We start from the raw sequence: 72,089 nt of genomic DNA on the forward strand, positions 1-72,089 counted from the left end.
TTGTAAGATATTTTCTCTTCACTTTCTAAGTTTTGAAGTTCACGTGTTTACGAGTGATGATATATTGATAAATGCCCTTCTTTGACGGCATAGTAGCTTTCTCCTGGCGATTGATCAACCGCAATTGATGTACTGGAAAGTTGCTTAGCTTAAAACAATATAGAAAAAACACTTTATTTTGGAAAACATTTTTGGTGATTTCATATGCCCTTGCAAAACACGGTGCCTCCAAGTTTATTGTGACGTAACAATTTATTGAAATCATCGCCCCTTGGGATTGCCTACAGAAACAACATTCCATGATTTCATCGAAAATATTGTGTTCGATTTGTTGCTTCTTTATTATAATTTGGGAATTTCAAAACATGTAAAAATTTATCTTAAATAAGCGCACTTGTGCCTGAAATATTATCAGACAGTTTGTAGCCAACGTTGGGCAAAAGTTCTGTTCATCTGTGAACTTGGGTTGTTTTGTCAGCCAGTTCGAACTTATTTAGTAAGTCGAGATTTGTAGAATTCGGACAAGCAGGTTTAAAGAGATTGCTTCATGTGAGTACCGTACAAATTGATTGCTGATTTGTAAATTTAGCCTTTGCTATGTGTTAATAGTCTGACGTATCTAAGCTGAATATATCTATCACTATCAGTTTTGTACGCGCTGTGTTCACTTGTAAAAGAGCTTACTTAATGACACAGTTTTATTGCGCATTATCTACGTATCGTAACGCGTTATTTTCATTTGTTATAGCTGAATTGTAACCGCATTGGAATTCTGTGTAAAGAATTTCAGACTGTAGCTGTTGCCGAAATTCACCGGCTTACTTGGCAAAAATTGGTATGGACATTTTAATTATGTGAAATTTATTGCCGATTTAATGTATTGTTATTCATACTATCTGTCCGTAGAGCGCTAAAGGTCGACGCATATTCACGATGGATGTAGCAATGTAAAAACTCACATTAATCATTATTGCCTTGTAGTTTTAGGCAAATGCGTGATTTGTGCTTTTATGTTATTTCAGAAAACGACTTCTCTTGTCACTGTTCCTGTTCTGTTCACTCGGAATTGTGATTTGAGAGACTGTTGACAAAAACGTCAAGTATCATTGTAATTTCGCTCCAATTTAATAAACTATTTCCATATATATTCGACAACAGTCGGATTGCCTTTTGCGGTCGAGCCTAGTGATAGAGGATAATATCACATTTATCAAGCTGTCATAAACAGAAAAAAAGTTATGAAAACTTCTACAAATTACAAAAATGAAGGTTTGCGTTTATGTGATTTACAAATCCCTCAAACATTCCCTCAATTTCATACCACAGTAATTCTATTCTCCTCTTTTATTTGTTAATATATTCAAGATTTTACAATGTAGCATTTGTTTTGCTTTTACTTTTCAGTATGTTGATCATTTTCTGCCGCGTCTCTTTGGTGCTTAACAATAGGCTGCTTAACAATGGATCTGTTTAATTGCAAAATTTCACTGACACAATTATGTTTATAACACATTAAATCTAAAATAAAAATACCGTTATTTTCAAACAAGAACTACAAGTTATTTTGCTTGTTTTTTGTGAAGCGCTTTGTCCACTGCAGATATATATTGCTCTCTGCGCTTGACAAGTCAAAGAATTTCAATGCAGTCTTACTGATGCGTCGGCGAGTACCCATACCTACATTATCGAACTACTCTCAATGCATTCCATCAATATTAATTGGGCTAATGAACAGAAACACGATTCTTATCAAGGCTTTTACTATGATCCTACACGGAGTATCGAACAATGTTGGATTACACAGGGAAACAATTTTGATAATTTTTTTGTTGATTTGATTTTTCACTTAATTTAGCCAGATTTTGGTGTGCTGACTTCAAAACTGCTGTCAATTTTCTTCTATTACGTCACGTTTTGGTTCTGTATCATACACTCAAAATATACAAAGTTGAATTACTTTTCCGTACGTAGCCTCGGTGGTCAGGTGATTATTATTGGAACATCCAATGGACTCTAAAAGATTTACTTAGCTTCCGCATATTTTTTTTTTATCTATACTTGGTTCCAGGGCTAGCTATTCCGTAACGTTTATGTGATTTTTACCTCTGATTACTTGAGGAAAGTAGCAATTGTGTAAGTAAACTGTAAATAGTTTTTATCCATGCAAACTCAGATGCCTAAAGTAAAAAACACAAAAAACAAATGCAGTAGCCTAAGCTTGATAAAATTCATGCTCTTTACAACGATGTTAAATTAGAAATAGTCCATCATGCTAAATATCTAAGAGTAAGTATTGACCATCAACTTTCGTTTACCCCACATCGATGCTCTGAAATCGAAACTTGTTCGGTCCGTGGGCAATTCGTCTTAATTGAAATCTTTTATTCTTGTGAAAACCAGACTTCAGTTATATCACTCGTTTGTGCATCCCCATATACGCAATAACAATATGGGGATCTATTTTTAAAGAAGAAGATTTGAAAAAGAAAATGTTTGGCAAGCACTGATTTTTTGAAAACCAATTTATTGACTAACGGTGGTAAAGGTCCCTTTCAGCATAATTTGAAGGTGTCTTTTCTTGGAAATATTACAGCGTTTGAATATTGTTTGTTCATTGTTGCAATCATCCACCGAGAAGACCATTGTGACACATGGTAACATGTATCGTTACTTGTTTTTCCATTCATTGAACCTCATCTTGAATTCTTTCACTTTTTCTTTTGACTTGCAATATACTTCCAATTCAACATCCTGAAAATTAAAATAAACAACAATATTTTGATATTGGAATACGCCAAGAAATTTTATGAGTATGTTCTATAGGTTTTACAATTTTATTCAAAGTGGGGTGCAAAATAACGGGTGCACGAAGTAAAGAAGAGACCACAATATTATGAAATACACGATCGATAGGGAAAAAAATTACTGGTGCTATTGCATGGACTTGCTTTTAAAAAGTTCTTTTTTTAATTGTATTTTTTCAAACTGACTGCGCTATGCAGTTGATACCAATCACAACATACATGTAGCTTAAGAAGCTCAGGTTGCTTTTACCCTCTGTTACAGCGTCATTTAACAGAGTGTTAATATTGATTTAAGGTAAAAGTATGTTCAGAATGCGCAATTTTAAGATGTTGCTTTTACAATTTTGTAAGAGAGACCGCCCATTGGGTGCTACCCCTTCAACGGTTCATTGCCGGGCTCACTGGTATGTGCAATAACAATTATATACCCCACCCTCCAAAATGATTTGCTGGCTACGCCCCTGATGGAGCTTGCCGTTTAAGTTTCTTGGCCAGGTTAACATAAGACGCTTATTTTACCGAGGCAGATTGTGCCGTAAGCCGATATGTCATAGACCTTATACGTCTACTGTAGTAAACTTGTTATTCAAACTTGCAATAAAATGCTTTGGAAGCATATGGGAGACTTCTTCTCTTTTGATCCGTTTAGGTTTCACCTCTTCGTCTCCACTTTTGGAATAAAATACGTAATTTTCAACTGGATTTATACTTTGCATTCCATAATGAAAATATGCTTCCTGAAAATATATTTAAAACAATAATGAAAATAACTGAAAGTTTAAATCAAGCATGTAATCACTTTTTAATTGCTTACAATTCAAAACAATAACAGATGTACAGTGTTGGCATACAAACTAAGGCTTCTAACTTTATATTGTTTTTGTTTCCTGACTGGCAGAATATTTTGTCAGTTTGTATTGTCGCCATCCAATGTTTTGAAAATTTTGCAGCTGATTTCAGTTTACAGAAAGCCGAAATTGGGTCTCGAAAAATTAAAGTGTATAGGCCAGGGGTGGGCAAAGTTGTTCAAAGAAAGAGCCGCTCGCGGATAAACCATAAGCACCAGCGAACCGCAAAATCATTTGACATAACATAACAGCAATAAAAACACAATGATTGTTTATCCATATGAGTTTTGTACTTGACTCATTAATCTCTGAAAGTTTGGACGATAAGTTGTTAATGCTGTGCGAATTAATTCTTCATTTGTCAAGTGTTCATTTGTCAAGGTTACACGATGTTTTGATTTTACAAAGTTGTAAATTCTTGTAAAAATGAATAAGTAAGTTCTGGTAGGCTACTACTTCTAAGCTTCAACTAATCGCTGCTTACAGCGACTTTACTAAACTTCCAATTGTTGCTGACTGAACGCAAAATGAACCAGTAGAGGCACAATGTTGCTTTGCAAAGTCACAATTCCATTGTTTAACAATGGCTACAGTAAAAGAGAGACTCTTGTTTGATCTTTGTGTTGTACTCGCCGAAAATTAGATTTTGAAGACAGTGTAGGCTAAGTCACAAATTTTAATTTATACCAACCGATTTTTGCGCCCCTATCAATGTGGCGCCCATGGCTCGAGCCATACCTGCTATACCCTAGGTACGCCACTGCTTGGTTGACAGTCCGAGATAATATATTTATAAAGCATCATCTTAATTTTTTTGTGATATTACGATTCAATACAAGAGCCACAAGAAATATGTTGAAGAGCCGCATGCGGCTCGCGAGCCGCAGTTTGCCCACCGTTGGTATAGGCTCATTGTATGCTGCGTTATGTAATGTTTGTACAACATGAGCTACTTAATGCTGATTCTAGATTAAATTTATTTTATTTGCGGAAAAACTGACTAGAGTAAACAAATATTGTATTGAAGTCGCCATTTGTTTCTCACGCCAACACGATACTTCGATCAACAGTAATAATGATAATGAAATAGTAATATTATTGTCAAAGTTATTACAATCACCTCTAGCTACATGCTACTGGTTGTGATTAATTCTTTGCTGTACTTACTAGTCCTATACGGAATATCAAATTTTTCGGTATTCCCAAAACGAAAACTGTTTGTTAACTTGTAATCATACCAACGCGAGTACGGAATGCAAGCGTCTAATGCAATGGTTCCCAACCTTTTTGTTGCCACGAACCCCTTTAGACAAATTATTAATTCTGCGGACCCCTACCTAAATTTTGTCTGAAACTCAATTAACTTTGGTTGCACCGCATGCTTTCTATTACGTGATAAACAAGCCAACCTGATCTGACTGCAATCGACATGCGTTGTGGCAGATATAGTTTAAGGTCAATGTACACACTGTAGGCAGCAGCATAGATTTATTTTAATGCATACCGTACAGTTTATTCTCGCGGGCTTGAGCTTGACACATTTGCATTTAAAGAGAGAAATGAAAGTAAAAAGATCGCTTTTCGTTTTTTCTTCTTCTAAAATTCATCAAGGTAATCACGCACCCCCAATGCTGTCTCACGGACCCCCAAGGGGTCCGCGAACCCAAGGTTGAGAACCACTGACTCTAATGTGTCGAACAATATCGTCTTGTAAATGAACGCTAAACAACCAATGGATCGCGTTGTGCTTGCCTCTAACGGGAAAGCCCAATAGTCCTCCAAACCTTTGAAGATTTCTTTAAAGGAGTTGTTTTCTTCCTCCTGAATAAACAATATGCAAGTTTCAGAAATAAATTTTGATAATGTTAATACAAGTGAACGAAGGTATACCAAGGCTAGAGTACAGGCTACCCAAACAAGAAAATTCGTCATTTTTACATTGATTCAACGTCTGCGGACGTTGAATAAAGTGCAATGCTATCTGGCCAAAGAATTAAGATAGCTTAATTTCAACCGCATACATCAAAGGCGGTGGTGGGAGGAGCAAGCGGTGAGATGGCGCAACGGATAAGGCGTTGGCTTTCCAATTATGCACACCTGGTTCGACTCCCGGCTTTAGCTGCTTGTTGAAAACACCGCTCACCTCTACCCAGGGTGTAATAAATTGGGTGGGCGTAGTTGCTGAAGTAAAGGCGGCCGAGAGAAAAGAACTGGCCACCCTACTCTCCTTAGTGCCGAAGGCTTAGTACAATGAGAACCTTATCTTCTCATACCCGACACTTGAATCAAGTATGGGACCCCCCTTTACCTTTTACATCAAAGGGGCTGATCCAGCATGTTGCCTTATGGAGGAGGGAAGCTATTTCAACGCAATACAATGATGTGTAGCCTAGGTCTAAATTAATCCGTCCTGCAAATACACCATGAACATAGTTACTTTCTGTGTTTTAGGGAGCTATCCCCCACTTTCCCCCTTTTACTAGGTCTGCATATATTCATTATTACATTAATATGATACACAAAGGAACAAAGCTTTCATGATCTCCCTTAAAATAAAAAAAATAAACATATAATATTTTATTTGACATTTTAATATGCAAATGAAAAGTCTGAAATGAAAAGTCATAAATCAGGTATTTCACTTACTATCCACATATCAACCTTTGATTCTACAGCGCTAACGTCTTCAGTGTTCTCTTCTTCGGACACTTTGTCTTCAGGAACCTTTTTAGATCCGATGTAGACATAATAGTCGTGATCAAAAACTCTTCTTATCATTTCTCGAGCTTTTCTCCTTGCCTCTTTTTCGTCATCTGAAGCATCATTTGGGGCGCTTGAATAATACATTTGATGGATAATCTACAGTACAAAATCATGTTTTTCATTCAATTTAATTTTTGCTTGTCTTGTTTCATTGTATTGTATAATTCAATGCATTTACGTAAACAATAGATGTATTTTAACACCTGTAGATTTTGCTCCGAAAAATCCGACATTTATGGTGAGCTCTCAGACCGTCCGCGGCTCGGGTGACAAGGTTTGGACCACCCTCCTGGCCTCCTTTATTTCATTCTTGTAAGTGAAGAGTCCAGGTGCATAACGATCAAAATCCATTATTCGTGATTTTTAGATTTTACAATCTCCCGTTGTGTTAATATCGAAAGTTTTAATGTAGCGGCCTTTTATTGCGGCAAAACGATCAATATCTCTCAAAATAAGGCTTTAAAATGACAGGGCTCAGCCACGAAACGATCAATCTCAAACTTAATTTTCAGTTTACTCGAAAAGTTGGTTTTGGTAGTTTGATCGTTTTGCACCTGGACTCTTCAAGTGTTAAAGGGATACCCTATTCTATTTTCTTGTAGGCTATTGGTTATTATCAGAGTTAAGTTAAATTTGAAATTAAAACTTTCTCTACAACCATTTGAGGACCGTTGGTACATATGTGTACCATGAACTTTTTCCACGATGTCTAATCATTTTCTTGTAGTTATCAAAAAGTATTTTTCTTTAAACGTTTCTTAAATAGATAATCTATTTATAAATAATAAAAAATTGGAAATTGTATTTTGTTTTAGCTTTGCTTTAACTGGTTTTGTTTGGTGAATAGGTCAGGGTTTGAAGCAGTAAACTTTGAAAGATCAACAAGATAAGTAAAAAATAAAAAAAAATATATAATTTTGTTTTGGAAATTATGTGGAAATGAATGCCGCTTGCTTTTCAACGACATGCGTTCAGAATACTCAGAATTAAGTTTTTAAAGTCACTTTGTCAGTCTGAAGATAAGTATTTGTACTGCAAAGCAAACAAAGGTATCATAATATTACATTATCCGTGAGCTTTTCAAAAGCTTCCATGTCGTTCACAGACTCATCTATTGTCAATTCTTTTTCATCTTTACCCTTCAGCTTCATGTGGTTATTCACCAACACCATAGCATCAGATATCCTGTTATACAAATATGCTGAAAGTAATTCAATAAACAAGTTATGCTAGTCCTTCAGAGATAAATTAGAACTGTAGTGTAACTTTTTTATCCCCAATATATGTGTCTTTGAAAGTTGCATGATTATAAACAGCGAGCTTTTGATAAATTGCTTTTGAATGAAAAGTAGCTTTTTTAGGTAATATAGTTTGTTAACTACTATTCATTGGCTATACAGTAGAGTAATTTTCTTGCTTAAAGAGATAGCAAGAAGATTTTTGGGAAATATCATAGTTGTTAAATTCGTAAACAGTTTGCAGATGAGGCCGCTCCAAGCTATTGAGTCATAACAATATGTTTATTTGGACTTTTGGAATTGATTTATTGCGTAAAAATTTTGGAATGAATTTATCAAATTTGTTAGTCAAAAATTTCTTCTTTTTGTTGAAAATTTAGAATTTTAAACAACGGACAAATCTGTTCATTACGCGCCTTTGCATGAAATATTAGGCTACCAGAAAGTGCATACCCAAGAGTTGGTGCTTGTTTTATACAATTGTAAACATCTTTGGAGACGAACTGGTATGACAACATTTTGTCAGCCAGTTCTAAACTTAATTTGTACGTCGAGAAATCATAATTCCAATAACCAGCTTTAAAAACTGCTTCATGTTATTGAGTTGTAACGCATGAGAATTCTGTCTGTTTGGCTAACGTATGAGAATTTCAGAATGTTCGTCGTGTGAGCCCTCGGGCCGAGGGTCTATCCTTTTACCACCCCAGATTCACGTTGATACGATACGTTACTATGCTGATGTTACACTGTTGTCAAAATTTAACCGTCTTACTTGGCAAAGAAACGGTATATGAACGCATGAATTGTTTTATGGTTTACTATTGATTCAAATACTGCTATTTCCTGTCGTTTGTGCTTGGCAACTACTGGATTTGTGCTTTTGTATGTTATTTTAGAAAACCCTTTCACTTTCTTCTGCTGCCGCAAATGTTGACAACAGATGGCAAGTCACAGTGTAATTTGTTTCCAATTCAATAAATGATTTACAGTATATCCATATTGACAAAAGTCAGATTATTTTGTAGTCAAGCCTTCTGATAGGATAATGTCATATGTACAGTAGTCTGCAAAAGTTACAAAAAAGCCGCCAAAATTTGATTTAAAAATAAAAACATTTTAAATGAACTTGTGTCGTATGTAGTCTCATCTATCATTTCATTTGTTTACTTTATCATCGCTTAATTGAACTCCTACAAAATTTTGGCTTTAGCAACGAACGTACCATCACAAGCGTTCCCTCTCTCCATATCCAAATTAATGAAAACCGTTCGATTAAAGACAGTTTGACACACAAAGTCTGCATCTCAAAACGCTACTGCAGTTAGTTAGCCATTCGGTTTAGAAAAACAAAATTTGATACATCAAACTAGTTGGCCCAAGGCATTCAACTACTGGCCTTTAGTGGCGCAAAGTTATCACTTACATGCACTCCACAACGTTGCTTATTTTGTGCTTGGAGCCTCGACGATACAAGATATCTCTTGTGTGGAACATCTCGTAGAGGTTACTGCATTCCTGTTGTGCGTTTAAACATAAACAGACAAATTTGTTGTGGCCACTCTAATAAGAAAGACTTCCCAAGTCAAGTTACACAATTTAACTATACAAGTTTAAAAAGACGTTTAGTTTACGTCAACAAACACTTTGTCGTAAGGATTCTTCAAAATATAACAAATTCGGAATGTGATTAAACACTTTAGACCAGGGGTTCTAAACCATGAATACACGCACCACTAAGGGGTGCGAGACCTGTGCCTAGGCGGTGTGGGGGTGCTGAGTTATCAAGATTTGTTATAATATGACGTAAGAAGCAAAGTTGTTTTAATCAGGTTTCAACAACATTTTCGAACTGTAAGCGACTATTACTTTTCAGCCAATCCTAGGAGGGGGTGAGAGAATCGATTGGTGATTTCAAGGTGGTGCCGACAAGGCAGAAGGTTAAGAACCGCTGCTTTAGGCTATATTGGTCAGTTCGCAAAATAGCAAAAGCTTGTCAGCTTGTCAGTTAGGGGTGTATGGGGGTTTGTGTGAAAGGTAGCACCTCTAGTTCTTCCATTTTCTCATATGAGAGTAATGGTAACATTGGTCCTTCATATAAACCCCAAGTCTCATTTATGGCTCCACGAAGTTGGTAATGCACACCAACGGCCACACCCTGGTAACGGCATAATGCTGGCTAAACTAAATGAGGCGCATGTTAGAACAGCTTTAACATGGCAGGGAAGTCAATCCCTTTAAGTGCATAAAGTCTAGAATGGCTGAAAAGGCAGAAGAACCATAAATAGTCAATGGCTTGGAAGGCATGATAGCAAAACGAAGTGACCCGTTAGGCACACTTTTGACGTTTAGAGTACAGTGGCTGGTAACCTTGGAAAAGATTGGAGCCTTACCAAGTATATATTCCATAGTAAACAATGCTAGCTATTAAAACGAAAATAAGTCATGGAGACTGATCAGGGCCCCCTGCTGTGAAGTCCCCTAAAAGCTACAGGGAAGGAGGAACCTCTTCTGTGTGCACAGCTGCTCGTGATGATGGCTTATGCCCAAATCCCTCTGGAAGGCATAAGTCTGATGGTAGACTGCTGAATACTAGAAAAAGGGCACTCAAAATAGGAACATGGAATGTAAGAACCCTTTATAAAGCAGGTCGATACGAAAATTTAAAACAAGAGATGTCGGTCATGAACTTTGATTTAATTGGGATAAGTGAAACTAGATGGATAGGTGATGGTAAAGTGACAGAAGATAGATTTGTTTTTGTATATTCAGGAGGAGAACAGCATATGTACGGCGTCGGTATGATAATGAAAAAAGAAATAGCTAACTCAGTCATTGGATTTTGGCCAATTTCTAACAGAGTTATGATGATTAAATTGTCTGCAGCACCATTTAATGTAAATATATTACAAATCTATGCACCAACACAAGAACATACCGATGAAGAGATTGAGTTGTTTTATGAGTCAATAAAGGATGTACTTAAATATACTAAAAGTGGAGAAGTTAATATAGTAATGGGCAATTTTAATGCAATAGTGGGTGATCATCATGAATATCCCACAACTGGTCATTATGGATTTGGCAATTTAAATGAACGTGGAAGAAGGTTGCTGGAGTTTTGTAAACTTAATGATTTAGTAATAGCGAACACTCTTTTTCAACATCCTGCTAGGCGGTTGTATACATGGCAAAGTCCAGGTTATCAATTTCGGAATCAAATTGACTATGTTATGATAAACCATAGGTTCAGAAATGCAGTAAGACAAGTTAAAACGTATCCAGGATGTGACATAATGTCTGACCACAATCCAGTTGTTATGAAAATCCAAATAAAGCTAAAAAGAGTGAAAAGAACAAATATGTCAGAACATATGGACATGAATATGCTTAAAAATGAACAATATCGAGAGAAATTCAGTATTACAGTAAACAATAAATTTGAATTATTACAGCAAACAGAAATTCCTCAAGTAATTACACAAGAAACTATAGATAGAAGTTGGAATGAAATTAAAGAAACCTTAAATGATGCAGCTGCCAATATTTTACCATCAAAGAGGAAAAACATTAAACAGCCTTGGATTACTGAGAAGATACTTGACTTAATGCAACAGAGAAAGAAAAACAAATTCAATAATCACAAGAAATATAAAGCTTTAAATAAGGAAATATCCCAATTATGCAAAGATGCTAAACAAAGGTGGTGGGAAAATCAATGCAGTGAAATAGAACATCTAGAAGCATCTCATAAGTCACTTGAATTACACAATAAAGTTAAACAGCTAACATGTTTGAAGAAAGTTGAACAAGCAAACAGCTGCATCATGGATAGTGGGGGGAAAATGTTATTTCAGGAAGAGGATATAAAGAGTAGATGGGAAGAGTATGTAACAGAATTATATGATGATGATAGAACATGTATGCCTGAAATTACCAATAACGAAGGAGAAGAAATATTGATATCTGAAGTTGAGAAAGCCATTCAAGATCTGAAATGTAATAAAGCTGCAGGAAAGGATAACATTTATCCAGAAATGCTAAAAGCACTCAATGGCATAAGTTTAAAACGCATACACAAATTATGTAATGAAATATATATGACTGGATTTATACCTAAAGAAATGAATGAAACTGTTTTTGTCAGACTACCAAAGAAATCCAAAGCAAAGAACTGCAGTGACTTTAGAACATTAAGTTTGATCAGTCATGTACTGAAAATTTTGTTGAGAATAATTTTATTAAGAAATCGAAAATCTATTGAGAATGAGGTTAGCATGACTCAAAGTGGATTTATAACTGGTAAAGGAACACGAGAGGGTATACTTAACTTCAGAACAATTTGTGAGAGTTACAATGCAGTAAATAAAGATGTATATGCATGTTTTATTAATTATGAGAAAGCATTTGATAGAGTTAACCATGAGAAACTGATTCATTGTTTGTCCAATATTGGTATGAATGGCAAAGACTTACGTTTTATTATTAATTTGTACTGGAATCAAAAAGCATTTATTCGCATGGAAAAAGATTTATCTAAAGGAATTGATATCAAGCGTGGAGTACGCCAAGGATGTGTACTTTCTCCATGTCTTTTTAATTTATATACAGAAATGATTTTTCGATCAATTGATGATATGAAAGGAGTAAAAGTTGGTGGCTTGAATATAACAAATTTACGCTATGCTGATGATACTGTTCTGTTGGCTGAATCACAAGAAGATCTTCAAGAAATATTGGACAATGTTAACTCAATTGGTAAAGAATTTAATATGAAAATTAACACTAAAAAGACCAAATCAATGATAATCTCAAAATCACCAGACACCACAGTACTCCAAATTATAATTGACAATAAAATTACACAAAAAGTAAAATCTTTTTCATATCTTGGTCATTTAATAACTGAAGATGGGAGGTGTGACCATGAAATTCTTAGACGGATAGAAATTGCAAGAACTACATTTGGAAAAATGAAAAATATTTTAACCAATCAACGTTTAAATTTATCAACTCGTCTCAGGATCTTAAAATGCTATATCTGGTCGACCCTATTACACAGTTCTGAAACTTGGACAATATCACAAAAAATGGAGAAACGGATCGATGCCTTCGAGCTCTGGACATACAGGCAAATGTTAAAAATTTCATGGAAACAAAAAATCACTAACGATGAAGTACTCTCCAAATTCAATTCAAGCAAAATGCTCTTACAAACAGTCAAAAGAAGAAAATTGAAGTATTTCGGACACACAATAAGGCAAAATTCATTACAAAGATCATTAATAGAAGGGAAGATAAACGGTAAAAGAAGTAAAGGCAGACCAAGAATGATTTGGACAACAAACATCACAAAATGGACAAAATTAAGTTATGAATGTGCAGTACGCACAGCTCATGGTCGAGAACAATGGCGCATTGTATCCAACCCTCCAGACGAGGAAGGAACAAAATGATGATGATGTCAGTGGTCAGTATTTTACACTTTTTAGTTTTTACACTTTTTACTTCAGCAGCAAGCAATCTAATAAGTACTCAGCAGTTACCTTGTCTCTTACGCATATCTGATAGTCTACACTCCTCTTTTCTTCCTCGTTCTTGCCATTGATTTCAGCGCAGTTGAGCACCTTCATGTTCTTCATAAATCGAACATGATCGAAGCTGTTTGCTATGCCCAGCTGGTGGCAGTCGCGGGCAAAGTAATCCCACTTGTCGACATCCACTCCATTCCGTTTGTTTGCAACGATCTGAAAGATGGGAAAGCTGGTTACAGGCATAAGTGATTTGCATGTGACGAAAGAAGAATATCAGTCTCTAAAGGCTAACTGCTTTATTGCAGACTTTGATTAACTGTAAACAGTTTTAAAATATTTGCCGCTTCATATCAGTAAACAGTAAACCTAATTTAATCGAACTGTGTGAAGTGCTCCGACGGACATACTGTACCAAGGTTTGATATTATTCTCTTTTACGAAATTTGAAACATTCGTAAAACTCGTTTTTAAGGCATACTAAATGAAATTTTCAAACGGGAATTAAGCATCAAAATACGTAAACTGAACATTCAAGAATACATTTCAAAAAAAATTACCGAATAAAATTTGTTTTCAATGGCGCTGGCAAGGCCCAAAGTCCAATGTTTCATTTATTTTCTTTTTTTTTTCAAAATGACCAAAAAGTGTAAACACAGCTCGAGAATACGTCATAAAAGACAGCAATAACAAAAGCCACGTTACAACATCTGATGTTTTAACATTAGATCTGAGGTTTTGAGCAAACTGATGTTTTGACGTTGAAATCTGATGTTTTGATGTACATACATACATAGCCTACAGTTAAATCGCCGGCAGTAACAACTGTTGCGTGATCAGCTGATTGCTCGTCTTTTATTACGTAGACTGTACAGTCGCACGCTTCGCTGCTCAGGCCCATTCTGGTTTTGAAAGCTTTGACAAAAATACGCGCAGAATGCTGATCAGACCGCAATGGGGCAAAATTTTATTGAAAATCGTTTTATGGTAGCAAGTTAAACACAAAAACGTGGAAAATCGCCAAGTCAAGGTTTTCCTTTAGTACGGTATCCCTTTAAACTAAATCAAAAAACTGGACTTGAACTTGTCTGTAAAAAACATAAATCCTGTAGCTTACAATTGTAGCCAACACAAGACCTTGCAATAAATAATATTGAAAAGGCGTTTTAAAATCAAAATGGTTGAAACGCCTGCTCAACGTAATAAAAAACAAGAACCCAAAATGTAGATACTAAACTCATGTTTAGCAAACATTCAAAACCTATACTGCTTTTATTTTCAGTGTTATTTTTTAGAATATCTCAGAGTAGTATATTTTTTTAACATTTAATCAGCAACACGTACAATTTAGTTGCAGTACTTTTACAGCAATGTCAGCTATCTTTCATTTTCAAGGAATTAGAGCTCGAGATTAAGACAGCATGACTTAGCCTATACTATGCATTGTTTCACTAACTTAGAGAAAACAATTGCCAATAAATGCCATCATAAACCAATCCCTTTGTCAAGCATTTACCTCGTAGAGAAATCCCTTTTCTATATCCCGTCCCTTGTATCTCCAAATCTGCATACAAGACCAGATTTAAACTTACAGAGATTCTAAGCTGCAAATTTTGGAGTTGATTTTGTATTGGTTGATCTATTTTTGCTAATTTGCTAAAGAGTAAATTGTTTAAAATTTCAAATTATTTGGTTTTGACTTTTATTGTCTTGAAGTGATAACAATGATGAGCGAAAGTAAGCTTCGCTTGAGCATTAAACTTTTTAACAACCAAGTTGACCTATACCCTCTTTCCAACAAGCGTTTGTTCATCTTCTTGGAAATCAACTTCCGATATTCGTCCATTATTTATTTTCTGTAGATAATATAAACATGAAATATTTTATGATATTTTCATTAAAAAAACTCACACATATAATTACATGCTGCGCAATGTAATCACAGTTATTTCAGTGCAATTACAATATAGAGATACCAAGTCAACTATAGAATACTCTCATGTTTCTCAGCAGTCGATTGTAGCGCTCAGCCTTGTAGGCTACTGATAGCCGGGAAGAACGCTCCTTTCTTCACAGCCTACTCTCATGATGGTATTTCACTATGTGCCAAGCACCAAGGTACAGCAGCTTTACTCTCGAGCGGTGTCGAACCGCATAAGCAAACGTAAGCTCCGCCTTCGTCGAGATTTAGTAGTTCAATAAACTTTATTCAAGAATTTTGTCAAATTTTATCAGCCTGTAATTCCTAATTTGGACAACATTGATTTCTTCGCTTGAGCGTTCGGGGATCTATAAGATGTATCTTTTTACCAGCCTAATTGGAGATGTTTTTCTGACTATATTCATAGGCTGCTATAGAGAGCAGCCAGCATGTAGTCCTATCATAGCAGACACCTTCTACTAATAGACTAGGGAAGTTGAAGTTGTTGTGGCATAATGTGTGGTGTGTTTTTCAAAGCCAAACCCTTGTGAAAAAAATATCCCTCTAAATTGATTCTGTTTGAATAAGCTTAATTGAAGATGATCTAGCTGCTGATCGAAATCGATTTTTAACTGTTTATGATCGAACTTAGTGTGTGAAAATAAATTTCTTTGCATTACAAGACATGTAACCGAGTCTTTCATATCAAGCATTGTTGTGGGTTTGTCACCAGTCAGAAGATATTTCACTCCCTCTAATTTGGTGTTTGTTTCAACAAAAACTCTAAAGCAGTCTAACCATTAATGCGTTCTTGGCCCTGATGTGACGTGAAAAGTTCGAAACAGTCTAATTGTCTATTGTTGGTGGGTATCTGTCCATCTAGTCTAAAATGAGCTCTATCAATCAAACCTCATGCTAAGGAGTATTAGGATATATTGTGAGTTTTATTGCGCTTTGTAAGTTATTAACTGATTATGTTAGACAGGTCTACAAATTAATGGAATTAAACTTTTTTAATTCATTTTTAGTTACCTCCGTGTCTTCTTCTATCGGTCCATTGATCATTTCCTTTATAAAAATGACATTTCGGTACTGAGTAATGTCAGTTCCATCTTCATCTGTATCAGTTCTCAAAAGTAACTTGAACTCCCTTTCTACCATTGGGTTGTCTTGAAGAAGTCGATCGAACATGGAACAAGACCGCTCCTCGTGCTATAAACGTGGTGGTGTTTAATTGGTTTATTAGTTTAGCGTTATCAACAGAATGGAGAACTTTGCCTTAACTCCTCTTTTAATGAATTTGAAAAACATTTAGGCCTACATTTAGCCAAAACCCAATATTTTTCTGAAAAACTACTTCACACGCAGAAAATGAATTAGTTTCATCAGCTAACGTACCTCTAAATTTTTGGTTGTTGAACTTTGGTTGTTCTTTTTAAGTTTGTTTATTTTTCTTAAAAAGACTTTATCAAACATGTGAGAATAGGTTCCATGACCTGTTGTGAAGGAAACATGTAATAAAAAAACAAGTCTTCTTGCAGAATAAAAAGTTATAGTCTTATGCAGAGACACCAAAAACTCGGGCCAGCATGATCTTGTCTTTACGATTCATTGTAGCCTATATGTTATTTATTAAATTCATGTTTTAAATGTTAGTTTTTCTTAACTTAGGTTTAGTCTGTTCCAAGTTGAAGCTCACATCCCAATGAAAACTTGCAACTCTTTTTAAACTACTCAATGTTTCAACTATCAGTGTATTCGGTGGGATCAGCTTTTTCACGTTACACTTGTAACGCTGCAGAGAATTTCTATTGATTTGTTTTCGTTTAAACTTTACTTTGCATAGGTCAAAAATTACAATTAGGTCAAAAATTATTTTATGCTAATACACTAAAACACAATATATGCTATATTTTTATACACGTTTATTAATTACATCATAGGTCAACTTTTAATGTCACTTATAAATTATTAAAAAAAATACCAAATGCAATGATTGTAAGACTGTAAGATGACTGTAACTATGACTGTAACTGGCTGTAAGATGACAATGTTTGCAAACCAAAGAAATGGATATTTAGGTTAAACTTGGTCAAAGGCTTACTAAATGTAATTAGGCGATAGCAGTCGAAATGTACAGTAATTTCACATTTCAGAATCAATAATCATTAATGTAGTTATTTAGCCTATTGTTGCTGTTGTTTAAGCACTGTCATTTTATTGTTTATGCAAGCCTTCTTTCTATTTTACCACCCAGTTGATGTTCAACAACCACATCAAAACGGCGTAGACCTACATCCAAAGGAAACGCACATAGGCACACAAAACGACCGACGGCGAAGTGAAGAAATGTGTCACAGAATAAATAAATTAGATACTTGAAAAGACAGCTGGTGTAGTATACCATAGACTAAAAGAACAAGAAAGCAAGATGACGCAAAGTGAGTAATGACAAAGGTGAAAGCGTAAAGCAAGTCCTCAAACCTAAATCATGACAAAGACCAGCCAACTCTACACATAAGATGTCTTCTTTAGAGATTTGAAGATCTGGTTGGTTAAATTGCAAACGACGAGCAAGCTGTCCAGCTAAATGACAAGTCCTTCAATGCAAAGTAATAGTCAGAGTTATTATTTGTATCGAGCCCTTCAAAACAAACGAAAAGAGATTCATGTCGTCTACCTCCACGTCGTATCCAAGCTTACGCCCGATGGCTAAAGATTTAGATTAAGTGGACAGGAAAGCAAAAAAAATCTTCAGGCATGCCACCTTCAAGCGTGCTTTTAAGTATCTTGCCAAAGACACAATCTCATGCTCTTGAGCGGTATCGAACCGGCGCCCTTTTGAGTGCCCAGCTTCGCATTCCTCGATTATGACGTGGTGAATCCGGGTAACTGGAAACTTTTCCGGTAATTGATGACCACAAAATAAGCCCACTACGCTGCAATGATACGGTTGGCCATCATTTGTTAAAAATCTTTTATGCAATCCAAACTACACAAGTCATGTAGAAAAGACTGCGTAGAAATCAGGTTACGAAAAAATGGTAAACGGGTCAGTTTTAACGTTCCATTCACCAGCATGTGCTACTTCTAAGAACGTACTTTCACTTTAACCTTTAATTTGACATCTCCCGATGATTTTGGACTAAGTAATGACTTATATCGATTGCTGCCAGACAAAAGTACGCAGAGCATCGTCGAGCAAGCAGCTTGAAACAATATGACAGCTGAGTGTAGTTTCGCTGTTAGACCTTCTCGTCTCACAGCTTTAACAATCAACTTCTTGCAATGTTCACACACATATCATGTTTGTCTCCTTGTAAAATTTTAGATTAAAGCAATTTTTAGATCTAGGGAGGCGATTGGGATGAACCCCCCTCACTAAATCACAGAAAAGTAACTGTATTCACGGTGTATTTGCAAGGGTGTATTCTTGTAAATATCTACACATCATGGTATTTTGTTGAAATTTTCACCGTGCCCTTGAGGCTAATTGTTGGATCCATCCCTGGCTGTGAAGACATTGACTGTTGCACTGTATGTCTTTCACAGAAATTAATCAAGTTTATTTTTTCATTCCACATCGTCAACGAAATTGCTGGCCGCTGAAGAATACGTAAAGGATGATTTTGAAAAATGAAAAGAAGACAATGAAAGAAACGAGAAGTCATCAAGATAAAAGATACAATCAAAAACCGAAAAAGAAGCACTCACGCACTTGGGAGAAATGTGGTGCAAACATAAAGTATGCTTCTAAATCAGCAACTTTGCTTTGCATATAAAAAATAAAAAATAACTAATCATTGTTTTATTCTGGTCTAGTAGAAAAATTTTAGATTGAGATGCCCAACCTATGGATTAAGCGTGAATCGCGTCTTTCAAATCTATCATAAACTACGTGTGAGCTGTAGTAAGCTTACACGCCTAACCATTATGCAATCACAATTCATTAATTGCGCCTAGACATTCAATCTGAGACTAGCTTAAGTTGCCCTTGTTTATTTATAGAGCTTCGAGAAGCAATTTTTGCTCAGTAAATAAATCTGTTATGGCCTAAATATTCACCCGATTGAATGCTCAAATCTATTGTGAGAGGCTCCTGGATAAAGGAAGTAATTCCCTCCTAGTTGCTTGATGTTCCGCAGTCTTTGAAATTGAGGAGTGTTTATGAATTTCACCAACAAAGGGTGGAGTTCGATGTGCTTGTGGACTGTGTCGTTGAAGCACTGCAAGGTAAAATATACTCGTCAATGGCACTTTCTACTCCACATTTGACTTTCGTAAAGAGAGCGGTCCGCACCAATCCATTCATAGTGGATATTCGTTTTATCTACGACTGAAATAGTTCTTTGTGAGCTTAAATCTGGCTGCTTTGCATCCTTCTAGTAATATTCCAGACAACAAAATCCGTCATTTTTTTACACTGAATCAACGTCTGCAGACGTTGAATGCAAAAATGACGGATTTTGCTGTGTTGGTTTGACATAGTTGTGAATCAATATGACTATTAAATATTAAATGACCCTCATTAACTTAAGCCTCTCCAAAGACTTTACTTTTCTGCATGACTTTTATTTTATATTTCTGCAATTTTTAACATAAATTTCAATCTGTTTCTTATCTCGCATCAAGAAAGTCTACGACCAGACTTTAAATTAAATTTTCAGGGTTTTTTAATGTGGGGCCCTAAGCTTAAACGTAAATCCTGCTCTGCATAGTGCGCATGTCCGTATTTGTCTTCAAATCTACCCTTACTTTGTAGCCTTCTCGTGGATAGCAATCCAGTCTACGACCTTCTCCACTGCAGCTTAGAATAGACTCCGTTTGTAGAGCTGAATTAGACAGTTCACAGCTCATCACAGACATCAATATTAAGATTCAAATATAAGTTTTTGGATCGAATGCCAAACAATTTGTTGACTGCATATAAATATTTGGTTAATTTTTTGTTCTGTATTCTAGTACCGGTATTTAGCCTAAAAATCGTTAGAAAGAAGTTGTTTAAATCTTGCTGGTCTCTTGTCGATTCTGCTGTTATACTTCCTTTTCAGCATAAAGAAATACACAAAACACAACAACAAAAATAAGATGGAGAAAATAACGGAAATAAAGTAAATCTAAAAAGTTAAAACTACATTTTCTTTTCTTTGAAGAAAATGTTCAATTAGAGAATTTCTGTTTAATTATTTTATATAACCTTCTGCGTAACGATTCAAAGACACAATAGCCGTAAGACACCAATCTGTTGGGCCAACTGCACAACATGAAACGGTTCATGATGCCATATCGCTAGTTGATTAAAGTCATAGATGTTGATCAGTATTTCAAAAAGGGAACCGAAAGTAAGCGCTCATATTCTTTTCAAGAAGTATCACATTTACCACGTCACAGAATGGTATTCCCTAGTGAGTAAGCTCGACAATATACAAACCGTATTAGCCTGCTAATGCATACGGCATCACTCAATTAACTTCCAGCAGAAACCAATGCAAACTCTAAAAGATGACAATTGTTTTATTTGTAACATCATTGCGATGACGCAACCTAATACTGATTTTGAAACATTGAAACTGGAAGGAAAATCCCAAGTTCATGATAGTGAACTGCATTCAAGCAAAGAACATTTTCTTCACAAAGCAATCATTGTTGTGAAATTTGTAAATGTTTTGTATACCACAACAGCACATTGATATTTAGTGAATCTGCGATTGAAAATGTGAAATATTAGTACGAAAAACAACACGGTATAGGCTATAATGAATTTGGTAGCTCCATCACGACCATCAGTGTACATTCTGTACAAGTTATTAATTTCTACGACAAATGCAAATTTTAAAGCACTTTACATTTTTAATTTTAGCCGGTGCCAAATATGTGCTTATTTAAATTATTTCATATTGCAACAAAGTAATTTACCGAATCTTGACCAGGGGCATTGAAAAAATAATTCAGGTTCGGTACAAATGAGAACCTAGGGTGAAAAACTTGGTCGTTAAAGTGATAGAAAGTTGTTTTAAACTGTCTGGGCAAAATAGCATCGCATTGGTTTTGTTGTCTACCAAAATTTATGGGTCGGTATACGACTTTAATTGAATAATTGCACTGGTGGAAGAGGCAATATAAAACTATTTTCTTTTTCCAAACCTGCATTGACAGTAAAGTCTTATTCAAGAATCAAGGGTCAGACAGTTTTTAATTCACGACAATTAACTATTATCAACTACTATCGGAAAGGTTTCGGGCCCCTTAAATTATCTTTGACCCGGTACAAAAGTACCCCCTGGACTCCTCTGTCAACGCTACTGGTTCTGAGCACACCTTTCAACAAACAATTAAAATTTAAAAACAATTTAATCAAATCAAAGAATGGTTTTATACGAAATGCTATTGTAAAATGTATATGGACTGAAGAAAACAAACTTGCTTTATCTCATAAGTCGTACTATAGACTTAAATAGCTATAGTTCTTCAACTCTTTGGAATGTCTGACTGATCTAATAAAGCTGTCTGTTAGTTCAGAAGAGCAACCGTAAATCTTTAGTAAGTGCAACTCAGTTTTTTTTTAACAATTATGTGCGGTCTTGTGCGCTTGAGCTAAGAAGAGAGACGTTTAATAAACCACCATCATCATCATCATCATTATTATTATTATTGTTATTCATTCACTGAAAATCAATACAAATCTTTGGTATTGCATGGGTTGGAGCGATTTGTTAATTAAACGCAAAAATATTCAGTTGAATAGAAAAGCAACACAATAGAATGATAGTACTAAATAGATAAATTTATACAAGTGCATTGTGCTTAAATCAAATAGATATTACAACCAATATAACAAAGTGCGCCCATAAACTAATTAAGTGCAGGTACATAATATAATGTCAAGTTTGAAACAATTCGTTTTCTAATTAAATCTTTTATACATAATAATAGACTACTTGAAAAAGCTTAACTATAACCAGTACTCAATTGTCTATTTACAGTACTTGATTAGGTTAAATTTAGGTTCATTTAGGAATTTTTTATTAGTAATGTAATTTCTTAACTTTTATATTTGATTCTCAGCATTTTTGTATTTTTTATCATTTTCAGTAAATTGATTCATGGTTGTATTTTTGTACATTTAAATCAGAAACAATAATAATAATCAAGCTGAATAATTCTCTTTTAATAAATCACAGTCAAAAAATTGCAAAGTTTGTCTGATAAATGTTGTATATGATGCATATTTCAATGTTGTAACTTTATATGTTTTCCTTTAACTCAGCCACTTGTCGAATCGCTGTTTGACATCTTCAGCTTTTTCTTTCGACTTGCAATAAACTTGCAGCTCAACATCCTGCGATTTGAAATAAACATGTTTTTGTTTTAGTTGATTATTGATTGTTCAAAAAAAAAAAAAAAATTTAAAAGTTCTTACTTTTTCAAAACTCAAACAGTAGAGGATCTAAAAAATAAGTTTGGGAGAGCACCAGATTTAATTGGTTTGCACAATATGATTGGCTTAGTGCAGTGGTTCCCAATCTTTTTTATCCGGTGGACCTTTTTTGTCGATATTCAAATGTAAATTCCCCCCCTAAAATTTTAGTTTGTAAAAAACTCGTTTACATTAATATTGTAATTTAAGTCTTGGAATATAAACTAAACTTTCACTAGTAATAAGCTTTTTAGACTATAATATTCCTTTTCATACTAAAATAATTTAATTAATGAAGAACGTTGCTGAAAAGTATTTTATTCAAAAAATACATTTAAAATTTAAGAATCATTGCATTTAACAGTCTGTGTGAAAATTGTGATTTTTTGTTTTGACAACTCATGAATGCTGAAAGAGTATTGCAAAGAGCATAACGAATATCATTCTCCACGTCTAATCTGTTTCTCTGTTTTGCTTTCATTTGCAAGAGTTGAAAAACCTGATTCGTATAGATTAGATAAGTGGAAGCAAATGGAAAGAAACTTCTCAGCTACTTTGGAATAAGAATTACACGTTAATGACCAAAATCCAGTGATTGATTTTCTCTGAATAAGTCTCTTGCAAGAATCCGTTTTGAGTTCTAAAAATTCATCCTGCAATTTATCGGGAAGTTTTTCCATCAACAATGTGCATGAATTTCGTATTAAATCAAGCTCATCGTCATAAATTTCAGGAAAGCATTGAATGAATTCTAGTTCTAATGCTGTGAGATGTTGCAAAATCAATTATTTTTCCAACTCTGGAAGAACTTCTTCTTTGCCGTCAACAACTAGCACCGATGATAATTCTTTAAACATAGTAACATGTTCAATTGTTCATTCTAACTTTTTCTCTTTCAATTATATCAAGCTTGCTGGTGAAAGCTTCCAAAGCATCTTTAAATAATGCTCAGCGGTACTGGCATCTGCTCTTGCAAAGGCCACTCAAGCCATGGTGGTCGAAAGGTAGAGGCCGGACAAAACGTAGTCCCCCAGCGACCAGGACAGCAGAGCCTTCTATTACCTAAAGACAATCTCCTAATGACAGTGACATAAATCAATCACTCTCTTCCAACCTGCCTTGAGCCAGAACGAAGCAGTACAGATTGTAATTCATATGGTATCAATATGTCAATGGCTCATGGATACAGATAACCCATATGGGTGCGCAATCTGCTTTGAACGGAGATGGCGATTGAATAGCCTATATACCATATATTGGTGTTTTTCCCTTGCATTTTCAGATTCAGTTTATTCAATGCACCAAACATATCAACCAAATAAGCAAGGAATCTAATCCATTTGTCATCATTCAGCAATGAAACAAATTCCAATTTTATTTAAAAGTCAAAAAATAATTTAAACTCGTCTCTGAGCCCAAACACTCGTTTGGTTACGTTTCCTCATGAAAGCCATCCAGTATTTAAATGAAAAAGGAGTAGAGTAGGCCTATATGTGATGGTCTGCATCCATGTCAGTGCACAGTTTCCTAAATAATAGAGAGTTAATCTAATAATAATTTCTTCTTTAACACCCTAGTCCAGGCCAACTTACTAGGCTTAAAAAGGTTTACAATCCTAAAGCCAAATTCCCCCCTAAAAATTGCAAAATTCCCCCCTAGTGGGGAATTCCCCCACGGCTGGGAACCACTGGCTTAGTGGTTAGTGCGTCCGCCTCTGAATCCGTAGGCAGGGGTTCGATACCTTCTCTGGTCATATCAAGGATTTTTTTTAAAGTAGCACTGAATCTTGCTCGTGATTGGCACTCAGCAATGAAACAAGCTACATTCAGGTAATAATGTAGGCTACTCAGTTGCGCCTCTACAGTATATGGCTGCATTGTCTACTTTGTGAAGCTCAGAGGAGCAACGCATATCGGCGATGGATACAGCGCTATATAAAAACACGCCTGCAGACAATTGAATCAAAAAACGATAGATTTGCTGTCAGGTTTAGTTCGTCTGTAACAATCAAGCACACGAATAGCGCACTTTGTTGCAAACCGCTACTACTACAGCGAACCCGTAGCATCAGACTGAAACAGGTCATTATTACCTACACTTATGAAGGAATGATAACGATCATGCTACTAAAAGTAAAATATTAAAGAATGTTAATAGATACATGGTGCTTAAATTTAACTATGCTTGCATTGATAAATTTACTAAGTTATACGCAATTGATTATAGGTTGCAAACTATAACTAGCAGAAATGTGGTTCGACGCATCCTCACTAAGCCATGATTCGAATGCGAAACTTTACAATCTCCAACTCAAAATTTCAATGTTCATCAAAATTTCAATGTAATAGATTGATTATATAATTACAGCGGCTAAATATCAAATATAATTTAATAAAGTTAAACTTGCCATGAAATGCTTTGGCAACATGTGAGAGATATCTTCTCTTTTCATTCTTTTTGGTTCTGGTAGAGTACCCGGTTTTGCTTTGGAAAAAAATAAGTAGTCATCGACAGGATTTCTAGTCTTCTTTCCATAGTGAAACTTTGCCCTCTAATAAAGTAAATAAAATACCTTATGACTAGCATAATTTCTCTACATTTCCATTCGACAGCATTAACAGTTAAAGCTTGGTGATTTAAAATAATTACCAATCAATCAACATTATTTTTTGCACAGAAATTATGACAAGCTAAAGAATATGGTTTGTTTTAAAGACTTTTCTAGCTAGAGCAAGTATTTGGATATTTGCAGGTTTGAATCACTCTGTGCTTACCTTTAATGGGACAACCAAGTGGTCTTCTAAATCTTTAAACTTTTGTCGAAACTTTTCTTCTTCGTCTTTCTGAGCAATCGAACAAAGTGAATTATTTTATAATAATTTTAGTAGTGTATTTATAGCATTACAAATTATGACAGTTATGACATTTAGAAAAATCACGAACCGAAATGTACTCGCTAGAATGCAAACAAAAATGATAATTCTATAAACAATTAAAAGAGAAAAACTAATGTATTCTAGCCCCATAATTTGAAATAATACTGTACTAGTCAAAGACAACTATTAATAAAGAACATAAACAGAAAAAAAATAGAAGCAGAACACCAAGAATCTAGATTAATAATATTTTAAACTGGAGAGGATTTAACTACATATTGCAATTGAAAAACCTCACAACAGAAAAACTTGGCGTTTTATTGCCTCCAACCCTCGACGAGAGGAAAAAACTTGATGATGATTTATAACAACTTAAAAACTTGATGTTTGTAAGTCTTTGAATTATTTCTATGCAAGTCGTATTGAATGTGGAAATCTTTTCGTATTCGGTAGCGAGTTTTTTTTCATAAATAAAAAGGTTTCTAAAAATTCATTAATTAAATCATGATTATTCCGCTCCAACATGTACAACTGGAAGATGATTCCATCCGAGATGTGTGAGTGTGGCAAAGACGAACAAACTACAGACCACACCATCTACAACTGCGCCCTCTCGATACCTGCCTAAACATCTACACCGAATCACCGCCACTGCTCAAGAGCGGTAGAAGGCAGAGCCCATCGATCCTTGGAGTGACAAAGAAGGTTCACACACAGAAGAAAAATATGCATTTTATCTGGCTTGTAACTTCTTTTTTCAAAGATTCAAAAACCGCATCAGGGACGGGAAAAGAAACTTTTGAAAGCATAGCAAACATATTGGGAGTACGGGTGCAATTTTCAAAAATTTATTAAACAATATTTCTTTTAATCAAAGTGGACTTTATGCCAAGTGTCTCTGTGTAGCTTTTTTAGGCTGCAGCTCAATTTGTTGGACGGCCTCTGACAAAAATTTGAGTTAAAATGTGTGTGAAAGTGTAACTTTAACTTCTAGCTTCTGCTTTCGTGTTGCACAAAAAGAACAAACAAATATCAAATCAATTCTATTAACAGTTAATATTAAGACCAAAAATTAAAAGCTACAAATAAAATAAAGTAGGCTAAAAACACCAAAAAAACTTTTAAATATTTGACCTACCATCCAGTTGTCCACCACTTCTTTTTTGGTCTTGGCTTCTTCAAGTGTTTTATCCTTAATCTTTATGCTGCCGATGTAGACATAGAAATCGTGAATGAGGACTCTTTCCATAATACTACGGGCTTTGCTCCTCGCTTCTCTTTCTTCAACTTCGGCATCTTTTGAGTCGCTTGAGTAATACATATTGTAAATCACCTGAAAGTGATGGATTAGAATTTAATAATTTATTTCATTTCGAAAAGGAACAATGTAGTAATTTATTGTCATCATGTCTTAAATAGACCATTTTCTTCCTCCAAGGTTATTTTTTGCCAATGAAAAGTTAAACAAAAATAATTATATTTCAATCTATTGTTGGTTTGTGCTTGAATTTTATTGGCTTATGTTCGAAGAGCTTATACCAGCGGTTCTTAACCTATTGCCTTGTCGGCACCACCTTGAAATTACCAATCAATTCTCGCACCACCTCCTAGGATTGGCGGAAAAGTAATAGACGCCTACAGTTCGAATTTGTTGTTGAAAACTGGTAAATAGCTTTGCTTCTTACGTCATATTATAACAAGCTTTGATAACTCAGCATTTCCGCACCACTTAAGCACAGGTCTCGCATCCCTTAGTGGTGCGTGCACTCCTGGTTTAAGAACCTCTGGCTTATACGATGGCTAGGCTGCTGGTAGATCTACTAAAGTAACGCACTTCCTTCAACAACTAGTAACGTCTCTTTCCGTACATAATTTGTAAAAATTCATTTTGGTATCTACATGATTCAAATGCCAATGTTTATCAGTTTTTTTATTGAAACTTGCATTGTTGCAAGAACTAATGCTATAGTTTCAATAAAATTCTAAGGTAAACAATGTAAAAAAAAAAAACGTAAAAACCGCTGCTTTATTGAGGCAATAGGAAACAGGCCACACTACAGTAAAGGTTAAGTGTTGGTTACCAGTCTGCTTGTATTGAACAATCATTGTATTTTCCATCAAAATAAGTATGGCCTATGTGGTAGATCATTAAGCTATGACATTACATGATCTGAGATCTTTTCGAAGGCTTCCATATCATCTGCAGACTCAGCTAATGTAAATTTTTTTCCCGCTTTACCTTCAAACTTGACGTAGTCATTCACCAACACCATTGCATCAGTTATCCTGCACCAAACAAAAATAAAAACCTGGAGTTGAAATAAAAACCACATAAAAAAGTCAAGTATTTGGAGTTTTTAGTAGTTCTTGGAAAGCTTATATTTCAAGCATGGAAATATATATTTTGATTCTGTCCATGGACTGCATTACCCAGTGGTTTCAACACAGTTTACCAATGCGGAAATATACTTAAACATTGGTTAAAAAATTACGAGCTTCAAGTGTAAACATGCCATTGTATCAATATATATGTTACGTTTTTGTTCGACGAGAAGTGAGGTAGCACTAGAGATATTAAAATATGACGTGGCGGAATGGTTCTTCACGAAGTAGAAACGCTGAAATGTTGACTCTTTTAAATACCGCCATAGCGCTCAAAAAATTACACGGCTAAATATCTCAGTTGAACACTGACAAGAAATTTGTGATGAGTGTATTGCCTACATAAATGTAACTTCTGATCTTGAGCGTGAAACTTTGGTTGTAAGTCCGTGGTGTAAAAATTATCTGCCGATAAAACAATTATCAGGGGCGTATCCAGAAATAAACCTTAGGGGGGGAGCGGGAGATTCCAACAAAGCACAATGATGTGTGGGTCCACATTAATTCCACTTTGCAAACACACCATGAATAAAGCTACTTTTTCGTGTTAGCGATTGCCCAGAATTCACCACTGCCACTTGTAACAATCCCATCACGGATATTTTGTTTCATTTTTGTCAAAATATTATGTCGCTCCAATCAAAATTATTCAAACTGATTTTGGAAGTTACACAAAAACACTATTCTAATAACTGAAGGTACTAAACTCATGAGAAAATCAATACTTCAGCATGTCCAATCTGTATTAACAATATCATTGCTATTATGTCACTTACATATCCTCTACTGCAGTACTGATTCTATGTTGGTATGCTCGTCGGTGCAAGGCATCTCTGGTGTGAAACATCTCGTACAGGTTTTTGCATTCCTGCAAGTTAAAAAAATGATTGATTGATTAAATGTAGGTATTTTTATTTTAGGACTAAAAAAGGTTCTTTGCAAATTTAATCCTAGCAGCTTCGCATAGTTGTAAATGCTTTGAACCACTGGCGCAGGGCCGGTCACGGGGACTGGCATGGTGAAGTTTGCGTTTGTGAGCTGTTACTTATTTCATCCGTTATACTCCAATGAATTGAGAGTTATGTTTTCAATGCGTTGCTCAAGCGCACATCCCGAGAGTCGAACCAGCGACGCTTGATCTTACCTTTCTTGTTTACAAATTCAGGCACTTAACCAACAACCAATCAGAGCGGATAACTTGGTCGCATTTGTTAGTCGTGCACGTATTTTAAACTTAACTCTTTATGAGTTTAAAAAACTAAAGAAAAATAATATCTAAAATCAGCAACGGGAACTATTGCATATTTACCTTATCTCTCACACATATCTGATAGTCTTTCTTTTCTTCTTTCTCTTTGCCATTAATTTTTGTGCAGTCGAGAACTTTCATGTTCTTCATGAACCGAATGTGATCAAAGCTATTTGCTATGCCCAGCTGGTGGCAGTCGCGAGCAAAGTAATCCCACTTGTCAACATCCACTCCGTTGGTCTTGTTCGCAACAATCTAATCATGAAACAAATTAGAACAGTATGAAGAATTAGAATAATTCAGAAACTAAAGTCTTGTCGTCTTCTAGTTGTTTACTCATCTCTAACCAACAAACCATTTTGCCTCAATTTGGTGAAAAACATATTTTAGAAGTCTACTAAATTGTGCTTCTATTTTAAACTGTGCTCTTGATAGATACACCATATCTATTATTTTATTTTTCTTCGTTAATGCATCCTGGACAAAAAAGATACTACTAGTACTAGCTACAATAGTCGATATACCAGTACATCCATACACGAGAAGAAGTGGCAAAACGTTAAAAAGTCGATTTAGGCGAGTCATGCTGAGCGTAAGAACCTTATTGCCAGTAGACTACCTGCGTAAAAAATAAACTGCGCAGTATTTCAAGGAGTTTTTTACAATATAATTAACTATACTGCTGCTAGTTATTGAAATGAGGGCGATGTGTAACGTTAGTGGAATCAGTTGCTACAAAAACTGCAGCGACACATTTTAATGCTTTGAATGAACACCTGATAGAGAAAACCTTTGTCTTGCTTTCTGCCTTTATACTTCCAGGTATCTTTACTTTGATTCTGCAACGAATTATTTCAAACCATTAAAAATCTAAAGTCTCGCCTTTGAATTGTATATTGATATGAACTTTTTTATTGTTATGCAAACGTTTCTGTAGGTCCTTGCCTTGCCATGATTTATAAAGTGCTGCTACTCAAATATTAACAGATTTTTTACCAAGATTTCTCCCAAGAAAATGCGTTAAAGGTTGAATGAAAAACGTGTCGATTCCAGAATTAATCTAGAAATTTAAAACAGACACTCATCAATCTCAAAATAATAAATAAATAGATTTCTGGTCTCACAACGTTTGTATGTACGTGAATATTGAATTACTTGATGTTGAACTATATCCGTACGGTATCAAAAAAGAATTACAAGAATCAGTAAAAAGCATGAACTATAACGTTCTAATCCAGACAGAAAATCAGTCGTTTTTCACATTGATTCAACGCCTCCAGACTCAGACGTTGAATCAATGTAAAAAACGACTGATTTGCTATCTGAGAATTTATGCATATTCACCTTCTGAGGATCAACCTCAGGTATTGGTCCATTGATCAATTCCTTGATGAAAATTGCATTACGACACTGAGTGACTTCAGACCCGTCTCCATCAGGTCTCAGAAGTTTCTCAAACTCTTTTCTTACTTTTTGATTTTCTTGAAGAAGTCGGTCAAACATCAAGCAAGATCGTTTCTCGTGCTGTAAGTTGATAACAATTATTCAAAATAAAGTCATCGATCTTATTATTATTATTGTTATTATTATCATGTATTATTATTATTATTATTATTATTACTATTTATTATTATTATTATTATTGTTATTATATTATTTATGACTAGTTGTCCATGAAGAAAGCAAAGCATCTGAATTTTTACATGGTTTGTTTTGTCATAATAACTTATCTTCGCATTTAACAATTTTATTTTTCCGCAGAACTGACAGTGTCTGTCATTGTCTACAGCTCTCTAAGCTTGCTTGAAACTTCAGTCATTAGATTCAACATAATATTCTAGCGTCTCTAAGCTTTTGGTAGAATAAAAAATATTTTAGTAGCCTAGTCTGGTTTTCGTATCATGATTGGCAATGTAAAAAAGTGTAAAATGAAAAAATAGAAAAAGTCTATCTACACAAATTGTCTATTCAATCTACATACCGGTATACTTACTTCTTTATTTTTTATACTTTTACCCTTTTCTTTCATTTTTGACAAAAATATGTTGTCATACATGTGCGAGAATGGGCCGTGCCCTGAAAAGAACAACTTTCGTAACTTAATAATCAAATGTAGCGTCTTGGCCGTGTCATGTAAAAAGGTTAAAAGAATGTCTGCAAGTTTTACAATTGTTTGAAAAAAGAAGTTCAAAAGATTTTGTTTAGTTTTAATTTACCAATTCTTTGATCTAAATAAATCCAAAATTTAATATTTTGCACTTTGCTAATAAGTTAATTTTTAAATCAAAATTTTATACTTCAAGTAAAACAAATTAAACATTTTAGGCCTAATCACCAAATCGAAAACCACAAGATACGTGTGGCATGTTCAAGTTAATCTTTGGTGCAAACTATTGTATTTTGGGTCAAATATGGTGGTAAACATAACCTTCCAATATTTTTAGATTTCTGCACAGTAAGCTACCAGGCTATTGTTGTGTAGGGGGCTTGTCCGCTGTGGTAGGAAGTGGTCAGTGCTGGCTTCTTTGATTGGTAACAATAACGTTCAAAGTGAGCAATGGTTACCACACAAATATTGACTTCTGGGCCACAATTTTTACAGTCTAAAGCTCGTTTTTATTTGCAGAAATTAAACCGTTGTAGCCAACGTCGTGGTTGCCATTTATGCGTGGTTTGTTAGCGAGTTTTTTTTTAATCACCATTTTCAATCAAGTTGTTTGCTATAGCAATCCAATAGATTACATTTACGTCTTTCCTTGCAAATAACATAAAATATAGAGTAAACCTGGAAAGTTCACAAGATCACATACGTTTGTCATTTTTTGTCAAAGATCCTTGGAATGTACAAAAAGTCTCTATTTGATGATAAGAGGTTTTACGTTTTCTCATTTTTTGTTTGCATTTGGAAAATCTTTACTTGCAATAATAACCTAGACAGTTAATCAGTCGTTTTTTTACTTCTGCAAACGTTGAATCAATGCAAAAAGCGACTGATTTGCTGTCTGGAAATACATACCCAAATCATGGCAAAGACCGGCCAATTCCACGCACAGGACATCTTCCTTATTTATTTTACGTTCTGGTGCGCTGTCACGTAAATGACGAACAAGCTCTCCTGCAAGATGGCAAGTCCTTCAAAGAAATATCATAAATTAAGGTGATACAACAAGTTTGGCAGAGAAAGAGTTTTGTTGCTGATGTTTTTAAGTCTTTTTACCACTACAAACATTTTCAAACGGGCGTTTATTTACTGTATAGCTATGTAGCCTATTCTATTGAATTGAACAACTACGACTATCCAAAATACACAAGAATTTCAAACCTAAGTTAATTTAATAAAAGTTGATCAGTCTATGACAATCTAAAAGTTTGGTTTATCTGAACGTTACGTTTTCCATAGCTACCTATTACACGGTTACTCAAATTTAAATGTAAAACCATTTGATAATTACACTAGCTTACATACTAAATGTTCCTACAACTTTGTTGGAAATGTGAGAAGTTTACCTCTTGTAATTATACGACAATTTTACGTATGAATTTAATTAGAAAAAATTGACAGTAAAAATGATTATTTTCTGGTTTGCTAAACTACCTTTAAGTAGTCTACCTCAACTGTATAGCATCAAATATGGTTATAACTACCAGTTAATACAAGGTCTTTTTCGAACATCATTAAATTCGGGTTTGATGGAAATCGGACTATTTCATTCTGATTTACCAAAGGCAATTGCAATTACTCGAATGAGTGTGATTCATGCCGCATTGCAAGACAGGCAACAGAATCGCTTTTTATCACGTTTTTATTCTGAATGTGATGCTTTTTGACATCAGATGATTAGCCTATGTTCCAATTTCTTACCCAATTGAATGCTCAAATCTGTTGTGGGAGGCTCCTGGAAAAAGAAAGTAATTTCCTCCGAGTTGCTTGATGTTTCGGAGTCTTTGGAATTGAGGAGTGTTTATGACTTGAGCCAGAAGAGGATGGAGCTCTATGTGTTTGTGAATAGGATCATGAAAACTCTAAACAGAAAACAATCATATGTTGAAATGATTTTTTTGCATCAGTAGCGCTTACAAGGGGTTCCAGGGGTTACTTTCAGACCTGGAACCGGGATGATTGTAGGGGCCGATAATCTTTCCAAAGGGCCAGGTAACTTGAAGAAACCATTTCCTATTCTTTGCATACAGTGCGTTTTTCTTCGAAGTGTCTTCATTTGGGCCGCGAAGGTATCATTGGTACTGAACCCAATTCTCCCCCCAAACTTGCATCTAACTGTTTCTTAGATTAAATTATGCCAAGAAATCAATTTCAGATTGAGTAAAGTTACAATCATGCAGCGTTATCAGCACTGATGTGAACTAAAATATTGAGCCATTAACAATTCAAAGTAAATTGTCAATTAACAATCTTTCTTTTAGTTTAGTAACTTTGTGGTAGTGTAACTATCAATCATCATCATCATCCATTCTGGCGTGCCCGGACACCATCAACATAGTTTCTCCAAACTTTCCTGTCCCTCTTCAAATTTAACAGCTTAAATTTCTGTACTCCAGTCTCTTGCTCTAATTGATGAAAAAGAGTTTTTGCCTGTCGACCCCTTTCCTAATGCCATAGTTTCGTTTCCAAAACAAAAAATAATAAAAAAGTAAAAACGGTGAGGACCGGACATTTTATCAGTTTGCAAGCTATAAAAATGAGTTAAATTGCAGCATCAGCAATCATTGCCTCAATGCTCGTAACCAAACTATCTTGCTACATTTTTTGACAAGTTGCTCATGGAAGATTACCACTGGTATCTCTTGGGCAACACTGCAAGAAATTCGTCATCTGTCATTTGGCGGCGAAAAAGACCCGTTGTTTTTTTCTTCCGATTAGTCCGTTGTGCACCGTCTTGGTATTTCACTACTCACTTTTACGCTACAACCTTAACACAGAGTGGCCACTTTAAACAGATTAATTCCCAATAAGATCCCAATGAGAGCATGTTTAAATGCCTACCTTGACACAGCAACCAACGACTCGTGCTTATTTTCCACACCACTGGACAATCTCTTAAACTTTGTGGAGATAAAACATGCGAACTTCGTCGCCAATAAGCTGTTCTGCTTTGTATTCGATAGGCACCGGATTCAAACCAAACCCTCCTCACTGAAGTGTTTGTTTTTTTTCATATGAGCAGCATATCAAATCATCTCAAAGCACATTTGTTCATTGTGCGATTCCTTATTATCGGACTGAGAAAGCTTTTTTAGAGCAGTTTTGCGAACTTGTAGAGGCTTTGATTGATTGCGCTTCAATAGACTTCAGTTGTCGGCTGCATAGCCGAGTGGTGAGAGCGCTGGAACGGCATTCGAAAGCGCGCCGGTTCGACACCGCTCAAGAGCATGCGGCTCTGTCTTTGGCAGGACACTTACAGTAAAGGCATGCCTGAAGGTGGACACGAAGATTGGCTTCCTTGCCTTACCGTCCACTTAATCTAAATCTTCAACCACCAAGTAAGCCTGGATACGACAAGTAGACTTTCAGTGGGTGTAGCCAACATCGATACCTAAGTGTGGCTAGCTACGCTGTTTAGGGTGGTTAAGGAATAGACACTTGCCCGCTTACTTAATACCTTATAAGTTTCTTTTGGATAGTCATCGCAAACTGGGCATATTTCGGCTGTATGATTCTTGTGAGGCTGGGAAGTAGAACTCGTCTTTGACACTGTAGCAGACATCTGAGAATATTTTATAAAACGAAACCAACATGAGTCAAACAATCCAAGTAAATTAAATATATTTTTTCCGTATTCGGTTTTAATTTTTAAAAAAATTTTCAATCTAACTGGAACAAGTAAATGAGAAGAAGCGTAGTCTAAATTCTTTCCTAATTGAGCATAATTTGAAATAAAAAACTGTATAACTTCTCATAGACTCGCGGACAAATGGTTTGCTTTATATTGCAAGTTTGCAACCTTAAGACACATCAAACAAACGGATCAAAGGACATAAATCTTTCATCTTACTTTTTTCTTTTCTGCAGGCTCTCCTGTTGTTGAAGAGCTCTTCAATTTTGTCTTTGGCATGGGGAAGAAAGAAGTGATTATTTTGCTACTACAATCACAGTGCTGTAATTATAAAGCAATGTAAAATAAAATATTGTAAAGGAAATTCTTCCTGGTGCAACGGTGGATTCGCAAATTGAGTTTAGAGTTCATCGAAGACTGCATCGGGTATGATAAGCCAGGCTACTCACGACTGAGGTGGTCTGACTCAATGATACTAATTCATCGTTGCCTTACTTCAGGGGTGCCCAACACGTCAATCGTCTTAACTGCTCGATCGCCTAGGATTTTGCGTGGACAGTATTCCTAAAAACAGCGTTTTTCAATCAATATTCCTGAGAGAAAATTTGTCCATCAACTCATAATTTAGCCTACGATTACATTAGCAATACAACCAGGGCTTCAGTATTTTTGAAGCACATTATGATGTAACAAGTACGAACATCCAAATGTAAAACCAATCAATCAATCAATCAATGTTTTATTTGTCAGTAACAGGAACATACGTAGATGTTTGAAATATGCAATTAATGTACACAATGCAAAGTTACACAAGTTCCCATACCGACTGGGAGACAACGAAACGACCATACGGTCTACAAGTCAATTGCCACCCTACGGAAATGACGATTTTGCCATTTAAACTAAGCTTACAAGAGAGAGAGAGAAACCTTTTCTTTTGTCTGTTGCGTCAATTGCGACAATACGAATAAAATAGCTATCTAAATACCACAACAGACAGGAAGCAGCGAAAGACTATATCAGTCATCGAGTCAGCTGCTTCCCAGTTCTTAATGTGACAAATGTCAAGCATCGGCAAATTACGTTGAAACAACAAACAAGATAGGCTGATGTTGAGTAATATTAATGAAAGAAAAAAAAATCATGTGCTGCTGCGATCCTCAAGTGAAGTCCTGTGGTTTTTTATTCAAATATAAACTTTATTCCGGGTGATTAAAAATAGGAAAAACTTTTAAAATCAATAAACTCTTGTAGCAAGGGCGTTTAAACTTCAGTGTAACAGAGAAAAGTTCGAGCCATGGCTTACGTAATACAGGCCTTGCCATCGTGCGAGCTGGAGTCCAAGCTGGAGGCGAAGCTTGCTTTTGAACTGTTTGCAGTGAAGAGTTCTCAAAAAAGTAGAAAACAAAGAAGTAGGTAGTAACTTTCTAGCTTCCACTTCTAGTTTGTTTGTCGCTTGCGTTAAAAGAGCAACCTAGTTATTTTTACAAGAGTTGTCACGTGCATTTATTGCAGCCTGGCCTAATTTGAAACATGATTCTGTTGCTCAATGCTGACGAAAAATATGTGATGAATGTCAATCCATTTACAGTAAAGATGGCACAGGAAAAAGTAGCTTAGTGACTTCAGCGCACCGACCATCGGTCGCTAGTGATTACGAAATTTTTTAGTCTATTACAATCGATGAGAAGTTGGCCATCCCTGCTTTAATTGATTAGGCTTGTTTGTGTGGTCCATCCTGAGACTTTTTGTGTAGTCTTTTATATATTTATTTTGCATTTTTAGACACAGGCTAGTGTCACTTTTTTACCACTTGCACATAGGCGTATTATCACCTCCTTTAATAATTAAATTCTCGTTCACAAAAAAACAAGCTCTGTGAGGCTTATTTCTAAAGTTATCATCATCCGTTCAGTCGATTTCAATTCTCGATCATTCTCTAAATCTTTCTCTCCACAACTCACGATTCCTCGCAACTTCCTTCAACTCTTGCATGCAAATCCCGCCTTCAAACATTAAAGTTTGTTTTGTGATGATACAAATTTTGAAAAATTGATGAATTTTGCTGCTGGGAAATAAAATACAAATAGGGGGCCATCCTTTTGTCATTGAAAGATTAAAAGTAGTCTAAATGTTTTTGTTTAATTATAAAAATAAATTATTTCTAATGTCAGGTGACAACGTCTTAATGTCTAACGTCTTCTTCAGTATGGTTTATTACAGAAAAAATTGTTAAATAAAGGAGTAACATCCTTAAATAAGAATTAACTGTTTGTCGTAATCAGACGAGTGAAATTGCGTCTTAAGAATATTGCCCACGAGTCTTAGAAAGTCACAATGGGGAATGCAGGCATGTAGGCTACTTCTGCTAAGGTGATATTTTAAAAGTTTGAAAACACTACAGCTTACATAATTATACAGTAACGTACTTTCTGTACGCACGTAGGCTATACTTACTGTATAGGCTACGCACACATAGGCCTACTCAATGTGTGGCCAATTCATATATTAATTCAGATAATACGAAACCAAGGAAGTTTCCAAAAATATTTGATAAAACTACTATTTTTTTGTAGATAGGCAAGTATGCATGTTATCGCAACCTGAGTTACAGAAAAAATGATGAATTATTATTGTCACCAAATAAGCAACAAACATTCTTGAAAATGCTTCTAGTCATCAATCAAGCTATTGAATTTTGTTTAGTTTAAGTTCAAATATGACCAATCAAATATGATCGAGTGGCATCTTTCGTTTTCTCAAATGCTAGCCTGTAACTATAATAAAATGTAAGCGTTTTGGGTAGACTAGGCTACGCTAACAAAGTTTCTAGCTTTTCTCAAACAGTCCATTATAATATAGATCTATATTCAAATATTTGTATTTTTAACTGTTCTTTTCTCAAATAACGCTTTTCGGAATAAAATGCGATGTGATGTTAAAATATTTAAAATATATCGAAAATATGAAAAAATGATTAAAAACTTATTGCAATTTTGAACTCATAGTTGAGAAAACTTAATGCAATAAAAAGTTAGGCCTACTGATGAAAACAAAAACACGCATTTTGTTAGAAGTTCCAACGGATTTGGTACAGTGGTCAACACTCAACATACCCTATACACAAAGCTATGATATCAGCCTTTAAAATAAAGTAGTTTGTTGTCTACCTCATATTTTAACTTGTCGTTTTCTGCAAGGCTGCTTGGATTATTACGCAAAAGCCTGCACAGTGCACACTGCACACGAATGAGTGTGAACTTTAACATTGCAAAGCAAAAGTAGTTGCTGCTGTTAGGGAAATTCTGGGCTTAGCCAAACAAGACTGAAGTCCAGTTTAAAAATGCTCGTGTAATTTGCAAGCATGTTTGCATTTGAATTAAATATATTGTATATGACATGATTGTCAAAAAACAAACAAAACGTCGTTGTAGTCCTTCATGAAATAAAAACTAAAGTTACTTTTAATTTGACGCAATGGTTTTTCTACCTATCGGTACTGTATTTGAAAGTATTTATGCTACAATGTTGGTTCTAATATTCCAAAAAAAATATTTACGTAAGTTAAAAAATGTTTTATTGACATTCTCAACAGTTGGATAAAAACATCAGTTTGATTTTCTAGTAACTGAATACCTGAAAATGAAAAGGGCCCAAGTCCACATTTTTACCCACCATCGTAATACTAACGCCTAGCGCTACCTTATGAGCAAAAGAAAGGTCCAAACACACGATTTGAAACGTGTTATCGAAGGCAAATAAATTTGTATGATTAGATGAATGGCCCAAGTCCAGGACTTCGGCCATTCTTTCATACATATTTGTACAATTTACCATGTACATTGCCCTGTTAGACATAGGATATACTTTAATTACTTTAAAGATAATTTTAACTACGGATTTGTTTGTTTGTTTTTTTTATCTTTATCCTGCATTGCGGGAAAGCGGACTTGAGCGCTATGCATCGGTGTACGCCTTCCGACGTACACCTGACCCACGCTGCAGCTGACTACAATGTCTGTTTCCAGTTGTCTACTCTACTTATGACTTAAATTTGGTACTACCCATTATTCGAAATCGATCACTGGGTAGAGGCAATTATCGTAAAGTTTCTTGCCCAGAGAAGCAACAGCAAGTGCGGGTGGCTGGAGTCGAACATGCAGGCTCTCGACTGCGAGCCCAACGCGCTAACCACGATCTGATGTATGTGGTAGGCCTACATGCTACGAAATGGAGGTCAAGATCATCATCATCATCACGTGCCGTCTCCGATCCGGAGGTTGGCTGTCACTTTCTTCCACAAGTCACGTTCTTCCGCTACTCTTTTTGTTTCTCCAATGCTTGACAAATCAGCCCACTGTATAACGTCATCTCCCCATGTTCGTCTCCTTCTTCCCCTGCACCTCTTTCCTTCCACCATACCTTCAATAACCAATTGATGTAGCTGTCCTGCCGATCCTCTCAAAATATGTCCCGCGAATTTCATCTTTTGTTTTGCCAAGTCGTTTGCCCATGTATCTTGCACTCCAATTCTTTTCCTAATTGCTTCGTTTGTAATGTGTTTTTTATATGATATTTTTAATATTCTTCTGTAGCACCAGAGTTGAAAAGCATTAATTTTTTTGCAAATTTCTTTGCTGTAGGTCCAACTTTCACTTCCATATGACATGACTGGTTTGATGTAACACGATAGAAGTCTCAGTTTTAATTGTAAATTTATTTCTCCTCTTAAAAACTTTATCGCCTTTTAACAAAATATTTGAGACAATCATTCACAAACGCTTGGCTAATTTCTGGGAAAAATATAAACTCTTCTCCCCTTTGCAATTTGGATTTCGTAAAAACTACTCAACCAATTTAGCAATTACTCAATTCCATGAAGATATCATAAATGAACTAAACAACAATCACATTGTGTGCTCAGTGTTTATAGATCTCAAAAAAGCATTCGATACAGTTAATCACGAAATCTTAATTGACAAGTTGAATCACTATGGCGTAAGGGGAAACTTTAAAAACCTTATTCATTCATATCTAACCAATAAGCAGCAATATGTACAGGGCGGGGAAATCAACTCTTCTCGCTCAAATATTACTATTGGAGTTCCTCAGGGCAGTGTACTTGGCCCCTTTTTGTTTTCAGTTTACATAAACGATCTTCCCGATGCAACTAATTTGAAAACTCTACTCTATGCTGATGACACAGTTCTCTATTTGGCTCAAAAAACTACCAGCAACCTCCAGCCGATAATGAATAAAGAATTATGCAAACTCTACACTTGGCTTGAAAGCAATCAGTTGACACTCAACTTGAGTAAAACTAACTACATACTTTTTAACAATAAAAAGACTACACCCTCCGATATGCAAATTAAATTAAATGATACAATAATTAAGGAAGTTGACCACACACGCTACTTAGGAATCACAATTGATAACAAACTCAACTGGAATATACACATTGATAGCCTCTCGAAAAAACTATCCTCTTCTTCAGGCGTACTGAGTAAACTTAGAAAATTTACTTCTAGAAAAGTTCTCATCAATATTTATTATAGCATTGTACACTCGCACCTATACAATATGGAATTATCAACTGGGGATGCGCACCCACAAAATACTTGAATAGAATTCAAGTTAGACAAAATAAGATAATTAAAATCGTTACAGGAGCATTTGAAATGAAAACTAAATTACTGCCACTCTATCAAGAAAATAAAATACTAACTGTTAATTCTACTTATAAACTAGAAATAAGCAAAATTATGTACAAATTTTATAATAATAAACTACCGGAAAACTTCAAAACTTTCTTTACACATGTATCAGCTATTCATTCGTATAACACCCGACGTTCAAGCTCCAATTCACTTTATACTAAACAGGCAAATACCCAACTATTGCAAAAAAGTTTAAAATGCATGGGAATAAAGGTATGGGACAGTTTGCCTCAAAATATGAAAAAAAAACATGAAAAAGGCTTCAAATTTTTCAATAAAATGTGCAAAAAACACTTCTTCAATAATCAAGAGCTATAAAAACGACATCCACTACCTGAATAGCCTATGTTAATTGTTATTATTTTTTGTAGTATCTGTATTTTATTTATTTTTTCTGTTCTTCCTTCCTTCTTCTTTTTTGTGTCAATTTGCTACAATATTTAAAAACGCAATGCTTTCTTTCGTATAACTATTTGAATGAGAGAGTGCAGACTCGACGACCTCCTACGCCTTCAGAGCTACGGTCTTTCGCACTCTCTCATTGGATGCACACTGTCAGTTTTTGTTTTATGTATGTTTCGGCGTTTCGCATCCAAACAAAAATAAAATGACCATCCATCCATCCTTGCATTTCCAAAATGACGCTTTTGCTTGACCGATTCTTCTTTTTATATCATTGGTGCATCTTCCATCTTGTGTAATGAGGGACCCTAGGTATGTGTATGTGGTGACCTGATCCAATTGTTCTTCTTCCAGCTTAATGTTTATTTTATTATTTCCATTGCTTTTTTCGATGAGCATTGTCTTTGTTTTCTTCAAATTGAGTTTCATTCCGTATTTTTTACTGATTTCATTGATTTTGTCCATGCTTTCTTGTAGTTTTTCTTCTGAGATACAAAGTGAAAAACATCAAGCAACGCGAAGAAAATTCCAATCAGATTTGGAACTCCACAAACGCAAAGCTAAGTCTTTTTATGACAAGCTAAAAGCTGACTCTGCTACGGCGGAAGACGATCCAGAAACGGAGACACTAGCTATCGACTTTCAACAAAACATACCTTTTCCTCACCTTCTTGTTGGAGAAATTTTTTACATGCCGCAAACTTGGCTGCATAACTTTTGTGTGTACAGCGCAAGCACGAAAACATCTACGATGTACATGTGGCCAGAAACTGTTGCAAAGCGAGGAGCAAATGAAGTAGTTTCGTGCCTTCATCATTATCTCCAAAACAAAGTTTTACCCGGAGTCAAAAAGGTAAACTTTTATTCTGACGGCTGCAGGGGCCAAAACCATAACCACACTGCAGTGCAGTTTTTTCATACACTAGTAAAAAACCGAGATTTTGATGCTATTGATCATAATCTGCCAATAAGGGGTCACAGTTTTCTGCTATGTGACCGGCATTTTGCTACGATTGAGAAAATGAAGCAGCGGAGAGAGAAGATGGAATGGTATGATGGATGGATCAACATGGTTGAAGAACAGTTTGATGTGGTTCGAGTTACCCAAGACTTGATAAAAGACTATCGTGGACACTTGGCTCAATATTTCAAAAAAGCGACGAAACGGGGAACTGAGAAGTATCTCGTGTCAAAATGTAAAAGCTTCCGTTTCAGGAAGGAGCATTCGTTTAAAATTGGCGTTTCAAAGAATATGATGGGACTCGTTCGAACTAAATTTCGGATCCTTCAGCTTAACGCTCTTCCTACCTTAGAAGCTAGTCAGTGCTATACTAGCCAAGTACCGATTAAGGCTGCAAAGAAGCAAGATGTTATCAAACTGATAAAATACTTGCGCCAAGAAACAAGCGACATGATAGATCAACTCGTTACAACGGAAGATGCATTCTTTGATGCACAAAACTCAGACTATGAAAACTAAAGAGTTGCTTTTTACACAAACTGCTTTTATCTTACGCAATGAACTGAAAAACTGCTTTTACTGTACAATGTACATAACAAAAGTCTCAGATTTCTTTCATGATGAATGTATTTTGATATGATAATGGGACAAGGTCAGTGGCGTACCTAGCTAGAGCGCATCTCCCCCCCTGCGTGGCTTTTGCCACTGCATCTTCAGCTAAGAAATGCTCCGTTTTTTGTCCCAAAAAAGTTGTTTTTAAAAACAAAAAAAGTCTTCAACCTCGAGAGGGGGCCCTTAAACGTAGGGCTTTTTAGGTGCGGGCCCCCCTGCGACTGCAGGTATTGCAGGGGGGTTCCTACGCCAGTGGGCAAGGTGCTATCTATCAATATATCCAAGCAAAGCGCAGTGCATTACAAATTTGTGAGGTCCTGATTATAAGAAGGGTCCAAATCCAGTGAGTTTGACGATCCGCACCGCATAAACTATAACGCACAGCAACACACAATACAGCTTTTTTGTTGTCTATTCCCATGTGTAACTACCCACATTAACCAGGCTTTGATATCTTTAACAAACAAAAAAATTGTGAAGTTTTTTTTGATTTTCTCGAAATAGTATCACCTAGACTTGGGCCATTCTCATTTTCAGGTATTCAATTGTACAGTCTATAGGCCTACTCATTGGGGTTCACGACAAGTGGATCTCGTGTAAACTGTAAACCCGCTGAGGAGTGTGAACACCAACAAGTTGGCAGCAAATCAGCGTACTTGGCTACAGATAAAAGTACCCACAAACTATGTGACTTTCCAAGCAGAACAAATATACACAGTTAATTCTTGTACTGAAAGGCGTATTTTTGTAAAGGCTCTGCCTACAAATTCTGACACCCCGCTATTCTTTCGGCTCAACATACAAAATAATCCATGCAGTGTGACCCACGGAGGCCAAAAAGGTATTTGACTTTATAAACTTTAGATGACGCCAGTAACAACTCAGGTTATTGCTTTGTTAGAAAACATGGATTGCTTTAATGAACTTGCTGTCGATTGTTGGAAAAAATAAGCTTAAAGTTGGATCATACTGTAATTAGAGATATAAAAAATACAGTTTAGTCCAAAAAATGTCTGAGATGGAGCACGTGCGTTGTTTGTTGTTGCTTATTTGTTGTTTTGCAAATCACCAAATCTGCCGGTGGTATGTGAGCTAGCCAGAGGCGTAGCCAGCACAAAATTTCAAGGGGGGAGGCAAATAAGTATTATGCACATGTCTATAATCCGGCAACGAGTCGGCAATAGCAAAGCACCCAGAGGGGAGGTCTAAGGAACCTCTCCCATATAATTTTGAAGAAAATACCTTAAAATTGCGCTTTCTGGAATTACTTTCAGCCTAAATCCATAGAAAACTTTGTCAAATGATATTGCGACGGGGTAGCCACTTTAACTTAACAACGTTTGTAAGCCCCTGTAGGCTAAAGCATGCACCAATCAGAAGCTGCGTTGTCTGTGACGTCAATAGAAGTTAGAGCAGATAAAAAATACAAACAGTTCTGACAGAAAAGAAGTTAAAGTGGCTCTGACAGGAAAATAAATTTGCTAAATTTATCTAAGATACCAAAGAGATGACACTAACAAACTTCCCTGACCAGCAAATCGTAAAAAATATCAACAGGCTACTAAGTTACATGCTTGAAAACTTTCGTTCACTTTCGGCGAATCTGACACTCATTTAATTGTGAAAATAAAAACGGCAACACCGCTATGACGTCACCATGGGTGGGAAGGATACATTCTTTCTCTGTGGTGAGTTGGTGAGGTATGGTACGACTGCTTCAAAACGTCAATGTGTGGGGCTCTATGTGTCTAATCTAAAGCATGTGCAAAATGAGAATTACCGAAATGAAAAAGTCAACTTATTATTACTATCAGGTTTAGATCAAATAGATTGAGTTTATTTTTATCAAACAGCATCTCAATTCAATTGAAATTGGAGTTTTTCTAAACTCTTGTAGGGCTACAATTTGGATAATTTTTTATTTGTCCTAATCTGGCTATAGCCATTTGCAGTGTAACAGCAGTATCTCACAAACAGTACCCTTAATTTATGGTTGAGGTAATGCCTGGAAATTGCTGTTTATGTGACAGAGTCAGTGACAAAGACGTGTGCTATCTTTTCATGATTTCAAACAAAACAAGGTGCTGACATGAAAATAGTCCTATCCCTAAAATAGTCAAAGTTTTCTTCAAGTGAATAAAAAAGTAACAGTTAACCTCTCAAGTACATGTAGCTCCACACAGAGTGAAATTTACATGCCTTTTGACTCTTTTTTATTTCTTTAAAAGTATTATTGACTCAAAAAGAATGTCTAAAAAGACATTACGAAAAGTAACTACGGACAAAGGCCAGTGTTTCGATCTTCAGATCTCTTCAGCGTAGTAAAGTGAAAGTAGAAAGTTGTCTTGAAGCGTTGGTTGAGGTGATGATTTGAAACTTGAGTGATTGTTGTGAGACAATGAGACTGGATTTAAGTTTTAAATTTGGACCTCAGCGAAACGTAGTTTTACAGCCTATTAAAAGGTGTGATTTTTTTAAGAGAATTTGTGCTAAGAAATGGCAGGAATTTGTTAAAAATAAAAAATAATAAAATACATGCCAAAAGGCATGTAAATTTCACTCTGTGTGGAGCTACATGTACTTGAGAGGTTAACTGTTATTTTTTTATTCACTTGTTGATTCATTCATATCAGTTTGTATCCTCTGGGGATCCTTCTCTTGTATCATGGGCCAATCCTATAGATGTTTGCTGGTACACCCCTTCATTTTCTTTGAATTTTTATACTTATGTGTACCGCTAGAATCTAATTTCTTGTATTTTAGATCCATCTTAGATGATTGTTTTGTCCTAGCTCAGTTGCAAATTCTTGTCTTTTTTTCTAGTTTTTATTTTTAACAAATTCCTGCCATTTCTTAGCACAAATTCTCTTAAAAAAATCACACCTTTTAATAGGCTGTAAAACTACGTTTCGCTGAGGTCCAAATTTAAAACTTAAATCCAGTCTCATTGTCTCACAACAATCACTCAAGTTTCAAATCATCACCTCAACCAACGCTTCAAGACAACTTTCTACTTTCACTTTACTACGCTGAAGAGATCTGAAGATCGAAACACTGGCCTTTGTCCGTAGTTACTTTTCGTAATGTCTTTTTAGACATTCTTTTTGAGTCAATAATACTTTTAAAGAAATAAAAAAGAGTCAAAAGGCATGTAAATTTCACTCTGTGTGGAGCTATGTACTTGAGAGGTTAACTGTTATTTTTTTATTCACTTGTTGATTCATTCATATCAGTTTGTATCCTCTGGGGATCCTTCTCTTGTATCATGGGCCAATCCTATAGATGTTTGCTGGTACACCCCTTCATTTTCTTTGAATTTTCTTCAAGTGTTCGAAAGTGGGATGGACCATACAAAACTAGTTGTACATGTTCTCTTCACTTCACTGGAGATGATTTTGTTAACACGACCAAGCCGATTTGGATCTTCTCAGCAATGAGTGGCGTGCTGGGAACTGTAGGTGGTGCGTTTGCCACAAGTGCGAGTCTATGTCCCAGCCCAATGAATGTGTATGTTGCCATGAAGTGCCACAAACGAAAGAACTTTTGAAGAAAGACGCATCTAGTTGTGTTACTAATTTGACCGATTTTGAGGCACACTTAGGCCTACATCCTGCAGTTCTGAGAACTTTTTTTATGATGAGCAGAAAGAACTGGAGAAAAAGCAATAAACCGAAAGGAGAAAACGGAGACCTATCAAAAGAGTAAGGACGCTACTACATTAGGCTAAAAATAACCTAAACGCTAAAGAATGCACACTAAACGAAGTGATTTTATTTCCTTGCAGGCAGTATCGGTAATTAGTCGCTTACAGGCATGTATTGGAGTGGATACTACAAGGTGGTGCTCTCGGAAGCAACAATCGGATTGTGCTGCCGTCATGCATTGTTTGGCGAATCCGAAATAATTTTCAAGTCCAGATGGTTACCGTTACACCGGATTTCAATGGCCAACTGAAGGCAGATTATGAGAGAGAGAACTTTTATTTATTTATGAATAGTGATGAATGATGATGAATTAAATATGAATGATGATTCGTACGATTTCTTCATTTTTCACTTCAAATATATTTTAGGTTTTGTAAGAACGTATCTAGTACAGTTTTATTAAACTGCAAAAAACAATAAATCTTTGAAAAAAGCAAGCGCTTGTACCAACTCCGACCAAACTGTGATCCACCAATTACATCTAAAAAGCATTTGTTTCATCCGTCGCTAACGACGCCCACCCAGGATGACGTAATATCACCAAAGTCGTCCCAGAGCAGTGAAATAAGGAGTTTCGCCTGTGGTGGCGCTGCGTAACTGTCGTTTTGTATAAATTTTGCCCTAACCAGTCGAGCTTCGAGGTTAAGATTAAAATGTTCGCTAAACATAATTCTGCGCTAGAAAATGCTTAGAAAAGTTACTATACTTGGGTCCAACCTGTCATGGGCACTTTAACCGTATCTGTCACTGCTTCCTTTTGGCGTCAAGAGTTACTGGCCGAGACCATCAGGTCTACGTCTCTCTCATTGCTAATTACTCCGTCGGCTTATATCAAATAACAACGGGAAAAAGTATGCCGTTGGTCAAAAGCCTTATCTATCACTTCAATCAATTTATTTCGCAAAATATATTCGTGATTGTGTATTTTAGGTAGAAAAGGTGATAAAGAATCGGTTTTTGACCTATTTTCACCATTTCTTGGTCAAATTTCTTAGTTCACATTTTATTTTGAAAGTCCTCTTGCATAGAACACAGAATTTCATCAATTTTGTTTTTCCGTTTTTGTGCAAACAGTATTCCATGCACTTTTTGCACTACAAGGCAATTTGCGCAAATAATAAATTACCTTCCTAATTGATGTCTGCCAGCAAAGAATGACTCATATCGCGTCAAAGACCAACTCCCTACCCAGACAGCAAAATCGACGTTGAATCAATGTAAAAATGACGGATTTTGCTGCCTGGGTAGAGAATGAAATTTTAGCCCCGTCGTGTTATGACTGACAGACACAAAATAAAACCGCACGCTAATAGTAAACTGTCAATCAAGCTATTGAATATGAGGAAATTTCTTGCATTTTATAACTGGCTGTGACAAAAGGTTTATTGTGAACTTCACAATTATCCGATACCAACATAATCGGGATTAAAAGTTGGGGCAAGAAAAAAAAGTAAAAGTCAAGAAATCTCAGGTTTCTAGCGTCACTGCTTCTATGTGAAATTGCTGAATTAGCAGAGGGCGAGACCATAAGGTTTACGCCAGTAACAGATACGGTTAAGTGAACGTTCCGGCATGTCCCATAGGGTTGGGGGATACATTTGGATGACGTGGATTCGATTCTCACCCCTGTCATAACTCTTATATCTTCTGTAATTACCAAACAAAGTTCAAAGCACTAATCAACTCTCTGACTGAATGCTAGAAAGGTCACAATTGGACGATAATAACCACTTAAACCATGTTCTGATTGGTTCATGCTTAACAACCTCTTACAAACGTTGTTACGGTAAAGTGGCTATCCTGCGACAGAAGATGAGATGTTTATTAAAAATATTTCGGGGGGAGCAATTGCCTTTTTTGCCCACCCCCCTGACTACGTTCCTGGAATTAGCTTGCAATACCTAATAAAAAAGCTAACATAATACTATGCTTTTTTTTGGAAAGTCAGTTCTCAAATAAACACGTTCAAGCTCAGTCCTGGCATCGGTAAACAGAAACACAGGCACCTATTGTGTAAATACGATTAACAAAGACTTTGAACTTTCCCACCTCATTATGACAATACGATTCTGTCATAAGTACACCCAAGATGAAAGTAAATAACGATTTACGTCAGGGATAGCCTATAGCAGGGTTACTCAACTAATCCAAAGGTTCAGTTTGACAAGTTGAATATTTTTAGCGGTTCGGAGAATCAGTTATTTCCCACGCAACCACGAAAGTTAAACTATCTGTACCAAACCGCTTTTTTAGGTAAAATGTAACTCGAATTGGATTTTTGAGAAAGTGTTGAATGTCGAAGCCCCCCAGCAACTGGGATAATCACAGTAAAAATTGATTCCTTTCACTAGAAATCTGTTTAGAGAAGCCCTGAAACGTGGCAATGGGGCTATTCTTCCAAAAGCTCAAGGTCCACCATCAACACCCAGAAGGTCCAGATTCGGACCGCCAGTTGAGTAGCTCTGGCCTATAGGCTAGTGCGTCAATAAATCATGGTAGAGTTACATATTTTTGCAATCATCAATGTCATGTTAAAAATGATATGGCCTCCTACATAAAACTGTGGAGGTATTTCAATCCCTTAATTTAGCATATTTGTGTATTACAAGCTAAGTGAACTCAATTTTTTCATATCTTATTGATAGGCTACTTCATGTAAATTTTGCAGAAAAAACAATCACAGTTCAAGCTTATAGCCTACAAGGTTTTGCGTTCGTACCAAAATCCTTTTTCTTTAGAGCACGCTTCAACGTTTGTGTTTCTACATTTTTCTAGACCGCCGCAATGATATGGCAAGTGGTCTTCCTTTTTTGCTTTGATGGTCGAAAATATAAAATTTGATGATGAAGCTTTGATCAGAAATAGAAACAATTGATCCAGAGAGCAAATTAGTTGTTTTTTTACATTGCAGACGTTGAATCAATGTAAAAAAACACTGATTTGCTGTCTGGAAAACTATTTGTACCGTAATGCAAATCGATCGTTTTTTAATTTAATACTTTAACGCCACTATGGGGATTATCAACAACATGTTTACAGAGATCATAAAGATGTTAGTCAATCGACAACCACGTGCTAAAAACTAGCCGAGACAATACGGAAAGGTTTTCTAATGCATTATTTCTGTTTAAGTTTTCCAAATCCTTGTTCATGACAGCAACGTAAACAAAACGCAAATATTTTTGATCAACACGTTATTAGCTAATGCACTTATCTGGCACACAGTTGCAACTGCTGCTGGAAAATATAATAATTCTGAAGAACACCTGAACTTTTTAATATTAAGCTAACTTACGTTTGCTCAGCAGTCCTGCAGTTTAGCTCACGAATACAAATGTTGGAGACCCTCGGGATCTTCATTTTATTTCGTATTCAGGTGTTCGCTGGTGGTCAAAGATTTAAATTAACTGAACACAAAGACAAGGAAACAGATCTACAAATAAAACCGTGTCCTTTAGAGGGGTCGAACCGACATTGTGCAGGTGCTTTCACCTATCGAGTTGGCAGCCGACCTTTGGTCGAACTGAAAGAAAAGGTTCACACACGCATCTGGTATTTGTGATCGTTGTTTTTGTAGATCGTCGTGCAATGAAAAATAATTATTAAACTGATTTGAATCAACTAAAAATAAAAACTACATAGGCTACAAACTTCATGCCACTACAACGATGAAGATCATGAATTGTCATTGAACAAGAACTATTATTATCAATTATACATTTGAAATCAACAAACTTAAATGTTAAAACTACATTGAAAATTATAACAATAAAGTTTATGAGCTATCATTTGTTACAATCAAGAAAAAGTCAAACGACGAATTGAACATTGCCTTGAAAGTGACATCTGCTGCAACAAATATATAGTAGGGTGTTTCATTTTTTCACCATTTTTGAAATTCAAAATGCCTGGGGTCCCATCTGGTGGTATTTGGGGTAAAAAGTTTATACCCCAATTTTTTTTCAATTATGACGTCATATTGAGGTGGTCCACGAGGTTTAAAATTTTTAGGCCTCAAATTCTCGAAATTTGGCCGTATCTTCGGAACCGCTCATCATATATCGACAAAATTAGTATCAAAATGCGCAAAAGGGTCGGTTTCCTATACCTGATGTAGAGAATATTAAGGTCTATCTGCTTCAGAAAAAAAGTTATTTCAAAAAATCTGATTTTCGGTCTATTTTCTCTTGATGAACAGAGATCAGGTGATCAAGATAAAAGTTTTTCTGTATTTTTCCACTCTTGGAAGCTGTTATTGCGTAATAATAGTTGGTGTTAAGGTTTCAGTACTGGGCTTGTCTAGTCTTGATATCTGCTTAAGCAAAGCCCCATCTTGCATTGCTCCGGGACTCTTCTTGTCGTCGTCCACAAAAGAAATGACATGGGAAAGATATATTTCGTTTATGTGGAACATGCATTAAAGGGTATGAATATCATGACCAACTTCACCATTAAAATAATTGACCAGTCGAGTATTGACTCCGGACTTTTTTCCTGTGTTGAGAGCAGTCGTATCAGCCATGACTGAATATTGGGATAGGTGAACTCTGCAAGCCTCCTGGATGATGGTGCCAAAAATCAGTTCTGCAATGACCGACACACTTTTGGGAAAAGATTTAACAGCAAGCACACCTTCGTGCTTCATGCCATTATCATCAACAAGTTGGCCCAAGGAAACGTATCGATCTATTTGATCGACAACGCGCCCATCATAACATAAGCTGAGTTGAGCAGAAGCTGAGTTGAGAAAGTTCTCATTTTCCATCAGAGATTTTTCTCTCGTTTTTTGTCGTTTGCGGTATACTGTCGAAGGTGATGCAGCATTGCAGCTACTTGATCTTTTCCAAGAACCGACCTCATAAGATCTTACTGCTGGCGTACCGAAGTTATCCTACGATCAGCAAGTACACAACTTCTATCATTTATGGAAAAAGAATGTACTTTCTTGTACACTTTTCCCCAAACAGCTGGTTTCAGAGGCTCGTATTCCTTATCATCTTCCCAATTTATATCACCATCAGAGTCGCTTTCGCTACTGTGTAGACATCTAACTACTTCATTTATTTTTCTTTGTTTCAAACATAGTAGTGCCGATGCTTTGGCAGATTGTATGCCAGAAGTGCTAGGTTTCTCTGTTTGCTAAGCACTGGAAGACCAGCTTTGTTCCATATGCCAACTACATCTTTCAGCAGTTCATCTTTCATGAAATGGAGTATTTTCTTCAAAAACTTAGGATTAGTTTCGGCTACTTTCTTCCTCAAGTAAAAATAGTGACTGGCTATATCTGAATTCAGGGGAAGCACATTTCTCTCCAATTCCATGAAGTTTTGCATCGACTTACTAATACCTGACCTTAATGCCATAATGACACTTAATCTAAAGCAGGTGAGCAGCATACCTCTTCCTCAACGGTTACATTAATATTATAATAGTAATACCTTCAAATTACTATTTCATCTCTTGCAAAACGAACAAGAACTATTATTACGCAATAGCAGCTTCCAAGATGGAAAAACACAGAAAAACTTTTATCTTGATCACCTGATCTCTGTTCATCAGAAGAAAATAGACCGAAAATCAGATTTTTTGAAATAACTTTTTTTCTGAAGCAGATAGATCTTAATATTCTCTACATCAGGTATAGAAAACCGACCCTTCTGCGCATTTTGATACTAATTTTGTCGATATATGGTGAGCGATTCCGGAGATACGGCCAAATTTCGAGATTTTGAAAACCAAAAATTTTAAACCTCGTGGACCACCTCAATGTGACGTCATAATTGAAAAAAATTTGCGGTGTAAACTTTTTACCCCAAATACCACCAGATGGGACCCCAGGCATTTTGAATTTCAAAAATGGTGAAAAAATGAAACACCCTAATATATAGCCTAAGTGACATGCTAAAAGTATAAAATTCAAAAACTGCCTCTTGAACGTGTTGAAACCACGCAAAAATTTCATTTTATGTGATTCCAAAATTTTCTTTAAAATGCGTTGAGAACAATTATAAGTGTAAAGCATGAAACAAAAAAAATGGTGCAAATGTTCGTTTGAATAAAAAACAAACATAAAAATAGCACTACGAAGCTACTGCGCCAATGTCCCAAGATAGTGTGTCTGCAAAGAAAATGTCCCAAATACCACATGACGTCAAGGCCCGTAGAGAGGATACTTTGGACCCGGTGAAAATGAGATCCTTGGGCCTCAAATGAAGACATTTCACCATTAGACCCGGGCCCCTAAAATTATCCCGGGTCTAAAAGTATCCCTTGGACCCCTGTCAACGTTACTGCATGACGTCCTTAGGGTCAGAAACGTCATATTGCAGACTAGTGACTTTATGTGAGTTGAAAGAGTTATAGCTTACTGTACACACCAGGGCTGTGGAGTCTGGAAGTGGAGCGGTTTTGGCGTGTCCAGAGTCTTTAAAAAAAGATGGACTCTGACTTGATATACTGTAAAATAATGAACAAAAAAAATTTTGTGCTCGCCATTTGTGCTCGGTATTGCGCTTTAAAAGTTTAGCGAAGACAGAAATGTTTGTTTTTGCCAGTTTTTAAAAATTTCGCCATTTCAATTTTGATCACAACTTGAGTGAAATTAAATTTAAACAATATGAAAAACGACAAAAATTAAAAGTAATCTGGTAACGTTAACATTTGGCAACACTGAAGTCGGCCAGTTATAAACCGAGGAGTCGGATTGCTATATTTTTCGCACCGACCCCACAGCCCTGGTACACACAACACATAAGTTATGTACAAGATAAATGATACAAAAATTTCATCACAAAAGCTTTAGAAGATATCTTAATTACATAATATTATAAAGTCCCACTCAATCCTAACTAGAATGCAACATAAAATATCTCGCTTGCCTCAGGATTTGTTAAAACTGAGAAAAATATGAAGCTTTAAATTGTTATAAAACGTCCGAGGTACTTTAACGCAGGAAAGTTGCAACCAATACAAAGTAACACGAGTATTCACTTGTGTTACTGGAATGTTCTTTCAATCATTTCACAGTTTCTTTATCTTCTTCGTATATTATTGTATATCAAAATACAACACACCAGAGAATCGAGTAATTACGAATGCAGACTACAACACTAAATATTTGTGAAGCACCGCTGTAACGGATGAATGTGACATCACAACCTTTAAGATACAATGTTTTGGCTGGTTGGCACGAGCAAATAAACTGTCAAACTACATTGCGATTCAACTGATTCCCCTATGTAATATATTCGACTAGGGCAGGGGTTCTTAAACTTTTTTTAATGAGGACCCCTTAAAATATATTTTGGTTTGCGTAGACCCCCTTTGTGGCCTATTCCGAGAAACTTGTTTGATCAGCATGAATTGGACATAACGCAATTAAATTAAAATGAATTGGTCAAAAAATTTATATTTTATTAAATTTAAGAAATAGCGAATGCAGATTGTTTTTCAATATTTTTGATTTAATTTCATTAATGTGAAGAATGCTGCTGTTTGTCTTCAACAAGAACATGAAATTGTGGCTTCGTCTTTGATAGGGCTGATAGGATAGTTGTTTAAATTTAATCTTTTTTCTTTTGAAAAATGTATTATGTTTTTGAAATTATACACTAAGTTTTCAATTGGGCTTTCATGGACCCCCTAAAACTAGTCCACGTACCCCTTCGGGTCCACGGACACCAGTTTAAGATCCCCCCTGGACTAGGGACAGGTGTGTTGTACCAGTCGACCTCGTAGTTCGCACAACGTGCGAGATGTCATACTGCAGCTTTATTACCAGTAGTGACGTGTTACAGTGTGTTCGTTGGGAACAAACCCAGGCTTTACAATGCGACATTTCAGCACCACAACAGGGAAAAGCGATACAATTTAACAAGACGTACTATCCCAGACAGCAAATCAGTCGTTTTTTACATTGATTCAACGTCTGCAGACGTTCTACGACACAAAGTCAGCACACGATTCCACGTCTGCAGACGTTGCATCAATGTAAAAAAACGACTGATTTGCTGTCTGAGTTGCTGAACCTTACAATAAAAATCTGTGACTAAAATGATCTTTTCGTGGCATTTGTTTAAAAAAAAGTACAAAATGAAATTCTTGATACAAAACTAAAAAGATTAACTGAGGTTTGAACATTGGAACGTACATATATGAACTAAATGGCAAAATAAAATTGGACAACCGTTGGCGGAAAATTGATAATAACTGATTTTTACGTATTGGTGAACAACACTGAATTTAAACTACATTAACACATATTGTCTAGTCAACAGCGTAAGACTCGTCAGCGCGAAACCCACTATGGGAGGTTATACTCGATCACATAACCATTTTGAATCAAAGATACAGATTAAAAAGATACAATTTTGAAGTGCAAAGTACCAAAAATATTTGTGTTTTATTGCAGGCAAACGCAATGGTTAGCCTGGCTCTTTCACGACATGATTTTCACTTGATGCATATCTTGAGGGTGAGAATGTTCTCAAAATGTATCAGCACTTTAAATGTTTTTGCCAAATCAAGAGTCTGCCTAAAGGAAAACAAATCAACTGATTGGCTAAAGCAGCGGTCAAGAGCTCTGTGGCATGAATTAGTGGTTCGATACTGATGAGCCCAGCCTCATGAGCAAAAGGCGTGTCTATCGCTGTCAATTCATTGCTACAATAGGGTGTGTCATACTTTTGCAAAAATTTATTTTTTATCGGCTATGCTAAAAAAGGTGATATTTTAATGACAATAGCAAGTCCTGATAATTTGAAAGAATTTGAAGAAGGTCTACCTACATCGATTTTCACTTGAAAATCTTCGTTTTTGGCCAAAATTTGCATTTTTTAAAAATTTTCTTGATTTTATAATTTGATACCCAACTATTTTTTTCAGCTTTTTTGACTCCAGTATGGCTCAAAATAGTTACACTCTCCCTCCTAAATGTGGTTAAATGGCTCTACCCTCCAAAAACATTCTTGTAAATAATGTCAAAAAACCAGTGAATTTTGAAAAAAAAAGCCAAGAATAGTCTCCATTATTGACTTTCTGATTTGAGGGCAATGAGGATCCTGACATGCTTGTGTTTTGCAGAATATCAAAGGATATGATTACATTCTAAAACAACATTAACAATAAAGTGATAAACAAAAGTTTACAAGATAAATATGTGATAAAGTGATTAAAACACCTTCTCCAAGTGTATCAAATCATTTGTGATGCAATAATGAACTCTGGTTGCTTGATAATGGTAGCTTGAAGGTTGCTGGTTTTCCAGTTTGTTTGGGAATAAAAAACCAAGGAAATAGTAGACTTTCAAAGATAATTTAGCAATATCCAACACCAATGTATAGAATCAATGTGAAGATTGCTGATTTAAGAAAAGCCAGCTTTAGTTCAGATTGGTTTAACCTGTTCAGTGTTCACTGGGTTCAGTGGTCAGTTAGTAGCCTAAGATTGTTAAATTTTGCAGTAGCCTATGTCTGCAATGTCATTCAAAGCTTATCCAGATCGCTTTTTGATTAGATTCATCAGGCATTGTTTTAACCAGATATCCAGTGCTCGTACAATATAAGTTATAACTTAAGCTAAGCCTTCAGCTAAGGTTTACCATGCAAAGTAACATACTAAGCACAAGCTATTACAGGTAGGCTACTGCAAAAAGTTTAGTCATTGTTTTGTTTTTGTTGTTTCCAGATCATTTTTACTGTTAGTAAAATTTGACTGCAGTTTTAATGAAACAGTCATTATGGCTACTAACACAAGAAGTGCTTCCAGCTGTCATTTAAGTAATATGATAGGATGTGGCAGCAAGATGCTGCCATCAGAACTTCCAACTGTCAGAGATGTGCTGAAGCTGGGTCTCTTTTTGCGAGAAACAAGTGAGACTAATCGCAGAAATTATACACAGAATGAGCTCATTACAGATATCTACAACCAGGTGTATGCTCAGTGGCAAAAAGCTAATGCCCTTTCAAATTCCCTGTCATTATTGCAGAAAAAAGCATTATGAACCGGTTAAAAAAACTGTGGAAAAGAGCAAATGAGATTGGAAGTGGTAAGGGAAAAACCGAAGCACGCCAAAAGTTTCTAGGAAGCATAGACTCATTGTTTGACATCCTTCATTGCAACTGTGTTATAAAAAAATGTGATGAATGCCAATGTGGTTCGGGTTGTGAAAAAGTGGTTCATATTTTCTGTACCTGCACCCGTGAACACAAGATTCCAGTTATGGATTTAGAGTACATCAAGGGACAAAGGGAAAAAAATAGCAGCAAGGGGCCCCATCAAATGTCTCATAAGGATGTTCCTGAAACAAGAAAACAAATTGCAAGTGCTTTAAATCAAAAAAGAAAGATGGAAGCCAGCGAGAAAAGAAAATTTAGACTAGAAGAGAAGGATGAAATGTTCGAACCTCAAGAAGAAGAACAAGATGACTATCAAGCAAACAAAAGTCCACAAGATAATGAATTTGTTACAGAAGCTTCTGCTTGGCCTTCTACTATAAAGCGACGTAAGCGTAACACAGAAAAAATACCAAACATTGCATTAGCTAGTTTACGACACAACACAGGCTTACGAGAGGCAGCTGAAATAGCCAGTGCAGCTTGGATGGATGCTGGGATTATATCAAAGGATGACCTATCTAAGGTGATTGACCATAACAAGCTCAGAAGAGCACAAACAGAAGTGATGAAAAGCATCGAATCCAAGCTTGAAGAGCAGATCAAAACGGAAGGAATTTCCTGTGTGTTTTTTGATGGAAGGATAGACAATACTAATTCTTATTTCTATGTTGAAGGATCTAGCCAAAAGTACCCAGGAATGGTAAAGGAGGAACATTACTCGGTGTGTAGTGAGCCAGGAGGAAAGTTTTTATTTCATTTTACACCAGATACTGCAACTAAAGAAAAGAAACATGCTGAAATCATTGCTGAGAAGATATTCGAGTGGTTGGTCGAAAGAGGATTGGACAAAACTATCCTGGCGGTCGGCGGGGACTCAACTAACGTAAACACAGGTGGAAAGGAGGAGTAATGCACTGTTTGGAAACTAAATTGAACAGAAAACTGGTTTGGATAGTTTGCGACTTGCACACTGGAGAGCTGCCTTTGAGGCATCTTATAATTGCTCTTGATGGAAAGACCGTATCTGATAGTCAGTGGTCTGGACCCCTAGGCAAGATGTTAGACGATGCGACGGAGATGGAGATAAATCCAAGTTTTCCCACGATTAGTGGTGGTCCAGCACTTCTTAATCTTCAACCAGAAATTATAAAAGATCTGTCTACAGATCAGTGCTATGCATACAAAATCCATAAAGCTATAAAAACTGGTAACCTCTCACCATCTCTCGCTCGCATGGAAATTGGCCCTGTAAATCATGCTCGCTGGCTCACTACCGCTCTTCGATTCTGCCGAATTTGGATTTCCAAGCATAATTTAAAGGGAAAAAAGCTACAAAATCTTCAAAGCATTGTTCAATTTATCATGGGGGTCTATCTTCCTAACTGGTTTAATATTAAAGTGAAACATAAATGGACAGAAGGTCCCGCCAATTTGTTGTTCATGCTAGAACAGATAAGAAAGCAAAAGACCGAAGTGCAGCAGCTGGTCATTCCTGCAGTGCAAAGATCAGCTTGGAACGCCTTCAGCGAGACAATTTTGCAGGCAATGCTTTGTTCCCAGGATGAAAGTGAAAGGGTTTGGGCTGTTAACAAGATCATTGAACTGAGAGGAGAAGGAGAAAGCAAAGTCGAAAATGAAGCAGTGCGAGTGAGACGGGTGGAAGAGATTAATATCGATGCAACTAAGATTTCAGACATGATAAAGTGGGAAGCATCGGCTTATGAGCCACCTCTTACATGTTCTCTTACAAGCAGTGAACTGAGAAAGTTTTATGCTATTCCTATGGACGTGCCCATGTGGTCTAGCCACACACAAAGTGTTGAGAGGTGTGTAAAGATGGTGTCTGAAGCAGCAGCAACTGTTTTTACACAAGAACGAAGGGAAGGGTACATCAAATCCCAGCAGGTTCGCCGTATGCTGATGTCCAGAAACCATTCCAAACAAGACATAGCAAAGGTGATCCAGTTTGGCAGTTTCGGAACAATTTAAATATCCATTTTGCCAACTCTTGTTGTGTTTCTGTAGTTGTGCAACAATTATCTACGTGTTTTACGATGTGTTGCTGTGTTTTAAATGTTTTTTCAATTTTTTTTAATTTTTAAAAAAATTGAAAAAACTTCAAATTTTCTCGAAATTTCAGATGCAAAATGATGTAGGTAAACAAACTTCAATACTGCTAAAACTTTTTTCCCCAGTACTAGGCATATATTTGCACCATTTGTTGGGGTAGCCGAGAGAATATTTATACAGATTCTAAAAATCAAAAAATATGACACACCCTATTGCTACAATCGGCTGCCCAGAGACGCAGCTCAATGCAATTCTTCAATTAGAGTGAAGTGAAACAAAACAATAAAATCGAACAAAAATGAGAAGCTAATTCAACGTCGTGATGAAATGTTTGTATTGGTGGTTCGGTGTAGCAAAGCTGGCTTACTTTAGCGCTTCTGCTTTCAGAAAAAATAATCATGTTTCAATCCTTGCAATTGAACAAGATCTCGCTAGCGCAATTGCCGTTACGGGATCTCGGGTTATTGGTACAGCCGAAAAATTAATATTAGATGTTGTTACAGAAACCTTTTGGTAGTATGCAATACCTTGCGTACCCACATCATTTAATGAAAAACAAAAAGCATTCAAAACAAATCAGGAAGTTCGTCGATAAAGGTCTTGAACAATTTCCTTACAAATGCTCAATGGTGAAACAGAGCGCTGAGGGTGAACACGGCTCATTTAAAAGTGACCACTTTCTACATAACAACACTTTTTCGATGAAAGCAAAACCACGTGCAAACATCAGCTGAATACATTATCAGCATTCGAAACGAGATATGAAAATTAACAAAGAATTAAATGCGTGAAAATTATTAAAAAACATTATTAGTGAATGAGTAAGAATAGAACAAAAACTGATGAGTTTTTCCGGTATCACATCTAGCATCAAGAGCTCCTTTATTTCTTCTCCTTAAAAGTGTTCAGGATCTACTTCTTCAACTGAAGAACAAGAACAACCAAGGTCATCAAAGTGACGACTCCACACGCTATGGGGATGATGATCGTATTCAAGGTTTGATCAGATGGCTCAAGTACAAGAACGTTGTCAACGTAGGAGACTCTGTAAGAAGCCTCGTATTTTTCATGGTTGGCAATTATGAGAGCATCTTGGAGAGCGACGCGGTTCGCAGTGATGATGCCTGCCAAGTGAACAAAAGAAAATGACACGAATGAAAATGACTTCATTTCAATCCGAGTTAGATCTGAAACTTCAATCCCGGTCCGGAACTGTTGGGATCAGGAACTTTCCCGATCTGGAGATTTTGGTTTTGAATCCCAAAGTTTAATTGTGGGATGCGGTATGTTAAAGTTAACTGATCACTTATTCAGAGCATAAGTTTGCACATTACGTACTTGTACCGAAATAAGAAGTTCTGCTTTTCAACAAAGTTTTGTTGTATAGAGTTTTTTACATTCCTTTTGACAAAAAAGGAGTCAAAAGCCCGAAGAAAAGAGCATAACCCCAAAAACGTAAGTCATAGCATAACAATGGCAGCAGCAGCTTTCGACTTAGAACTACAATCGCAATAACGTACCTGCTAAGTCCGCTTTCCTAAGAACAAACACATTCTCATCGCTGGAAGAAGATTGAGGTAAAACGACATAAAGCAACATGTGAGTGTTGACGTCAACAAGCTGTGGATAGCCTTGTACAATGACCACGTTATCCGAAGTGAATTCACTGAAAGAGCATGAAAATGTTGACATGATTTTTCTCATTGGGTTGAAAAACGAATAGCTGTAAGTAACTCCTCTTAGCAGTAGAAAAAAGTAAAAAAAAAGTATTAAAAAATAAACAAAACACTTAAAAACCTCAGTAAAGGTCTAAAACCGTTAGCAACAGAGGGGAGCTAAAGATTTATGACAACGATTAAGAAATATTTGATGCATATAACTTTTACGTGACAAAAAGACATGAAGCACTTTTATGATTTCAATCTTCAAAACCTCTCAATGATTCGTTGGTAACTTTCTTCAAATCTTTTATCACAACACAGAAACCTCTGTTATAATTTTTCTCGCTTTCTAAAGGTACAAAAAGTTTCCTAAAAAAGTTTTGTTTTTTTTCAAGGCAGAATACTGTATAGAAATGCTGTATAAAATGTGTACCAGAAACTACATAATGTAGCCTATTATATTACATCGTACAGAAAGCTATGAATAGTGGGAACAAGTTGCTACAGAACCTGAATTCTTGCATGGTACAAGCAGAAAGATTGGTTTTGCAAAAGTCTCCAGCAAAACTTGCAATAGAGTTTTTGAACACCTTTATGACGTCATTACCCCAATCTGGAAGCTGAACAAGGTCCAACTGCACCAATACTTGATTGTTACTTGAATCTGTTAAATGGTAGAAGGTAAAATAAGCAAGCGATTTATTGATTGTAAACACAAATAAATCAAGACTACAATTTTACTTTAGAAGTTTAGAGAATAACAAGTTTAACTGAAAGTTGTTTGTAGTTGCAGATCCAGTTGTAAAAATTGTTGGGTAACTTAAGTGGGTGGTTCCTGACCACCAATAGTGGGATTTTTTAAATCACTTTTTAACAAGTAGCGGTACAAGTACTTTGTAACAAATAAATGTATACTATCTTAACAGTCGATATAAATGTTACGCGGAAAAATAACACAGTTTGTGATATTTTTTAGTCACATAATGTGCAATAAGAAGTTGAATCACCTGATTCCAATGTTGCATAAGTGACAAAGCATTGAAGAAGAATCAAACACATTCCTTTAAACAGCATTGTGTTGGTTAAGCTTGGGGGCCAATACTCAACACTTGAAATTTACAAATCGAGCACACTCATAAACTTATTCTATAAGAAAAATATTTTGCAATAATACATAGGCTACACATAACCATAAGCAATATAATACATAAGCATACGCGAAACTATTGAAATAAGTAGGTAGTGAAAGTAGCCTACCATATATCGAAACCCACATGTGTATTTCAAACAAAAACTTGATGTTGTGCTTGTGTTACTAGTAGAAAACATTCAAACAAATAAGCAATCAGACTTCACTTTGTGAAGAAAGGGGCGTTCTTCCAGGCTATCAGCACAAGGCTGAGCACTCACTAGTAGGCTACAGCGAGCAGTTGCGATTCGCTAACCATAACGGTGTAGCTTCCACGCTAGCCATTCAGACCATCCAATCAACCATATGTTTCTCGGCAGCCAATTTGTAGCAAGAATTGACAGCGATAGACACGTGTTTCGCCCATGAGGCTGGGCTCATCAGTATCGCACCGTATTCTGCCACAAATTTATTCGACCACCGCTTTTACCAGTCAGTTTAACTCTTATCTTTGTGGAAAGAAAAAAGCTCTGCCCTGGCGCCTGTTGGTTTTGTTCGCTCTTTTCTTTCCACAAAGATAAGAGTTAAACTGACTGGTAAAAGCGGTGGTCGAATAAATTTGTGGGAGAATACAGTGCGATACTGATGAGCCCAGCCTCATGGGCGAAACACGTGTCTATCGCTGTCAATTCTTGCTACAAATCGGCTGCCGGGAAACACAGACTTCACTTAGTTTGCCAGCACTGCACTAATAACAGAGAATATGCTGAAACTTTGACCACTACACAAGATATAAAGACTATGAGCTTGCATTGAATGAAAAAAGATGATTTGTGGAAACAAAATGTAACCATTCCAGTGCACTACTATTTATTGATTGATTCCAAGCCAAATGTGGCACAGACAATGCAAGAAAGTATTCAATCAATAGATGCAAGACAGCTGCAATACATAGGCTAAACTACTTACATAAAAAATACAAAAGTTAACAAGTAGTATGACACCTATGAAAACGTACATTTAAACACTTCATTGTAATACCAATAGTTGTCATGCATTAAACTATTGTAAATTCAATATACCCAACTCAACTTTGATTCATCATTATGAAACTGTTAACTCAAATATAAATTTTGTGAGGTTAAAATCAAGTTCATCATCATCTATAGTCCAGCATTACATACCACAAATAAGATAATAAAACTAGAACATGAGCATAACAGCACATGCTTGAAAACTAACATTTTTGCAAATCATTGAATGAAATCTTGTGAAATATATATTTCAGGAATGACACAATAATATAGCTTCTGTTAATTAGGCAAAACAATTATAAAATGCAAACAGATCACGATTGCGAATAGTGAAGAAACACAAAACATATTTACAAAACCCCAAACTTAGTATAATGTATAATACTAACAACATTGTTTGAAAGTTGTCTTCAAAAGTGCAAAACACACAAGCTCAAGCGTTCTCAAATTGGAAATTTGACGTCTCGATCATGAGGAGCATTGAAGTCTAAATCTGGACCAATGTAAACAATTCCATATGGATTGATACGAAGATGACTCAGTTGATAATGTTTGGTGATATGTTCCATGGTAATCGTTTCTCCAAAACTTTTCATCTGGTAAAGCTCACGTAGATAAGACCACATGTTTGGATAATCAATGATTCGTCGTTTGTTGCATTTAAAATGACCGTGATACACAGGATCAAATCTTACAAGAGTTGTGAAAAGTCTGATATCTGCTTCTGTAAGCCTGTTTCCAACCAAGTACCTTTGCTTTGACAAAATATCTTCAACTTTGTCCAAATGAGCAAAAAGTGGAATAATTGCCTTGTCATAATCTTCTTGCATCGTTGCAAAACCACATCGATACACTCCTAAGTTTATATTTGGATATATCCATGAATTAACTTCATCTATTTGAGTGCGCAAATCTTCTGCGTAGAGGTCAAGATTTTTTTGTTCTTCTGTTGCACAAAACTCATTCATGGCAGAATTCAGTATGCGAATGATTTCACTGGATTCATTATTCACTATGTCCAGCTTTTTCTTGTCAAAAAGAACAGGAACAGTAATTTTTCCTTCATATCCAGGTGATGCTTTCTGATAAACCTCCTTCATGAACTTAGCATCGAAAATAGGATCTTTAGTACAACCTGGAATTTGATCATTAAACCTCCAACCATTTTCTCCCATATAGTAGTCTACTACAGTATAAGAAATAGCATTTTCCAAACCCTTGAGCTTGCGAGAAATGAGTGTACGATTCGCCCACGGACATGCATATGAAACATAAAGATGGTAACGGCCACTTTCTGGAGGATATTCTCCACCTTTCTTTATTTCATTTCTAAAAGACACTACATTTGACATTTTCTTAAGATATTGTTTCACTTATGACTAGATGAAATAACCGATGTAACAAACCTAAACTAAAATTGTGTATTATGGTTAGGGATCGCATCTCAATAATATTTATCTTAATTTTATCCGGGTGCAACCTACTTTGACCCCTGAACACTTTATCCCCTGAAAAGACTGAGAAAAAAATACAACAAAGCCGAAGTCGCTGATTGGAGTTGCCGCAAACATTTCAAAATTTCTCTCAATCTTTTCGGGGGACGAAATAGGTTGCATCCTTATTGAGGGTTAAGGTTAGAAATGTTTCTATTTCTAACCCAGGGTTAGGAATTAGGTTAGAAATAGAAACATTTATAACCCTAACCCTTCGGCCTTCAACCTATTGGCAGTGATGTAGGCGTATACAAAAAATATTGACGCCGTCAGCGTAAACGCAAACGTTCGAAAAGCCATACACCGTATGCGTCAACGTCACTTGTGAAAAAAGTTGGCGGCGTCAGTGCATACACTAGCATAAGCTCATTTTGTTTGCTAGGTGCCAAACATTCACACGGCATAAACCACTCGAAACAAACAAGTTTGATTTGGAATTTCTACGAAGAAACACAAGCATCTGAAAGTGTTCATCTGACATTTTGCTGCGTTTTGGTTTCAATATGTCTTTGCCCATTGAAAACAATTATAAAAAAAAAATACAAACAACAGCTAAGACATTAAAAAGTAGGCTGTGGCTATATTTACACTATATAGTGTAATAATAGCCTCAATAGTGTTGCCAGATAAGGAATTCTGCCCTAATTTGAAAAAAGTTTAAAGCTGTTGAAAACAAATACTTGTATTTTGGAAATTTTTTTAGTCCTGGGAAGATCAAAACCCTAATCTTATTCCTAACTCTAACCCTTACTTTAACTTAACCCTTCCTAACTTTAATCCTAACTCTGGCAACACCTGATTGTGGAAAAATAGCCACTTCCTAAAAGTATACATTGACGCTATACGCTAAAAAACCGCAAAAACTTTAGGGCGTAGCCTCAAGCGACAACTATCCAACAAAGTGTGGCTGTAAGCATTAGCATATTAAAAAAGTTTACGTCGCAATTCTATGGCGTATAATTTGCGGCGTATACATGCATCTCTGCCTATTGGTTAGGGTTAAATAAGGTTAGCCTAGAACTATTTCTAACCCTAACCTTTAATAAGGATTCAACCTATTGGTTAGGGATAAAAATGTTTCTACTTCTAACCTTAACCCTTAATAAGGATTCAACCTATTCCGTCCCCTGAACATTTTGTCTCCCGATTTTGGGGGATAAATTGTTCAGCAAAAGAAATAGGTTCCATCCATTTTATCCTATTTCCTCTTACAAGTGAAAAAGTTTTGAAAAATGAATGCTGGAACAGCTAGCCTATGCTATGTCTAGTCCATGGCATGCTTGTACCAATGTAGCCTAATCTATTCTGCAGGGGTTCTATGGGTCCTTACAAAAATATTTCACCACATGACAAATCCAACTTTTTCTAAAAATCGTTTACAAAATGGATTTATTAAATTTAGTAGCCTACTACTCAGTAGGTGTATGATCCTTAGCCTACTACTACACATCATGCATGTTTATCTCTCTAGTCTAACATAAAATATTTTCAATACACAGCCTACTGCAGCAACCACCCAACAAGCAAAAGTGCAAAACTAATGATTAGAATCAGGGTTGCCAGACTGAAATTTGCAAAAAAGGCCAAACTCAACAAGAAAAAAGGCCAAATTGAGGCCAAATAGGTAGAAAAAAGGCCAAAAATAAGCCAAACTCAAACAAGATAAAATAAGCATTGTAATCAGGGTTGTCAGACTGTGAAAAGGTCTTAATGCCAAAATAATACAAGAAAAATCTGGTGGAAAATTTTCTTAGGAGGCAATGCAAGGTCTGAAAGGAATGGTCCAACAGGAAAGAGTCTTAGTGTTGAACAGAGCTGAACACTTTTCATAAGAACGTCAAATATGAAAGCAATCAATATTAAAATGTCGTCAGCGAATAAAGCTAAATTCATGTCGTCATAATTAAATAATTCATGTTCATGTCGTCAAAATTCATGCTGTCTAAATTCCTCAATCGTCGTAACAGGCTTGCCAGATTGGCCCTTTTTAGAGGTCGTTGGCCCCCAAAAAAGTTGTTTGGCCCCTTGGCCCTTTGTTTTCAATATTTGGCTCTTTTTGGAAGCAGTTGGCACATAGCCTACTATCAAACTAGCTATTTAAATAAATGTCTTTCAGAAATTGAGACTGAAAAGTATTATTACGATTTTTTAGACAGTGTTTAGCTGACAATGTTTATGCCAATGCCAAGGATTCGAGTGGAAACACTGTAGACAATGAAGATTTGGAAATGTTCTTGTAGACTACGTTGTTGTAATGTTGTAACGTTATTGACGTTGTTAACGTTATTATGATTTATTAGCAACGTTATCAACATTATTGAACAATTTGGCTCTTTTTTACCCAGTTTGGCCCTTTTTTCCACATTGTTTGGCTCTTTTTCTCAAAAGCTGTCTGACAACCCTGCGTCGTAAGCTACTGCGTGATGTGCAGTCTGACCATAGAAAGAGCTCAATGCTTTGCTCTCCTGGGCCACATCGAAACGGGCTTTTGCCTGAGGATGGGTTTCTTTTATGTCCGGTTTTCTTTCTCTATCTTTCATTTATTGCTACATGTGTGCTTCTGTTTGTTTTTTGGGTTTTGTGGCCGTGCTAACTAGGCTACAGACAGACAGGCTACTACATGATTTACTATTCAGGCACGTTTTAAACCTTTGAAGGTTTTGCCACCTTTTCCCGTTCATTAACGTGCTGGTAGGCCTATATCGACTATTGTAGTTACTTTAGTAGTATCTTTTTTGTCCGGGATGCGTTAATGACGACAAATAAATAAATGAATGAATGATGTAGGCTATGTATCATTTAAGTGAACATTACTACAGTAATTATTAAAAAGAAATTCTTTTGTAACAAGTCTATGATCAATAATTTATTTACTCATCACAAAGCATTACAATAACGGTAATTTGAAAAGCACTCAATTGCACAACCACGAATCACTTGTATTGCTCAACAACTGAATTTCTGAAAGCATGTTCTGCTGGCAAGCCAGCGGTTGTGTTGGAATACCGATCGATCAAAAAGTGAACACGTTACGTTTTGTATAGGCTACCTACTTTTGAGCGTTGACATTATAATTCCAAAATAATGTCTAAAACATTCATATTTATCGATATTTTGGATTTTAATAAATTATAGCAAAAATAATTCTGAAAGTAGCAAGTATATATATAATAAAAGCACTGTAGCAGATGAGTTTTAATCCGCTACAGTGGTGACATCTGGCACCACTGGCTAGCTTAGAGGGGAGCGCAGTCTGACTCGACGTCACATTACAAGTATTTAACAAGTATAGAACATGTATTGAACAATGGAGAATATGGTTTTCATCTGGTAAAGTTACGATATATGAGAAATATTGATCAATATGCATTTTGAAGATTAAATTTTAAAAAAGGCCAAATTTAAGGCCAAATCTAGAAAAAGGCCAAACGTATAATTTCTAAGGCCAAAAGGCTCTAAAAAAAAGGCCAATCTGGTAACCCTGATTAGAATTTGAAAAAACTACGATCCTATTGATCCATCAACTATTCAACTTTGACCTGATACAAATTTTAGTGATGCCACAAAACTAAAAAAAGTTTTGTGGTTTTCTGATTGAACGTTTTTCAACTTAGGCTACTTTTTCTCATTTTCTACTGCTTCCCCGAGCCAACCAAAAGCTTTTATATCATTAAAAGGCAGCAAAAAGTAAAAACATCTCAGAAAATGTCAGTCAAATACCAACAGTGGCGGTAATCAAAATCTGCAAAATGCGACAAATCAGGCCGCATCTCCAAGTAGCCATGCGTCAACGAACTCCAAAATCGCCAATAATTTTCGAATTGAAGGACATTCTTAATTTTTTTTTAATTTTTTTTTTTATTATCTTTATCACCTACATTGCGGGAAAGCGAACTTGAGCGCTATGCATCGGTGTACGCCTTCCAACGTACACCTGACCCACGCTGCAGCCGACTGCAATGTCTGTTTCCGGTTGTCTACTCTACTTATGAAGTAACATTGGTACTACCCATTACTCGAAATCGATCACTGGGTAGAGGCAATTATCGTAAAGTTTCTTGCCCAGAGAAGCAACCAGAGAAACAACATTGCCCAGAGAAACAAAATGATTCCATTGCTCTTAGTTCAATGAACTCATCTTTTCCAAGGTCCTCATCACTGATAGATGCCAGTTCAACGAGGAATTTTTAATACCCTCTGCGGCTAAGCAGTAACCTCTGAAAGAGTTTTGCAATGCTTCCAAATGTCTGCACATGTCTGTGTGCAGAGAAAATGGTAGAGCATTACAAACTGCAGTTCCAATTTGAAGCATCAATTCTTCCAACGTTGAGAAATTAAAATAGTTGTTAGTCTCCGATCTCCTTTTCCACAGAGATAACTTATTGCCCTGAAAAGCTTAAGCTTTTTAGAAGCGTCCACAGTTGTAACGGCAGGGCCTTGAATAGAACCCAGGGATGAATCCCTGATAGAACCATTTAGGCCTAGCCTACCTCATTCATATGAGTAAAAACATCCGCCAAGTAGGTTGACCCTTGAATAAACTCTTTAGGCTACAGTTAAACTGCTTTGAGAGTTCAATATTTTTGTCTCAGAAAAAAAGAAAACTCCATTCGAAGTTCAAATAAGCGCTTCAAAACTTGTCCCCTTGACTGCCAGCGAACTTCTGTATAGCCTAGAGGAGAACTTCATGTTTCGCTCTCATTTCTTGACATAACCTCTTGAATATTCGATGGTACAAGCCACCTCCTTCGCCATTCACTCCGACGGCCATCCCAGTGTACCCCCACCCCTGCCTCTATGCTGGCGATTTTAATTGCCAGCACGTCGACTGGGGATACCGCATCACCAGCCCTTCTGGTGCATGTCTGGCTAACTGGGCATCAAATAACAACTATGCCCCACTGTACAACCCCAAAGATGAAGCCAGCTTTACATCCGGGCGATGGGGCACTGGAACAAACCCAGACATGGCCTTTGCTAGCACTGGCAACGACAATCAGCTTCCGGACAGACGTGTGCTACAGAAGTTCCTGTAGTGTATTGAAATGTGATTATTATGTTATGCTTATGACCGGTTACCAGATTATCTTTTGGCAACCCTGGCAAGTATCCCGGAAGTACATTCTGTTGTCAGTAATTAATCAAAGTGGAAGTGTATGTTGTTTCTGTATATAATACACTAGTAAACAGACAGAATATGACATTTGGCGACGAGGAAAATATTTAAATCTGTAGCCTATTAGTTCAAGAGGTCCAAGCAGACAGTGAATTGTTCTTATCGTGTTGTCCAAACTACTAGTGAGCATCATGAATGGAGCTGCAGTTACCTGCCAGGTGTCAGCTGTATTACCCTTTGATGTCAGTGGTGATGCACAAAGCCAGGGACAACGTTGGAAGCGATGGAAACGGGCATTTTCATTGTATATCACTGGAAAAGGTGTCACCAGTGATGAGCAAAAACAGGCTCTGCTTCTGCATACTGCTGGTTTGGATGTGCAAGAAATTTATTTTTCTTTGGTTCCAGACAATGAAGGTAAAACTCTTCAAGAGACTTTAACATTGTTGGATGATCATTTTCTTCCTAAGGCTAATGTACCTTTTGAACGCCATGTTTTTAGGCAATTGATGCAAAAACATGATGAGCCGGTGAACAAATTTGTTTGCAGACTGCGACAACAGGCAGCTATGTGTGAATTTGGTGATTCATTGGATACCCAACTTCGTGATCAAGTAATTGATAAATGTCATTCCAATCAATTACGACGAAAGTTTTTGGAAAAAGGAGATGTGCAGTTAAATGATATATTAGCTATTGCTAGAGCACATGAAGCAGTTAATTCACAGGTTAAGATGATGGAAAGAAAATCATTAGAACCAAGCATGCAGCATGAAGTAAATTCAGTTCCTATACAAAGAAAGAGTAACATTAAGTCAAAACAGGGAAAAGACACACAAGAGTGTTTTGCATGTGGATTATTTGGTCATTTCAAACTTGACAGGCAGTGCCCTGCAAGAGGGAAGAAGTGTCACAAATGTGGAAATCTGGGACATTTTCAAAAGAAATGCAGATCAAAAGTAAGGAATACAACACAGTTTTATCAACAAAGAAATGCAAAATCTAAAACCTTTTCAAAATCTAATGCCAATCAAATAGATAATTCAGGATTGGGTGAAAATGAATTTGGAGCATCAACTAATGTCTTTTCAATGAAAGGTCCAGCACATGGGCTGTGCAGTGTAAATTTAAACATTGGTGGTGTGTCTGTGGGAGACATGTTAGTTGATTCCGGTGCATCATGCAACATTGTGAACAAGCAAACTTGGGAATGGCTGAAGACATGTAATATTAATGCAACAACAAGGAAATCTGCTAAAACATTGTACGCGTATGGAAGTAAGAAGCCAATTCCAACATTAGGAACATTTACGGCAAAAGTTGAATCAAAAGTTACACAAAAAGTATGTGTTGCTGACTTTGTGGTAGCAGATACCGATGGACATAGACTATTGGGCAAAGACACCGCAGAGACTTTAGGTTTGTTGCATGTTGGTCCAATACATGTAAATGGTGTTAAATCTGGTGCTAATAATGTTGAACCTCAAGTTGATATTGACATTGTGTCTAAGTATGATGGTTTATTTACTGGTGTTGGCTTGTTAAAAGATTATGAGTTAAAATTGCATATTGATGATTCTCTTAAGCCAGTAGCTCAACCTGTTCGAAGAATACCATTTCCGCTGAGAGAAAAGGTAGATGTGAAGTTAAATGAATTGCTTGATGCTGATATTATAGAAGAAGTCCCAGAAGGACCATCAAGTTGGATCTCTCCATTGGTAGTCATACCTAAGAGTGATGGTGACATTCGCATTTGTGTTGATATGCGACAAGCCAATCAGGCTATAGTTAGAGAGAGACATCCAATTCCCACTGTTGAAGAACTGTTGTATCAACTCAATGGTAGTACTGTTTTCAGTAAGTTGGATTTAAAATGGGGCTTTCATCAAATAATGTTGGATGAAACGAGCCGCCATATTACAACATTTGTTACACATCGAGGTCTATACAGATATAAAAGGCTAATGTTTGGACTGAGTTCTGCTCCTGAAAAATATCAGAAAATTATTTGGGATTTATTGAAGAACTGTGATGGTGTTGCTAACATTGCAGATGACATTGTCATTTATGGAAAAGATAGGACAGAACATGACAGTCGATTACATGTTGTACTGGAAAAGTTGTTAAAATCTGGATTGACTTTGAATAAAACAAAATGTCAGTTTAGAATGTCAAAGCTTACATTTTTTGGACATGACTTGCACCAACAAGGGGTAAGTCCCAGTGCAGAGAAAATTGCAGCTATTCAAAAAGCACAACCTCCAACTTCAGCTAGTGAAGTCAGATCATTCATGGGTCTTGTTCAGTTTTCAGCTAAGTTTATCCCAAATTTAGCAACCATTGCAAGGCCTATACTAGACTTGACCAAAAAGACTGCAAAGTTTCAATGGCATAAAGCACACCAAGATGCATTTTTGAAACTAAAAACAGTGATCACAAAGGCTGATACATTAGCATATTATCGGAATGACTGCAAGACAAGAATTGTGACAGATGCATCTCCAGTTGGTCTAGGTGCTGTGTTGACTCAGTTACAAGATGGAATGTGGAGAGTCATTTCTTATGCATCTCGAAGTTTGTCAGATGTGGAAAAGAAGTACAGCCAAACGGAAAAAGAAGCTCTAGGGTTGGTTTGGTCTTGTGAAAGATTCAATTTGTATGTATTTGGAAGACATTTTGAACTTGAAACAGATCATAAGCCCCTGCAATACATTTACACGAAGAAATCAAGACCATCAGCAAGAATAGAACGCTGGGTATTGCGTTTACAATCGTTTGATTTTAGTGTTATCTATCGTCCAGGGAAAACTAACATTGCTGATGCATTGTCAAGGCTAAATAAAGAGCCCTATGAAGAAAGCAGAGATTTAAAAGAACCTTATGATTATGTGAGATCTATTGTTCTTCAAAGTATGCCAGTCGCTTTATCTACGGAAGAACTTGAACAAGAATCAGCTGCTGATCCACAATTGTCAGAAATTAGGGACTATATTCATTCAGGAAATTGGTCCAAGTGTACAGACACAAGCTTTTTGCATGTAAAAAATGAACTGTGTACATATGGAAACTTGTTGCTCAGAGGGACAAGACTCGTTATACCTGCTACATTGCGTGAAAAAGTGCTCAATTTGGCACACGAGGGTCACCAAGGCATTGTCAAGACAAAGAATCGATTACGCACAAAGGTGTGGTGGCCAAAGATCGATGCTGATGCAGAAAAGATGTGTAAACTTTGTCACGGATGTCAAGTCACC

The 72,089-nt window shown here is 36.2% G+C and overlaps 2 protein-coding genes and 1 long non-coding RNA gene across 3 annotated transcripts; 1 reads left to right on the top strand and 2 right to left on the bottom strand.

Annotated features, from left to right (window-relative positions):
• Window positions 1-2,667: 2,667 nt before the first annotated feature.
• LOC145767578 (uncharacterized) lies at window positions 2,668-35,439 on the bottom strand. Its single transcript, XM_082579430.1, has 25 exons — window positions 35,038-35,439; window positions 34,645-34,749; window positions 32,889-33,049; window positions 32,043-32,158; window positions 31,020-31,102; window positions 30,371-30,550; window positions 29,803-29,865; window positions 29,087-29,281; window positions 28,554-28,645; window positions 27,561-27,681; window positions 26,534-26,728; window positions 25,294-25,362; window positions 24,927-25,070; window positions 19,858-19,965; window positions 19,168-19,328; window positions 17,587-17,702; window positions 16,501-16,598; window positions 16,135-16,314; window positions 14,698-14,745; window positions 13,197-13,397; window positions 9,077-9,168; window positions 7,480-7,600; window positions 6,299-6,511; window positions 5,405-5,473; window positions 2,668-2,751 (listed from the first exon to the last, which is right to left on the bottom strand). Exons 1-25 carry the CDS (start codon window positions 35,095-35,097, stop codon window positions 2,668-2,670), a joined length of 3,075 nt encoding a protein of 1,024 aa, XP_082435556.1. The 5' UTR covers window positions 35,098-35,439.
• A 14,514-nt stretch (window positions 35,440-49,953) lies between these two features.
• On the top strand, window positions 49,954-52,332 carry LOC145783585 (uncharacterized). Its single transcript, XR_014290931.1, has 2 exons — window positions 49,954-50,089; window positions 52,112-52,332. It is a non-coding gene; the product is annotated as an uncharacterized LOC145783585 (long non-coding RNA).
• An 8,878-nt stretch (window positions 52,333-61,210) lies between these two features.
• On the bottom strand, window positions 61,211-63,627 carry LOC145772633 (glutathionyl-hydroquinone reductase YqjG-like). The gene has a single exon (XM_082584502.1). The coding sequence runs from the start codon at window positions 63,576-63,578 to the stop codon at window positions 62,670-62,672; it is 909 nt and encodes a 302-aa protein (XP_082440628.1). The 5' UTR covers window positions 63,579-63,627; the 3' UTR covers window positions 61,211-62,669.
• Between the last annotated feature and the right edge of the window lie 8,462 nt (window positions 63,628-72,089).

This window comes from Aplidium turbinatum, chromosome 1 (genome assembly GCF_918807975.1).
Source record: "Aplidium turbinatum chromosome 1, kaAplTurb1.1, whole genome shotgun sequence".
In the NCBI taxonomy this organism is placed as follows: domain Eukaryota; kingdom Metazoa; phylum Chordata; class Ascidiacea; order Aplousobranchia; family Polyclinidae; genus Aplidium; species Aplidium turbinatum.

What these genes read in the sequence shown, in the direction of transcription:
- LOC145767578 (XM_082579430.1), bottom strand. Translation starts at nt 35,097, where the DNA reads ATGCCAAAGACAAAATTGAAGAGCTCTTCAACAACAGGAGAGCCTGCA. An exon ending in ACTTGGTTGTCCCATTAAAG is followed by an intron (nt 25,071 to 25,293) that starts GTAAGCACAGAG and finishes TTACTTTATTAG; the next exon opens with AGGGCAAAGTTTCACTATGG. An exon ending in AGCAACGTTGTGGAGTGCAT is followed by an intron (nt 7,601 to 9,076) that starts GTAAGTGATAAC and finishes TTTGTATAACAG; the next exon opens with GATATCTGATGCTATGGTGT.
- LOC145772633 (XM_082584502.1), bottom strand. Translation starts at nt 63,578, where the DNA reads ATGTCAAATGTAGTGTCTTTTAGAAATGAAATAAAGAAAGGTGGAGAA.